Raw genomic sequence first — 68,539 nt, 5'->3', positions numbered from 1 at the left:
CCCGCGTGCAAGAATTCAAAGCGTTTTTTACGGGATTGAGCAGGATTGAGTCATCAGTTTCCAGGGAAGGATCCAGCGCGTTGTAGGCAGTGGATAAAGGCTGCAAAGAATCATAAATATAGAGAGAATTGCGCGACAGAAAATCTGAAAAACCTCATTGTTTGTAGTAGTCAACATTTCAAACAGGATGACCACGAACACAGTGTTTTACACCGTGTCCTAACCAGACACACCGCGACGCCGCAACACGATAAAAGGTATCTTTTCCATGTTAATCAGAGTTTTTGTCCTAACCAGCCGCGACGGCGACACGCGAATATTCTATTTTAGAAACGGTTTCTATTTCTCCGCGACGTCGCATACACAAAGTATGGCAATGATAATATCAGGTACTGTTTATGTGCTTTATTTAATGTTAAACGCGTCTAATATGAGTTTGAATATCATTCTGTGTTCCCAGCTTTTTAGCTGCAATGAAAACAACACTGGCTCAGATCTTGAAAATAAATAAATGGCAGAAGATCGTTCAAACTGTCAGTGCGAACAAACAAGTGTATTCTATGACAAAGATTGGTTCAGTCACTCCGTATGTACTTTAAATAATGTTTAAATAGTGTAATATTTATGAATTTTACTATGTACTTGCCCATTGTGTCTGCTGTGCTCTTGCCGAGAGAGCCCGCCCACACTCTCTTCTGATTGGCTGTGGTTTTTGATTGATTTTATCGCTTCTCATTGTCGCGTGTGGATAGTCAAATTGCTCATCGCTGGAATCTTATTGCATCGCGTCTGGTTAGGCCAAAATGGAGGGAAAAAACTGAATGAAACTGTCGTTCTGTCAGCTCCGCCCAATGCAAAACGCCATCGCATCCAGGTAAGAAAGCTGTTGCCATTGTGAGACTCAGGCCAGGACTCTTATCAAACATGTGAAGTTTGGGTCAGATCGGACACAGATCGGACACAAGTTCGACACATCGAACTTTGTCAGGCCGCCACGGACACGCCCTTCAACGAAAACTCAAGATCTTCGCAATTTAACGTCGCAAAGGCCTTTAGATTAGACTGACCAAATATGATATTGATCTGATTATATCTCAATGAGGAGTTAATCACAGTGTAAAACATGTCATTTCCTGTTGCCCGCAGGTGGCGCTATGACTGTAACTGAATATTGGCATGTAGATGTCTTCAGGTCAGGACTCTAATAAAATGTGAAGTTTGGGGCAGATTGGACACTGTATACCCGAGTTACAACAACTTCCTGTTTCATGGCGAAACATCGAACTTTGTCAGGCCGCCACGGACACGCCCTTCAGCGAAAACTCTAGATCTTCGCAATTTAACGTCACAAAGGCCTTTAGATTAGACTGACCAATGTGACGTTTATCTGATAAAATCTTTAGGAGGAGTTCGTTAAAATACAACATCTGGAAATGGCAAAAACTGCAAAAAAATTTGCAGAGAAAACTCAAAATATCTCACTTCCTGTTGGTTTTCAGATTTTGTTCCCGTGGACTTTTTTGTAGGTATTGGGCTGTTACATCTGTCTACCGAATTTCATACCTGTACGTGAAACACAGCGAGAAGGGCGCTTAATTGAAATTTTGTAGGTGGTACTATTGAGCCATTTTGCCACACCTAATTCTGAAACCCATATCAGATGTACATTTTCACCACTTCTGACGGAAGTAATAATAGACCAAGCAATTACAATAGGGTCCTCACACCGTCGGTGCTCGGGACCTAAATATTTGAGAGAGTTGCGTGAGGACACGCAACATGAAAAAGTGCAATTGACAATGGAAGGCGACAAGTTGATGAGTCGATTTATTGGCATTTTATTAAAGTCATAGAGCTTTTTGATGGATGCTGAGGCTTTTTAGGTCGGGTAGAATCTGTGATATCTGAACCAGTTTATTTGCTGGCTTCCATGGGTGCAATTCGCTGTGTTTTCCGGCCAACCGGCAACCCGGCATGTCAAAATACTATTGGGTAAATTGGCAGTGGGCGGAGTCACACAGACCAAAACAAAAATGAACATTCCAACACGGAACACACATTTCAAAATAGAATTACTGGCTGTAGAGTAACAAGAACATGAACTTAGCATGTTTCCTAAATAAATGCAAACATATTATGGGATTTTTATGGTTTACTAGTCAAAAAATGACATGCAGCAAATTCAATAACCCTCAATCAATCTGACTGTCCTTGGGCAGGGATACAAAAATGTGGAAGTTTAATCTGTAGTTTTCACAAAAGCCCCGGAGCTGTCAAAAGGACTTTTACTGACAAATAAACAGGAATTTCTCTGCCCAGGTAACATGGAGAATGACTAAACATTGTTCATTTACATACATACATAACAATACAAAGCGGGTTGAAAATCGATAAGTTTGTTCAAATGATTTTTAGATTTGTGCATGAAGCCATCGCACTCCACTAAAAAGCAGCACACTGCCAAACGTCTACATGGATACAGCATTGCATTACACAAGCAACATTTGGTTGCTCAGATGTTCTGAAAGTCTGTCATGCACAAACTGGCAAACACCAAATGATGAACTGATTAAAAACAGCAAAGTCTCATTACAGCGAGATCTTTTCTTCATTTTTAAACCCTCCTAAAAGTTCAAGACCTCATATGCTAATTGATCCTCTTGATTGATGGAGGAATTATTAAATTCGTGGCCTTTTCCGCGGAGCTCCGTGAGATTTAGGACAATATTGACCCATTCAGAAGGAAGCACAGGGAGTCTGCAGTCTGCGCTCCATCCTCTCACACACACAGCTTTTATCTTGAAGTGTTATACAAGAGCCGTGATATGCTCGATCACATGCACACAGCGTATGAAAGTCTGATTAGCGTCGCATGTACCGTTCCCGGAGAGAGCAATCCCAGAATGCAATGCGAGAAGCTCAGTGAAGTACTGTAACACATTCAAGAGAAATTCAGTACTAAAATATTTTTTAAAAATGATTCATATAAAATACAATAATATATAATATTGTATTAGGTCATGTAAATTATAATTCTTATAATAATTTTGTTACAATCTCCATTTCCATTTTATAATATATATAATCTCCATAATTAAGTATACCATTATTAATTATAATATTACTATATAATATAAAATACAACATTATATATAATTAAATATGCATTATAACTATATATATATATATATATATATATATATATAATTACATTACGTATAATATATATTTTCAATTTTATGATATATATATATATAATCTCCATAATTAATTATAACATTATTAATTATAATATTACTATATGTTATAAAATATAACATTATATATTACTACATTAAGTATTATATATAATTATAATAAATTATAAATTATAATTAGTATAATTACATCATACAATTTATAATATATAATCTTAATTATAATTAATTATAACATTATTAATTATAATGTATTACTACTATATAATATAAAATACAACATTATACATAAAATTAAATTAGGTATTATAAATTGTATACAGTATAATTGCCTCTTATAATATTATAATATAGCAATGTTAATTTACATTTATAATATATATATATATATATATATATATATATATATATATATATATATATATAAAACCTTAATTAATTATAACATTAATTATAATATAATACTACTGCATAAAATAAAATACATATATATATATAAAATTTAATTGGGTTTTATAATTTTATAATACATATACATATATATATATATATAATCTCCATAATTAATTATAACATTATTAATTATTACTATATAATATAAAAAACAACATTATATATTTCTAAATTATTGGTATATAGGTATTATAAATTATAATGCATATAATATAATATAATATAGTATAATATAATACAGTTGTAGCCTATGAAGAGCGTTAAATAAGTCACTTTAAAGATTCCATTTCGGGCTGCTGTCTTAGAAGTAGACAGCAAGGCAGCTCTCTAGGGTTTTGGAACGGAGTCCTAATGTGTGTATACGCTGAAATATATCGGCTCCGTTCCAAAACCTAGTGAAATGGAGCCTCAAAAGTAACCGATTTGGAACACTACATATGCAATTAAAATGTTGTTTTATGTTATTATGTTAGTAAGCTAAGTAATGCAATACTCCAAAGCATAAAAATAAGGATACAAATAGACTGATGTCTACATTTTCAAATTGAGAGAAAGCAAACATTTCTATGTGACCTTTCTATGCACTCATCTACCATATCTTGGATTTCGCCACGGAGCTTGTTGCATTGCCTTCTGGGTTTATCTAATGTGCAACAGACTGGCCAAATCAAGGCAACTGTTGCTCCCTACCTTTTGGAAAAGAACGCACCTATAATTCTCTCTATGCAGGAGGCACTAGTTTTTGGAGCAGATCCATAAAGTAGTGGTGTGTTGTGTGGCTGCTGTTCGACGGGACGTCAACTGACAGACACGCTCTGCCATCGTTCCTTGACTCTCCGCACCAGCCAAACAAGGAAAAAGATGGCAACAGACTGAAGTGCTGCTAGAATAGAGCTCAGTCTTTACCATCAGCTGCTGCCAAGGGACACAGGAGCTCAGGCATGCGGTGGCACATGGCCTTCGCAGCGAGAGGTCAGCTGAACGGAGCGGTGCCTTCGTGCTGGCAGCTGGGCATGCATGCGCCGTGCTGGACGCAAATAGTCAACAACCTGCAGTGGTCAAGTGTAGATGTAACCAATCTACTGTACTGTCTGGCTTGTTTGTTGATGCAGAACATATGGTTGATGTACAGAAAACCATTTATTGATCTACATGAGCCTTATTAACTCAAATAAATCAATCAAATGGTGCATATAAAACTCTCTTCTGCTCACCAGAGCTGCATTTATTTGATCAAAAATACAGTAAAAAGTGTGAAATATTTTTACAATGTAAAATAACTGTTTTCTATGTGAATATATTGTAAAATATAATTTATTCCTGTGATCAAAGCTGAATTTTCAGCATCATTACTGCAGTCTTCAGTGTCACATGATCCTTCAGAAATCATTCTAATATGCTGATTTGCTGCTCATGAAACATTTCTGATTATTATCAGTTCATGTTTTTGTAGAAACCATTACACTTTTCCCCGTCCCAGTATTCTTTGATGAATAGAAAGTTCAAAAGAACAGCATTTATGTAACTTTTGTAATATTATAAATGTCTTTACTGTCACTTTTGATCATTTTAATGCATTCTTGCTGAATAAAAGTATTAATATCTTTAAAAAATAAAATAATAAAACAAAGTTTTGAATGCTAGTGTACGAGACATACCGTGAATACAGTCATGGCTAAACAGTGGCAAACAAGCATCAACAAAAACCCAGGATTACACTAAAAAAATTTTAATGTAAAAATTCCCATATGATTATTCAGAAGCGTCGGTCCAAAAAATTCCAAGCAGAGACACGTCTGAGAGTGTGCCATCATCTTTGAAAGTACAGATCGATGTTTGAAAAGTAATTTAGATCATATACAAGCGAAACAAAAAGTAGGCGTTACGAGTCATTTCTAGAAATGAAGAATTCAGCTAGTCCTAGTTCTGCAAGTCTCGAATGACTGTTTGTGAAATTAAAAGTGCAGGGGTTGGATTCGCAAAACAATTCTTATGAACGAAAACTGCTATTTTCTTCTTATTTTCTAAATTACGAGAAAAGTCAGGAAATGTTTTGGGGAATAGTACAAAATGCTCTTCTTTTTTTTTTCTCAAAACGGTTCAAAACGGACTGAATCTGAAAATAATTTTCTTTAAAAACATCATAATTGCATTTTAAAGTTAGGATATCCTCCAATATGTCTTCCTAACAAAAAAGGGTAACACTTTAGTTTAGGCTCCAATTCTCACTATTAAAGGGTTAGTTCACCCAAAAAATGTCATTAATTACTCACCCTCATGTCGTTCCACACCTGTAAGACCTTCGTTAACGTTCGGAACACAAATTAAGATATTTTTGATGAAATCCGATGGCTCAGTGAGGCCTCCATAGCCAGCAATGACATTTCCTCTCTCAAGATCCATTAATGTACTAAAAACATATTTAAATCAGTTCATGTGAGTACAGTGGTTCAATATTAATATTATAAAGTGACGAGAATATTTTTGGTGCGCCAAAAAAACAAAATAACGTGATGGTCGATTTCAAAACACTGCTTCATTAAGCTTCGGAGCGTAATGAATCTTTTGTGTTGAATCATGATTCGGATCGCGTGTCAAACTGCTAAAATCACGTGACTTTGGCGCTCCGAACCGCTGATTCGACACGCCGATTCATAACGCTCCGAAGCTTCATGAAGCAGTGTTTTGAAATCGGCCATCACTATATAATCATTATTTATCGCACCAAAAATATTCTCGTCGCTTTATAATATTAATATTGAACCACTGTACTCACATGAACTGATTTAAATATGTTTTTAGTACATTAATGGATTTTGAGAGAGGAAATGTCATTGCTGGCTATGCAGGCCTCACTGAGCCATCGGATTTCAACAAAAATATCTTAATTTGTGTTCTGAAGATTAACGAAGGTCTTACGGGTGTGGAACGGCATGAGGGTGAGTAATAAATGACATTATTTAATAACTAACCCTTTAACTAGTTGCTTATTAGCATGTATATTACTAGGTGTTTATTAGTACTTACAAAGCACATATTAATGCCATATTAATTCTGCATGACCATATTCTACATACCTTAATCCTACCCAATATCTAAACTTAACAACCACCTTAATAACTATTAATCAGCAGTAATTAGGAGTTTATTGAGGCAAAAGTCGTAGTTAATAGTGAGAATTGGATCCTAATCTAAAGTGTGACCAAAAAAAGATGTTAAATATATTAACTACACTCTTAAAAATAAAGGTTGTTTATTTTGGCATCTATTGTTCCATGAAGAACCTTTAACATCCATGGAAACATTCCACAAAAGGTTATTTAGATTATTTAAAATGTTCTTCACACCAAGAATAAAATGGTTCTTTAAGAAATGATCACTGAAAGGTTCTTTGGGGGGGAACCAAAAACGGTTATTTAATGAAAAAAAAAAACTTTTATTTTTAAAGTCCCCCTGTAGTCAATCATTTTATCCCTTAAAACTCATCTCTGATCACCAAAATGACATATTTAAATGTTTTTTCCTGTGAAAAAATAGCTTAAATGTAACTCTACACCTGTGCCTCATTTATTATACGTGGATCTATGAATATGCTAATTAGCCCCGCCTCCACTCACTCGCACAAGCTCAGAGATCCTCTCGCTAAACGCTGCACAATGGTATCGCTTTTTACAACGTCGGACACATAATTGTAATTAATATGATTAGCCTTTTGCTTGACTATGTTATCAAACAGCTAATAATGTGTTGCTAACGTAAACCAAGTTCCCGTTCTTCATCTCAGAGTCAGACAGCTGCCTTCTAACAATCAGTATCCTTACAAACGCTTTGAACGTCAGTGGAGAAAGACATATAGTTCATCATAACATCATAACACACCCGCTATATTTCTAAATCTACCCGGTTTTTCATATCAACAGACAGTCAGTTCAGTCAGTCAGTTAATGATATGCTAAAGCACATTGACGTTTGTGACGTCAGAAACACCAGCGATTGTCTTTAGATCACTGCAGTTTTAAACAGAAAATACTCAGCAATGTTGTTGACATGAATTTGCACATGGTTTGTCTTAAAAACACCACATAGACACATAAACAACATGATTTTCACCACTTTAAGAGCTCTTATGAAATTTCGTAACTTTCAGATGTTGTCAGAAACAGCAGTGGATTGATTGGAAGGCGTTCATCTTTTCCCAAACACTCTCAAAAGCAGGCTTACCTTTAAGAACGATGGGGTCCTTTCCTTCCCTCCGCAGCGACTCCAGAACCACATGCAGGGGCTGAGAGGGCGTCAGCCGGCCCGGGTCCACCGTGGTCTCGTCGTACACCACCAGCTCTTTGGAAAAAATCCCTTTGAAGGAGTCCTTGCTCTGCCGGCAGGAGATGAGGTCCAGCACGGTGATTTTGCCCTGCTGCAGCCGTCGGCGGCTGATCTTGTCCGAGCAGTTGATGTGCACGGCGCCCCTGATGTGGCTCTTGTTAAACTCCATGAAGGGCCGACAGTCGATGATGACGGGCACCGGCCCGACCGGGTGGCCCAGCGGGCAATGCGTCAGCTTCTTGGCCAGCTCGTTGGGGTGGATGACCCGCATGCCGCCCCTGCTCAGGCTGGAGGTGAGGCTGGGCGCGCTGCCGTGGCCCACCGGCGCGCTCCCGTGGACGCCATAGCCGACTCCGGAGTTCAAGTTGGGGCTGCTGGCGCTGACCTGGCCGTCTTTCTCGTAGGTGGTCACCGTGCAACAGCTGGCACTGCTGCATCCACACGTCAGCGAGCGCGTGGAGCCGCTGGACGAGGGCATATACGAAAGCTTGGTCGCCTGGATCTTCACCACGGTGGTGCTGCTGATGACCGTCGTCTCGCCGACGGTGCCCACGGTGGCTTCCAGGTAGCTGGTGTCCAGGCGGAGTCGGAGTTCCTGAGGTCGTATAGGCCTTGGCAGCGCCACCACAATTCTGTCGTCTAGAGGAGAAGGAGGCATGGAGAGACCACAGAGGGCGGGCACACCACGGAGAACTCGGACGTCCAGACGATCGCTGAGAAACACACGAGAAGTCAGACCACACTTTCTAGCAACTGCGTGGCGGAACGGACAGTCTGTACTCGTCGTGCACAGGCCCCCGACTGAACCCGATTTTAAAGAACGGCTTTCAGCTTACACTTAAATCACCCCGAACACTCAATCGCTAAATGTGTAGACGTGTAGAACTTTGAGAACGTGCCTGAGACTCTCAATGTATTGCTGACCCCATTAAATTCAAAAGAGCACACAGCCCATTCCCAAACACAGCATGTGGACGTGCTGGGAATGAAATATGAAAAGGTTCTGCATCTATGGCTAGACATCATCATTATTTCATGCGGTGACAATGCATGCAATTTACAGATCATTTTCTTTTGCACAGCACAGAACCTGTCAAGGAGGCATCACAACTACAGCCTCACACATGACTGATGAGAGCAATGCACGGAAATTAAGTTTGATTTTTTGGGAAACTGCCCATTTATAAGCATCTAAACGTTAAATATGAGATAAAAAAGCATCATATTGGTCTATATTATGGGTGTTTACTCTTAAGCTCAGCAATTCAAACAACTCTTAATAGTTAAATATGACCGTCAGACTTACATTTAACGCGTTTCTCAGCAATGTCTTCCTTCCGATGCGTGCAGTGACAGTTATCGATCAGTCTGAGCCGCTCAGCCGGTTCCGGCGCTGCAGACCCGCAACATTTTCCTCCCGTCCTGCTTTGCTCTCTCCTCACTGATGTAGCTGGAGTTTGTAGCGGGTCCGCACTAGTATCACTTCAGACTGACACGAGCCTGAACCAATGGAGCTCCGCACTGCTGTTAGTCATGCGGCGATGGAGAGCAACACCGGCCCAGAAATGGGAGGAGAGTGGAGCGGCGCGTGCGGAAGCGCAGGGTGATGTCATTGAGAGCCAATCAGAAGGCAGCTCGGTGAAGCCGGTTTAAAGAGACGGGACGCAAGTGTGAATGCACTGAAATAATGATGATACCGTGTTTAAAAATAACATAAAACAAAACAGAAGATAAAATAACAATGCTAAAAATAAATGTATATCAACACCTAAAGACAAAAATAAAATAGTCATTAAAAAATATATACATATACAGAAAGAGAATTTACTGTATAATTTGGCCATTTAGAAGGCAGATCGGTGAAACCAGTTTAAAGAGACGGGACGCAAGTGTGAATGCACTGAAATAATGATGATACCGTGTTTAAAAATAACATAAACAAAATAACATGATTAAATGTTCCTACGTCAACACCTATAGGCAAAACATAAATTAGTCATTAAAAATAAAGTACAAACAGAAAGAGAATTTACATAATAATTGAGCCAATCAGAAGACAGTTTGGTCAAACTGGTTTTAAAGAGACAAGTGTGGATGCATTGTAATAAATCACAAATAAATAGAGTTTAAAAATAAAATAAAGGGATCCTTTCAATGTCAGCATCTTAAAATAGACATTAAAAATAAAATACAAACAGAAAGAGAATTTACTGTATAATTCAGCCAATCAGAAGACAGTTTGGTGAAGTTGGATTTAAAGAAACGGGACGCAAATGTGAATGCACTGTAATAAAATACAAAAAAAGAAATAAAAAATGGATAAAAAATGAAAATAACAATGCTAAAAATAAAATAAAACAAATGTTGCGGGGTCCTTTCTATGTCAACATCTTAAAAGCAAAAATTAAAATAGATATTAAAAATAAAATACAAACAGAAAGAGAATTTACTGTATAATTCAGCCAATCAGAAGACAGTTCGGTGAAGTTGGATTTAAAGAGACGGGACGCAAGTGTGAATGCACTGGAAAAATAATACAGAGTTTAAAAAAAGATTTTAAAAATTAATTAAAATAATAAAATAAAATACATCAATGTTGGTCAATGGGTCAACACTTCAAAGGCAAAAATAGTCATGAAAAATACAAACAGAAATGTATATACATTGTGATAATTTTTATAATAGTTATATATAATTATATAACACTTCAATACTTTGAAACTTTGATTCATAGCATGTATTACCGGTTCACATTTAATGGCAAATGACTTACTGCTCTGTTAAACATTCAATAATGTTGAAATGACTTATTAATGAAAGTTATTATTACAGGTTCTCTGTGCAAAATAACACTGATAAGTCGACAGAGTTCGTCTCTGATTCACTCGTGTTGAGTAGAGTCCCATTTAAAGCCCATGACTGCTGTTCACAGTGTAGTTTATAGCAGTCGTGAGGCCTTGTTCTCTCATAAGGGCATGGGGACAGTCACTTATCTAGTCTCAAATGTTATAACATGTCTTCATAGTCTAAATTATTCATCTGTGACTAATGAGATGTAATGTTATCTTTATATATATGATCTTACAAGCAGGTGAGTGCTACTCTAATGCAGTCTAGGTAGTGGCATTTATTTTAAATTTCAACTGGCCTATTCTTATGTGTTTGCACTAGAAAGTATGATGTATATATTAGACTTTTCTGTTCAAATGAGTTAATGTGTCTAACTTTATACGCTCATCTCTCCTAAAAATGCTCATCTTGTTTTATTGCCCCGGTACAAGCATAAAATTATATTTAGATGCGTGTATGTGAGTATCAGTCAGTGGAAAAACTGACGTCATGCGGTGTGATATTTAGAGCCCCTGAAGAAGAGGAAATGAACAACCACTTCCTCTTTTGCAGAGGTGTTTTGCTCAGTCCCTTTTCAAAGTGAGATCAGCCTCGTTATTCTCCATGGTGATTCTCATTAGACTCTCAGTACTGTAATACAGTCATTTGAATTTGAATATGAATTCAATACAGCAATGTCCAAAATTCTTTACTTATTACTTATTACTGGGGAGGGGTCTAAATATGTAAATATGTGTAAAGTGTACACTATTGGTCAATAAATAATTAAATAAGTTTTTAAAAAAAAATATTTTTAAAATTATGCTCACCAAGGCTGCATTTGTTTAATCAAAAATGCAGTAAAAACAGTAATACTGTGAAATATTTTTACAATTTAAATATTATATATGAATATTATATTTTATGCTAATTTACACTGAATTTTACATTATTTTGTACTATCAATAGATTTGCATTGTTGCAATACAGTAACTAGACCTATATTATAGTCATCATTCAGAATAATAAGAATTCCCAAAGCTAAAATATCTGGTGGCCACATTACATAAAAAGTGAATTTTGGGAAAAATGCATGAAAACAATGACATTTAAAATAATAATAATAATAGTCCTATATGCTCCATTTTGTTCATGCTATATATAGCCTATATATATATATATATATATATATATATATATATATATATACACGTCATATATATATATATATATATATATATATATATATATATACACGTCATATATATATATATATATATATAGCATATATATATATATATATATATCTCAGGGACATTTCCTCCGAAAAGGCAAGGGAGGCAGTGTCTCCTCAAAAAAAAAAAAAAAAAAAAAAAAACTGCATAAGAAAAACAAAAAACGCAAATATAAAAAAAAAATGTGGCATTAAAAAGTGTAAAAGTCTCTCGTTTTTATAAAGTAAGACTGTACAAAGCCCACTGATTTTAAACATTTAAACAGACCGGGGAAAGTCACGTGAGTGGAGGCAACACCTCCATCGCGCTATGATTGAATATGATTGGTTCGCACGATAAATCCCACCTCTTGATTTCGTGTGCATTAATGGGAAGACTCATTTAAAAAGTAAGTAAACAACTCAGCCACTTACATATCACAGCTTTATGTCACGTGAAAATCATGTAAAAATGCGTAAAAACACTAACTTGATGAAATTTATACTTGGTTTTAATAAACGGAACATTACATTTCGTGTAAAAATACATAATAGAATTGTAGGCTATTTGATCTTTTTATGTAATGTTTATTTAACCAGGAAAATTGAGTGTTTGATATATAAAAAGTGTGAGGACTTTGCCTCCTCGTTTTGAAACACTACCCCAATATTTGACCGGAAGGGTAAACATGACTGTTATTTTGGTCCATTAAGGCTCGTTAGATATAATCAGACACAGAGAGATAAAGTAGCGTGTAAGATTTATTTGAATTTATTACGGAGAGAGAAAGAGATGCGTGTGTGAATTACCGGTATCTGCTCAGCGTCTCTATTAACAATGAAGCTGTGAAGTTTAATCAAAGTCCCTTTAAGACAAGTCATTTCGCTCGGCGGCCATCTTTGAAACGCCTCTCGGGCATTCAAGTGCAGCTCCTATCGCTTTGAATGGGAAAACATCAAATTCTCCAAAGCTGTTTGCCAAGCTTTTTCATATTTGAAATCACCAATGAAATCTGACAACAACTGCCTCATAAATGTAGTTTCTAAACGCTCAAATCATGACAAAAAACGGTTTTTGGCTGGATCAAGCTAATGCGCATGCGCGTCCCAAAGTAAATTTATCTTCCAGCCAATAAGAATCGAGTATTCAGACAGGCCATGGAATAAATAATGCTATAAATAGAATATTTGTATGGGACAAAATGTGACCTGGATTCACCAATTAAATCTTCTCAAATTATGCAAAATGCTCCTGATGGACCTTCAAGAAATACTTGAAACTCGCCTGGATCTGAAGGAGGATGAAAAGTCTCTGAGCTCTACATTGAGAAACATTCAGTTCTGGGAGAGTTAGTCTGCTTGAACAAAGCGTCCATCAACATCTTGCTCAGCATAAGTGTTCAGATGGCCATGATGAGCAACACAAACCTGCCGCACGTGACGAGATGCTGTTGTGGATTTCAAACACAAACGATGGAATTATTACATCAATCTCTCTGAGCTCTAAATCTGTTTATACAGCAGGTTTAACTTCAGTTCATTCATCAGACAAGACAAAAGGCGCAGTTTCTTTCTGTTGAGTGATTTTAGAGATAAAGTTACTCTGAATATTAGATCTACATAATCTCTGTTGAAGAAGACCATACAAGAAATAAAAGACAAAAGATGACAATTAAAATTAGGCCTACAATTAAAAATAAAATTGGAACGAAAAACAATTACACTGTAGAAATGTTACATTTACAGTAAAAATTTACAGTAATTTTGGTGACTGCAACTAAAACAAACCAATATATACTTTATATTACATTGTTAATATAATCAAACTAGTTGAAATATCAAACCTACTAGAATAAGAATTCATATTTAATAAAAAAAAAAAAACATCTTAAACTTTTATATATATATAAATTTAGTCAGGTACTGTTAACCTGAAATTTTGTTTTTGATCATTTAAAAAAAAAAAAAAAACTTAAGTTACTTATGTGCATGTGTGTGTATATTATATATATATATATATATATATATATATATATATACATATATATATACACACACACTTATTAACATTTTTATTGTATAATTTATAAATATATATATTTATTACAATAATACAATAATTTAATACAATATTACATAATTTTTTGCCAAAGTTAACAAGTTACTCATGTTATATTTATATAGAAATTTGTTTTTATTTTTTATTAAATTTAATATAATATATATACACACACATTTTATTAATATATTTATTAATTATATATATTTTATATATATTAAATAAAAATAAATTTCTATATAAATATAACTTGAGTAACTTGTTAATTTTAGCAAAAAATTATATTAATTGTAATAAATTAAACAATTAAAATTATATATAATAAAATAAAAAAATGTTAACAATAAACAAGTGTATATTTGTGTGTGTGTGTGTGTGTATGTATATATATATATATATATGCGTGTGTGTGTGTGTATGTATATATATATATATGCACGCACACAAGTAACAAAGCAAAATATACATTTTATATATAAATACGCCATTAAAATATATTTTATGTTTTATGTAAAAAAAATATAAACTTCATAGGAACAAACCCACTAGTATAATCTCTTAAAATGCTGAAAATGATTAAGTAAGGTTCTTTGTACAAATGTTCATCTAACTTCACACCAGGCTTTGGTTCTGGAAAGCAACAGGCTTCAGAAACGCAGCATTTGCGCTCCCTGCTGGTCACAATCAAGACTGACAGTCCATTCACTGCATTTCTATTATTTTAATTCAAAGTGAAGCTCAACATGAGCAGCTACTCAGTATATCAAGCAGGGGTCGGCACCTATGGCGCGCGCATGTGACGCACTGATTAACTCTTAAAAGAATGGCACTTCGTGACAAAAAGGTTGCTGACCCCTGATGTAAACAAAGAGTCTTGTGTCATACATGGACAAGTGAAACAAATCTAAAAACAAAAAGTCTCTATTTTACACGTTTATTATAAAACGTATTTAGGCTTCTTAGTCTTCTCCATCTTTTTCCTTCTCCATCATCCTTTCCTCCATCTTTTTCTTCTCCAGCTTCCTCTTTCTCTCCATCTTTTCCTATTGATTCTCCCAGACTGTCCATTTCTTTGTTTTACGTTTAGACTTAGATTTCCAAAAAACTTTACAGTATGGTGAATCTGTGAACAGAAAACAAAATGCACAGGAACATATTAAATGTCATGATCAAAAGACAAAACCCGGTTTTAATTCATGTCAGGAATCATCTGAACACACATTACAGACTCCACACATAAACTGAGACCCAAAGGTTTCTGTTCTGGTTCTACTGAGGACACTGAATGGAAACTATTTATCAGGAAAAAGACAATCACGTACTTACCTTTTTCACCTACTATCTTCAAAACTTCTCTCTTGACCTTCACAAGGCTGATGTTCTCGACAATGTCTTTCTTGGAGATATAGCTTCTGAAGTGTAAGGGGAACCACAGCGGTCGCCTGGATTTCCATTCCTTTTTTATAGTCTCCTTGCATTTTCTAAACAAGTACAAATCAACATCACAAGAAACATTAACAACACCTTTATTCTTTTCTTTTTCAGCCATTCTGTTGTAGATTTGCTGGTGATCTTCAGATCATTGTCCAGTTGCATGACCCAATTTTGGCCAAGCTTTAGCAGTCAGACGGACGGCCTCACATTTGACTCTAGAATACCTTCATATACAGAGGAGATCATGGTCAACTCAATGACTGCAGGGTGCTTTGGCTACAAAACAAGCCCAAAATCATCACCCCTCCACCAACATGCTTGACTTTTGGTATGAGGTGTTTGTTCTGATATGCTGTGTTTAGTTTTCACCAAACTTGGCATTGTGCATTAAATTCAAATTTCATGATAATTTACGCTGAATGTCCTACGCCTTCCCTATTCAACTTACGGAACGAACGCCAGTTCCGTTTTTTCCGTAAGTTGAATAGGGAAGGTGTAGGACATTCAGCGTAAGCTTTTTGAAGAATACGAAAGTACGGTTTTGGCGGAACCACTTGAAGGCGATCATTTGTTCATGTAAAGTATATACATTTAAATTTTTTTTGGAAAATGACCAATCGTTTCTCTAGATAAGACCCTTATTCCTCATCTGGTATCGTTTAAAGCCTTTTGAAGCTCCACTGAAACTGTAATTTTTACCTTCAACTGTTTGGAGACCATTGAAGTCCAGTATATGGAGAAAAATCCTAGAATGTTTTCCTTAAAAACCTTCATTTCTTTTTGACTGAAGAAAGAAGGACATGGGCGTCTTAGATGACATGGGGGAGAGTAAATTATCATGAAATTTTTATTTAAAAGTGGACTAATCCTTTAAGGCCCAAACATCTCCACTTTGGTCTTGTCTGTCCAAAGGACTTTGTTCAGATGCAATTTTGCAAACTTAAGCCGAGCTTAGAGAAGCAGCTTTCACCTAGCAACCCTTCCAAACATGCCATACTTGTCCCGTCTTTTTCCAAAAAGCCCTCCATGGATCGGACTTGTTTGTTCAGCATATCCCACAGATGCTCGATTGGATTGAGATCTGGGGAATTTGGAGGCCAAGTCAACATCTCAAACTCGTTGTTGTGCTCCTCAAACCATTCCTGAACCATTTTTGCTTTGTGGCAGGAGCATTATCCTGCTGAAAGAGGCCACAGCCACCAGGGAATACCGTTTCCATGAAAGGGTGTACATGGTCTGCAACAATGCTTAGGTAGGTGGTACGTGTCAAAGTAACATCCACATGGATGTCAGGACCCAAGGTTTCCCAGCAGAACATTGCCCAAAGCATCATACTGCCTCCGCTGGCTTGCCTTCTTCCCATAGTGCATCCTGGTGCCATGTGTTCCCCAGGTAAGCGACGCACACGCACCCGGCCATCCACGTGACGTAAAAGAAAACTTGATTCATCAGACCAGGCCACCTTCTTCCATTGCTCCGTGGTCCAGTTCTGATGCTCACGTGTCCACTGTTGGCTCTTTCGGTGGTGGACAGGGGTCAGCATGGGCACCCTGACTGGTCTGTGTCTATGCAGCCCCATACGCAACAAACTGTGTGTATTCTGACACCTTTCTATCAGAACCAGCATTAACTTCTTGAGCAATTTGAGCTTCAGTAGCTCGTCTGTTGGATCGGACCACACGGGCCAGCCATCAGTGAGCCTTGTCCGCCCATGACCCTGTCTCCGGTTCACCACTGTTCCTTCCTTGGACCACTTTTGATAGATACTGACCACTGCAGACAGGGAACACCCCACAAGAGCTGCAGTTTTGGAGATGCTCTGACCCAGTCATCTAGCCTTCACAATTTGTACCTTGTCAAACTCGCTCAAATCCTTACGCTTGCCCATTTTTCCTGCTTCTAACACATCAACTTTGAGGACAAAATGTTCACTTGCTGCCTAATATATCCCACCCACTAACAGGTGCCGTGATGAAGAGATAATCAGTGTTATTCACTTCACCTGTCAATGATCGGTGTGTGTGTATATAATATATAGAATATAAGTTGCAGCAAATATGTATGTTTGTATATGTTTAGGCTTGGCAAGTGTTGTTTACAATGATTTACACTTATTTTTCATTCCTGTTCTGAATACTATTAAATGTAAAGGAACTAAAATATATGTTTGTAAATGTTTCAGTATTATACATTATTTCTGATATAAAATAAACTTGCCTTGCCAATGTAATTATTATTATTTTTTTTTACTTATACACCTATCTGACAAAGCAATTTTTACCCGGTGCAACTTATTTTCCACAATATTACAGTATTAACCAAAACTTACTTCCGTTTGAGTATCTTCATAATATTCAGAAGACAGGACCAAGCCTTTATGTCACATTTCCAACTGGCAAACTCCAGAAGGTCCATTGAAATGGAGAAAGCATCTTCTAGATCACTCATTAGCTCTGGAAAAAAAGCAGAAACTGATTTAAATCGAAGCCTTTTACTTTACACATTTCAGTTACTAGTGGGTGATGAATCTAAAAACCAAAAACAACAAAAAAAAACAACAGACTTGTGCTTGTTTCACACATACATAACATTTACTCATTTTTTATTTAAAATCCAAAAGTTGTTACTGAACATGGCTTGTCGTCAGCATTGCGATTCTCTTTGTATAGTCTACACTCATTTAAACGTTTTACTTATATTTATATAAAGTAATACTTTAGATTTATATATTACATTGCTCAAGCAAGTAGCACAGCATTTAAACATATGCTATATGTTAAAATCACAAACATTTTAAATTAAAAATTACAATTAGAATCTCGTCTTTTCTTTCGCTTTTAAATCTTTATACAAGAAATCCTGCAGGTCATAAAGAACTTTTGTTTTTCCACCTCCACGAAGAAAGTGCTATCCATTACGTCTCCTTGTTTTTCCAAACACGAAGGTGTCGTTTCCCTTGCTTTACCTGACGCAAAAAGCCATTTGTTGACTTTGAAACAGAGTAGACTTTAAATTATATGCATCTATGGTGAAATTACTAGAATTTCGCGTCAATACATGTTTATTTTAATGCGAACAATGCGCTGTCACAGCAAAAATAGACTCGTGCGGAAACAAAAAGTTTAGTTTTCATACGTACTGGTGTGCTTCAGGAGAGAGCAGAGCTCCAGCATCAGTTCATGACTTGGGACTAAAGTTTGCAGAACCTGAGCAACAGAAATAAATTCATATAAATTAGGGATAAATTAATCATTTTAAAGTCCCTGTAAAGTCAATTCTGACAATTGTTTCTAAACACATTATAAATGTTACAAATGTATTGCTGAAACACATTACAAAAACTGGGAACTATGTAGTACTGAATTGTGAAGTTACAGCGTTAAACAGTTTTTCACCAATTCTGTGTTCAGGATTTTTTGGGCGGAGCTAAAACGGGGGTTTGGTGACGCACTGGAGCCCCCGAGCATGGCGCCGCCCCAAACACTATATAACGTCAGTTTGGAGCCTGGGTATGCGCAGAAGAAATCGTCAGTGGAGCCCGGAGGCGGAGTCACAGTTTCAAACCTCCGCCCAGACGACTGCGTCATCATTGATGTATTTTAAATAGGCTATATAAATTATACACAATTTAAAATTCTACCTATAAAATAATAGGCTATTCTGTTTCTAGAGCAATATATTTGAAACAGCAAATTCAGTAGATAAACTCAATATATGCCACTAAAAACAACTCTAAAATGTCATAAACGGTCCTGCTATATTAAATAAAGTTGAACTAATGTGACAGGAGATCGATTGCTGTAGACAGTGCTCTATAATTAATTAGAGTAGACTATCATTAGTTTTGTCCTGCTAATTATTATTTTATACCCATAAAAATAATTAGTAACTGCCAGATAACGATCACCTGCTTTTTGACAACATGGCTAACGTTAGGCGTGTTATCTTAGTTAATAACATTTATTAATTAGCTTATAAAGCCCACATTTAACGTTACCGAAATAAGCTCAGTGATCCGTCAGATCCTGTAGGTCGGTTAGTACAGTTTACTGCTGAACAACTCATTTTGTTGGTGTGAAATAACACAGAAATCGAAAATTATTAGTTAGTTATATATCTTCAATCTCCCCTCGAAGCTCTGACAGTCCTCAGAGAAGCTGTCAATCACAACTGTCAATCATGACGACACGTCCCATTTCTATAGCATCAAATTGCTAGCTAAAATCAAACTTATCACAAAAACGAACAATTGAATATATATCAGCGTGATAACAACTACCTTAAATGACCAAAACCATCTTTCGGAAAATTTTATTTGAAGCGTAATTAATTTTTTTGTTTTGACTCAAGTCCCGTTCGCTTGCATGGAGAGGGCGAGGTTTATGACCTGTACTGCATCCAGCCACCAGGGGGGCGATCAAAGAGCCCGCAGCTTCACTTTTCAGGACGTATGAGGCACACCCGGTCATTACCGTTGGTTATACAGCCTACATTTTGCTAGCTATTAATGCCTTTGTCACGCAAATGCATATTACCTGGTTGCGATAATATACAAAACAGCTCGGTCTCCTTTTTTAAATTTCCTAAAAACGATGATATGAAGAAGGGGTGGAATACTTTTGTCTCTGCAGTGATCATTTTACACCGGATAATTTTACAAACTTTCATCAGAGACAACTGGGATTCACTGATAATCCGCTGTTATTGGTGAATGGGGCTGAATATCTCCCGCCTCGGCCTTCATCCTCCCGTCCCACCGACAACCGATGATATGGGGCCGGACAGAGTCTCTCCCGTTCCGGCCTTCATCCTCCCGTCTCGCGGCGCTGACATCTGTCGGCTTGACAACAGTCGGCAGTACGTGCCCACCAATGAGTGTAAGTTGCCTTGTGTGCTTATGTTATAATTTGTAGGTAGTCCGCAGTAACTCTACTAAATTTTGCAACCTTCTAACGTGATTCTTTTGTTTATATGCATCAGTATGTTTGACTCCTTAGACAAGTCAGTTGAGACGGGTGGGCGTGGTTTCAGCGCCGCCAGCGGACACGCCCCCAGCGTTTGAGAGCAGAGAATACAGCTTATTTTTTCACGATTTTGATAACTTATTTCATTTACTTGCCGATTTTTTTAATCTTTCAAATTTGACTGGGTGGTTAATAACACATTTTTCTGTGGTGTGACAAACTCAGAACACATACTTTAATATGGCTTTACAGGGACTTTAATGAGGAACTTTATGCATGTTCTGAACCATTTCATACCTTTAATGAACCGATGAGTTTGGCTTCTGGGGCATTGTGTCTCTTGAGGAAATGGTACAGGTACACATGAGCGTTGGGATTGATTGGAAAATCCTCGTTGTAAGCGTAATTCTCCAGAACCTCCAGAGCGCCGTCCTCATCGTTGTAAAACTCCAGCATCTGCAGCGGATGACACATAAAGACCACTTTAAAGGGTTAAACAAAAAAATGACAGTTGTGTCACCATTTACTCACCCTCATGTCATTACAAATAAAATGAATGCATGTACATTAAATTAAAATATGACTTTCTTTCTGTCTTTAAAATGCATTTTTTGGAGCTTGTTTGATTGCACAAAGCTGTGTGAAGACTCACAAGGGTGAGTAAATGATGCCAGAATTGTCATTTTGGTTTAAACAAGCCATTTAAACAAAGAAATGATCAAATTGCACAAGGTAAGATGTTGTCTCACATCAATGAAACTCAACACAAACGGGTCCCAGATTCCAGGCTGACTGATGATTTCCTTCAGGGTCACAGAAGCTTGTCTGAAGCAGCTGTGCATGTCACAGTTACGGCTCATCTCATCTGATACCAGAAACAGTGACAAGAATGCATTAAACTGATCAAAAGCGACAGTAAAGACATTTGTAACATTACAAAGAATTTCTGTTTCAAATGAATGCTGTTCTTTAATAATAAATAAAATATCACAAATGTTTTCAACAATGATAATAATCAGAAATATTTCTTAATATGCTGATTTGCTGCTCAAGTTGTGAAACTTTTATCATAGGAGGCAGTGTCTCCTCAAAAAAACTGGATGAAAAAATAACCGATATTCCAAAAATAAAAATGCAAATATTTACAAAATATGACATTAAAAATTGTTTTTATAAAGTATCACTGTTCAACAGTGACACCCACAGGTGAAGTTACAGCTCCTTTGTCCCCATTGATTTAAAACAGACCCCCTAAAATGTGCGCTGGTTTAGAGGAGGTTAATTGAGAATGAATGAGGAAAAGTCATGTGAGAGGAGGCAATGCCTCCATCGCGCTATGATTGGACATGATTGGTTATTATTGGATATAATTGGTTCATGCAATAAATCCCGCCTCCTGATTTCATGCACACTTGAATTGGCCTAAATGAAGTCAATGATGGCCTTAACGGGAAGACTCATTTAAAGGGCACTTATTATTCCCCTTTTTACAAGATGTAATATAAGTCTCTGGTGTCTCCAGAATGTGTCTGTGAAGTTTCAGCTCAAAATACCCCACAGATCATTTATTATAGCTTGTCAAATTTGCCCCTATTTGGGTGTGAGCAAAAACACGTCGTTTTTGTGTGTCCCTTTAAATGCAAATGAGCTGCTGCTCCCGGCCCCCTTTCCAGAAGAGGACGGAGCTTTAACAGCTCATGCTTCAGTTGCTCAACAACAACAAAGCTGGAGAATCTCACGCACCCAAAATGATGAAGGTATTCAGCCTTACATTGTTCAAACCGGAGTCTGACACTGATGGAGAGACTCAGGAAGAAGTTACAGCTTTTAGAATGAAACTGGAGTTGATTCAACTCATCGACTAGCATGTGCCGTCATGTTAATCTTTTGTGCAAATCCAGTGTTGAATTGACCCTCGTTTGTGAAGCAGTCCGGCGTAAAATGACGGCATGGTAAACGCACTGTACTACAACAACTCTTCCTCTTCTCTAAAGCAGCCCAACATGGCCTCACCCCCTTTATTGCGTGTTCTCAGGGGCGGGGTTTATGTAAATTTTAGGGTTAGTGATGTCACCAACACAGGAAGAAGCTCATTTTAGTCCCTGCCAGCCGTTTGTTGTAGTCCTTAAACAGCGAATTCTGTAAAAGAAAATCTCTCTAACTTTGAGCGTCGTAACTTTGCAGATGTTGTTTATGCTCAAACAGCAACATTACACACTAACTAAAGTTAAAAAAGTGAAATCATAATCAAGGACCCCTTTAAGAAGAAACAAAAGCGCGCCACTCTTAAAAAAAAAAAAAAAAAAAAAAAGGAAGGTGCGCTCACATTCTCTGTTTCTGAACTCCCTGAAACGCCTCCATTGTAGTCTTGAGTTTTCTTCCAGGAACGAACACGCCACAATATTCCTCATTTAAATAATTCATACGCAGAATAAAGGGGCGGGGCCTGGTTGAGTTAGTTAGTTAGTAGTGTGTTGAAACTGGTGGTTATGGTAAGGGGCGGGACATTTTCCAAACACGCTTGAAGCGCTTGACCAATCACAACACACCACTCCAGCCAACCAATCAGAGCACATTGTGCTGTTCAGAAGGAGGGGCTTCATAGAGACAATGGAGATTATGAGGAAAATAAGCATGAAAACATGTTCTAGGAGAGCCCAAAAACAACATCAAGACTTCAATAAAGGGCGTAATAGGTCCCCTTTAAAAATATTCAAATAGAACCCACAGAGAAATTCATCATTTAAGACAGATGCAAGAAGGAAGACCCATTTTTTTTTACTGTTTATTGTTTCACATAACTCAGATAAAATATCTTCCTACCGGTTCCAGGAACAGAGGACTTCTTCTTGCACCAGATCAAGTAATCTAGGAAACCGCAGTAGGCTTGGATGAGTTTTTTGGTGTCGCCCTGAGCGATCGTGAATGTGCCATGTTTCCAGCTCTGTCCGATGGACAACTGCCTCTTGGCTTCATCCATCTGCCCGTTCAGCAGGAGATGAAAGCTATGCTCCAAACAGATCTACAACATTCACATGACACACTGATAAAAATGCATGCCTTGAATGCAGTGTAAATGTTGTAAAAGGGAGGTTTGGGCTCCTTAATGCAATGCAAACCTTTGAGAAGTTTTTGACTCCATTGTTTTTCAACTGTTCATATACAGCATTGAAATCTTCAGCGGTGGCGTTAGGGAGATGACGCAGAATTTCTGTGCCTATTCTCCACATGATCTGTTGGACACAATTATGCAGTCAGCAGAGAAACACTTCATCCATACAGTAGCAAACACACACAAAAAAATAGGAGGATCCAACTGGAAAATACAAACAAGTCAGCAGGCGCGGGGGACAGGGGGTCATGATTCCAGCAGTTTTGAAAAGACAGCAGTCGACCCCCACACTTTTGATAAGGGCTGCTTCAGTCAGCCACAAACTCTATATCATCTTTTGGCTTAGGATATTTTCTTTAAATTAAACCATTTTCACATTTCTGTGAGCTTATGTACTGTTTTGATTTTGATAAGCATCGATGGCATCGATAAAAGAGATCTTTGAAAGCGAAACTGAAAGCTAAAGTGATGATTGCCTCGGCCAGCGACGCACTGGAGAGGACTCTGCGTTTGGTATGTATATATACTGTATTACTGCATTTACAATGCTTATACTCATTTTCGATATAATCATTAGGGCCTGAGCACCGATGGTGTGAGGACCCTATTGGAATTGCTCGGTCAATTATTCTTCTCCGAAATGAATCGCATTTTTGAGGGCCTAAACATGCTCGAAAACTCATGAAACTTTGCATGCGTCAGAAGTGGTGAAAATTTACGTCGGATATGAGTTTCATAATTAGGTGTGGCAAAAAGGCTCGATAACGCCACCTACAATACATAGACAGATGTAACAGCCCAATACCTACAAAAAAGCCCCTGGGAGCAAAATCTGAAAACCAACAGGAAGTGAGATATTTAGAATTTTCTCTGCAAAATTTTGGCAGTTTTTGCCATTTCCACATGTTGTACTTTAACAAACTCCTCCTAGAGCTTTAATCAGATCAATGTCATATTTGGTCAGTCTAATCTTAAGGCTTTTCAGACGTTAAATTGCGAAGATCTAGAGTTTTCGCCGGAGGGCGTGTCCGTGGCGGCCTGACAAAGTTCGATGTTTCGCCATGAAACAGGAAGTTGTTGTAACTCGGGCATACAATGTCCAATCTGCCCCAAACTTCACGTTTTATTAGAGTCCTGACCTGAAGACATCTACATGGCAATATTCAGTTACAGTTATAGCGCCACCTGTGGGTAACAGGAAATGACATGTTTTACACTGTGATTAACTCCTCATAGAGATTTAACCAGAAGCACATCATATTTGGGCAGTCTAATCTTAAGGCCTTTGAGATGTGTCCGTGGTGGACTGACAAAGTCTGATGTTTCACCACGAAAGGGGAATCACATTTTTGAGGGCCTAAACATGCTCGAAAACTCATGAAACTTTGCTGATGCGTCAGAAGTGGTGAAAATTTACGTCTGTTATGGGTTTCAGAATTAGGTGTGGCAAAATGGCATCACCTACAAAATTTCAACAAAGTGCCCCTGACCCTACGTTTCACCTACAGGTATGAAATTCGGTACACATATCTAACAGCCCAATACCTACAAAAACGTCTCTTGGAGTGAAATCTGAAAACCAACAGGAAGTCAGATATTTTGAATTTTCTTTGCAAAATTTGTGTAGTTTTTGCCATTTCCAAACGTAGTATTTTAACGCACTCCTCCTAAAGATTTTATCAGATAAACATCATTTTTGGTCAGTCTAATCTAAGGCCTTTGTCACATTAAATTTGCGAAGATCTAGAGTTTTTGCTGAAGGGCGTGTCCATGGCGGCCTGACAAAGTTCGATGTTTCGCCATGAAACAGGAAGTTGTTGTAATTCAGACATACAATGTCCGATCTGCCCCAAACTTCACATTTTATTAGAGTCCTGGCCTGAAGACATCTACATGGCAATATTCATTTACAGTCATAGCGCCACCTGCCGGCAACAGGACATGACATGTTTCACACTGTGATTAACTCCTCACAGAGATTCAAACAGAACCACATCATATATGGTCAGTCTAATCTTAAGGCTTTAGCGATGTTATATTGCAAAAATCTTGAGTTTTCATTGGAGGGTGTGTCCGTGGCAGACTGACAAAGTCTGATGTTTCGCCATGAAAGAGGAAGCTGTTGTAACTCAGGCATACAATGTCCGATCTGCCCCAAACTTCACGTTTAATAATAGTCCTGGCCTGAAGACATCTATATGACAATATTCAGTTATGGTCAAAGTGCCACCTGTTGGCAGCAGGAAGTGTGGCACTTTGAAATGACTTTGCCATAATTCTCCTGTATTCACTCACTTACATGCATGTTGCCCACTGTTCACTGTTTTCCTGATGCCAACGGGTGGCGGTGACCCGGGTGCGAGGGCCCTTTCATCACTGCTTGCAGCTTTAATTATTATTTTTGAAATGCGAAAGCACAGCAACCAATCTGATAAACTATTATTTGACCAAAAAAAAAAAATTGTCAAAACTACATTTAGGATATGGCTGCTTGCACAGCAGTCTGCAAGTATGCAGACTAGAAAAAAATTGTAATTTCTGTAAATCTACATTTTGTTATTGTGAAATGGATATTACAGTGCAAAAACTGTGTGCATAAACAGTGATTTTTTTTGGTTTCAGTTGCTGCTGAAGATTAGTGAGCTCCAGCCGGGTGATGCTCACCACAGGTGACAAAAATGATGCACATATAAGGAATTATACAAATCTGGAGGATGTAGATCCTGTCTTGGATTTTAATAGACCACATATATTTTATAATTTATAGAGTTTTGTGTCTCCTGAAAGAATAAAACTGATCAAAGTCAAAAAGCGCCTCTTTTTTTGTTTGTTTATTATAGAACAGACAACATATACAACAATATTTATCACTTTCAGCAGTGTATTATGTAATTTCAAAGTGTTTTCTGTAAATTGACACTGGGATATTGCATTTAAACCACTGTGTATGAGTATTGGGAGACTTTAGTTTTTGGGTAGGTGGAAATTTCATTAAAAAAAAGGTAATATTCTTCCCTTCAGGTGAATTTGAATAATAATGTGAATTACACTTTCTTTGTAACTTGAATAAGGAAGGCGGTCTGGCGTAAGCTAGATATTTTACTTCATTTTTTACACAAATGCATCGCTTCGCTTCAGAAGGCCTTTATTAGGACGTGTGGAGTATGTTTATGATGGATGGAAGCACTTTCTTCAGCTCATACTTGTTGGTCCCGCTCACTGCCATTATAAAGTTCGAATGCATCAGGATATTAATTAAAATATCTCCGATTGTGTTCATCAGAAAGAAGAAAGTCATATACACCTAGGATGGCTTGAGGGTGAGTAAAGCTTGGGGTAATTTTCATTTGAAAGTGAACTAATCCTTTAATCCAGGGCACTAAATTCAAACCATCAACAATATGATTCACAATTGTTAGTGGGTAAACTGCAAATTAAAACATGTTTGTAGGTCATCATGAGGAATTGATTGAATCTGTTTGATGCTTAGAAGCAATATTATGTGACAGGCTATGGATGCAATGAACAGTGTCACAATAGAGATAATACATATGTTATGTTACTTCAATGCAAGACAAGTGAATCAAGCAAGTCTCTAAGAAGCTTATAAGCTGATTGAACAGAGTTTTAAAAGTCTGTTGTACCTCAGAAGTCGTTGGATGCAGTCCCATGACACTCATGGCCTCCAATGTCTGAATGCAATTGTTGTAATATACCAAAGCCTCCTGCCAGTTATGAAGCAGCATCGCATCTCTGATCTGCTTTAGACACTTTCTGTTCGTCTTGAGAAAGTTCATCGATGAGGGTGCACCTGAACATCAAAACATCAGAGGGACTGAGTTGCCTTGACCACATAAACGCCAAGTAAATATGATGAGATAACACCAGAACATCACCTTTCTCGTTCGTCTGATACTGGATGTAAACAGGAATTTGAAGCCGTTCCTGACTTGTGCTGTCATCCTCTGGAGCATCATGTGCGATATTGAGCTCAGCCTCTAGATCATCCATAGCTCACTGCTTTACGAATTGCTTTCCTCTCAAGAATATTATGAAGAACGTGTGAATAAAATAAACTAAACTTCTCAATACACGCTTTACTATCGCACGTCTCAACGCGTGGACGTTTAAAGTGAACACAACTGTTCTTCATCAACAAAAAAAAAAAAAAGTGGTGAGTGTGAGCGGCTCACAGCGCCACCTGCCGCACTGGAGGACAACGCGCAGGTTGTTCGATCGATTATTAGACAAGTTGCAAAATCTATTTATTTCTGGATCTGAAGCTCTAAATCTATTTATACAGCAGGTTTAGAGAGTCGACTGGGTAAAGTCAACTTCAGTTCATACGTCAGACAAGACAAAAGGTGCAGTTTCTTTCTGTTGAGTGATTTTAGAGATAAAGTTACTCTGAATATTAGATCTACATAATCTCTGTTGAAGAACACCACACAAGGAATAAAAGACAAAAGATGAAGAACAATTAATTACACAGTAGAAATGTTACATTTAATAAATAAATAAATAAACTGAGATTATATATATATATATATATATATATATATATATATATATATATATATATATATATATATATATATATAATGTATATTTATTTTATGTTTTAAGTAATAAAAATATTAACTTCATAGGAACAAACCCACTAGTATAATCTCATTAAATGCTTTAAATGATTAAGTAAGGTTCTATCCACAAATATTCATCTAACTTCACACCTGGCTTTGGTCAAAGACCATAGATGTAAAGACGGTTCATTTCTATTAGTAATTAACGTTAGACTTTAAGCAACAGCTGTTGATGGAACGGGAACGGCGAACGGAAGTAAACTGTCAACTGCCGTAGCTAAAGAACGCAAAAATCGCTAATCAACAACAAAAAGGACGGCGTAACGGATAATTTAATCATTTGCCATGGCAAAAAAATAAATAATATTTAAATAAAAACAAGAGAATGGTACAGATAGGCTATAATTAAAATACCACATATTCATAAAACATAACATTTACTTATCTAATCTGTCAAGTATTATCGACTAGGCTACATCAAATCGGTTATTCTCCCGTAGTAGGCAGGGTTGCCAGGTTTTCACTACAAAACCCGCCCAATAGCGTTCTGGGGGGTAAAATTCGCGTTTTTGGCGGGGCTCCCCTGTTAAAATTCGCATTCCAGGGACTAAATATCACGTTATTTTGGTTCGATTCAACCCGCGGCAACAGTGTAAAAGTAGCACAATTCCGCGGGAAAACCGCGGACTTGGCAACACTGGTAGACGATTACAGTAGAACGTCAAGGTTAAATTCGCGCATCCTCAACAGAACGCCAGAATTGAGTATCTCAGGGATGGCGTGTTTTTGTAGGCCACCCGGAAGTTAGCGGCGCGCAGGTTCCCTCGATCGAAAGCCAATGCATTTTTCCCGTAGACTTTTGGAAAATCGCAAAAAATAAGCTCTGTGTTTAACAAAGGGTCATGACCCTTACACGTTTTGTCTATCAAGATAATCTTTACAAGTTAACACAACATTTATACATTTTGAAGCCTAAATAAAGTCGTCCGATATAAAAAGCTAACAGTAGGCTATAAACGGACTACAGCACACCATGGTCGCGGATCACCACCAAGCTTCCTCAAACTTTATTTAAAAACAAGTTCGCTGATTATGATCTGCGCTGTGTATGAACCGAGACTCACGCTTAGGACTGCATATGTGAATTGGCTCGTCTAGCCTAAAAAAATAAGCTTTTTAACGCTATTTGAGCAAAACAAACAAACATGGTACAGTTTGTGTCAGATTTTGTTGCTGATTTGAAATATGTCATTTAACTGAGTTCACCAAGCAGTTTTTGAGATTTAAGGATTCCCCTATTCAAATAGTCATGGATGCCTTAAACAGAGGCGTTGCAAATATGGCCGCCGAGTGAACAGACTTTCCTTGAAAGGGACTTTGCTTTGGTTCTGGAAAGCAACAGGCTTCAGAAACACAACATATGCTGGTCACAATCAAGACTGACAGTCCGTTCATTGCATTTCCATTATTTTAATTTAAAGTGAAGCTCAACATGAGCAGATACTCAGTATATCAAGCAGGGGTCGGCACCTATGGCGCGCGCATGTGACGCACTGATTAACTCTTAAAAGAATGGCACTTCGTGACAAAAAGGTTGCTGACCCCTGATGTAAACAAAGAGTCTTGTGTCATACATGGACAAGTGAAACAAATCTAAAAAAAATCTCTATTTTACACATTTATTATAAATTGTATTTAGACTTCTTAGTCTTCTTCATCTTTTTCTTCACCTTCTTCAACTTCAACTTTTCCTTCACCATCTTCATCTTTTCCTTCTCCATCTTTTCCTTCTCCATCTTTTTCTTCTCCATCTTCAACTTTCTCTTCTCCATCTTCAACTTTTTCTTCTCCATCTTCAACTTTTCCCTCTCCATCTTTTCCTTTTCCTTCTCCATCTTCATCTTTTCCTTCTCCCTCTTTTTCTTCTCCTTTTCCATCATCTTCTTTACCTTCTCCATCTTTTTGTTCTTCCTGAGTGTGTATTCCTCTGTTACACTTCCAAACTTTATCTCAAATTCCAAAGCCATTTTATTGTATACTGAAGCTGTAAACAGAAAACAAAATGCACAGGAACATATTAAATGTCATGATCAAAAGACAAACCTGGTTTTAATTCATGTCAGGAATCATCTGAACACACATTACAGACTCCACACATAAACTGAGACCCAAAGGTTTCTATTCTGGTTCTACTGAGGACACTGAATGGAAACTTCATCATTCTATCAGGAAAAAGATAATCATGTACTTACAGTATTCGCCTACTATCTTCAAAACTTCTCTCTTGACCTTCACAAGGCTGATGTTCTCGACAATGTCCTTCTTGGAGATATAGCTTCTGAAGTGTAAGGGGAACCACAGCGGTCGCCTGGATTTCCATTCCTTTTTTATAGTCTCCTTGCATTTTCTAAACAAGTACAAATCAACATCACAAGAAACATTAAAGGGGTCCTATGATGTTTGCTGTTGTTGTTTTCTTCTTTCAACAATGCAATTTACTTGTTTTCCATAATATTACAGTATATTAATCATAACCTACTTCTGTTTGAGTATCTTCATGATATTCAGAAGACAGGACCAAGCCTTTATGTCACATTTCCAACTGGAAAACTCCAGAAGGTCCATTGAAATGGAGAAAGCATCTTCTAGATCACTCATTTGACCTGGAAAAAAAGCAGAAACTGATTTAAATCACTTTACACATTTCAGTTACTGGTGGGAAGAATCTAACAAAAAACCCCAACGGACTTGCAGTGAAGGAGGATCCCGAGCCACCCAGAACATCCTTATAACCGCACAGCAACATGCTAAAAACCAATCAGAAAAGTCTAGTTTTCATACGTACTGGTGCGCAGCAGGAGAGAGCAGAGCTCCAGCATCAGTTCATGACTCGGGACTAAAGTGCGCAGAACCTAAGCAACAGAAACCGGAATAAATTAATCATTTTAATGAGGAACTTTATGCACGTTCTGATTGGCTGAATCATTTCATACCATTAATGAACCGATGAGTTTGGCTTCTGGGGCATTGTGTCTCTTGAGGAAATGGTACAGGTACACATGAGCGTTGGGATTGATTGGGAAATCCTTGTTGTAAGCGTAATTCTCCAGAATCTCCAGAGCGCCGTCCTCATCGTTGTAAAACTCCAGCATCTGCAGCGGATGACACATAAAGACAGCATGAGATAATGCAAAGCTACTTTAAAGGATGACAGTTGTGTCACCATTGTGACTGAAATGTAAGCTGTTATTCGCTCACAAAATCTCATTTGTGCATGTATATTCAATTAAAATACAAATTTCAGTCAGTTTCCCACACAAATACATTATATGACCTCAGAAGACTTGGAATACAACACACAAGTGCTATGAATTATGTTTATGATGCATTTTTTGGAGCTTGTTTGATTGTACAAAGCTGTGTGAAGACTCACAAGGGTGAGTAAATGATGCCAGAATTGTCATTTTGGTTTAAACAAGCCATTTAAACAAAGAAATGGTCAAATTGCACAAGGTAAGATGTTGTCTCACATCAATGTAACTCAACACAAACGGGTCCCAGATTCCAGGCTGACTGATGATTTCCTTCAGGGTCACAGAAGCTTGTCTGAAGCAGCTGTGTATCTCATGGTTACTGCTCGCCTCATCTGATACCAGAAACAGTGACAAGGAGGCATTAAATTGATCAAAAGCGACAGTGACAGTAAAAATGTATCACAGTTTCCACAAAAATGTGAAGCAGCACAACCATTTTCAACATTGATAATAATCCGAAATGTTTCTTGCGCAGCAAATCAGCATATTAGAATGATTTCTGAAGAAATAAATTACATTTTAAGAGGACCTATGATGATTTTTTCCATGTTCAACTTTCTTTAGTGTGTAATGTAATGTGCAACCTGAAACGCCTCCATTGTAGTCTTGAGTTTACTTCCAGGAACGAATACGTCACAATATTCCTCATTTAAATAATTCATACGCAGAATAAAGGGGTGGGGCCTGGTTGAGTTAGTAGTGTGTTGAAACGCATTTCCCAATCACGCTCGAAGCGCTTGACCAATCACAACACGCTGCTCCAGATGACCAATCAGAGCACATTGTGCTGTTCAGAAGGAGGGGCTTCATAGCAGCAGAAACTAAACAGGGGTGCATTTCCCAAAAGCATCGTTAGTAAACTATGGTTGCAAGTTCCATTGAATTGTGTCGGTAATGGCGAAACTTGTGACCATTTTTGGCCGACGGGTCCCCATGCGTTAAAGACAGACAACGTCAAATAATGTATTTTTTGAACATTCAAGGATGAAAACATTCTAGTAGATCCCAAAAACAAAACCAAGACTTTGTAAAAGGGCATAAAATAAGTACACTTTAAAATGGGATAGAAAAAAAACATCAGAGAATTTGAACACTGTGCTTCATCATTTAAGACAGATGCAAGAAGGAAGACCCATTTTTTTGTTCCACATAACTCAAATAAAATACCTTCCTACCGGTTCCAGGAACAGAGGACTTCTTCTTACACCAGATCAAGTAATCTAGGAAACCGCAGTAGGCTTGGATGAGTTTTTTGGTGTCGCCCTGAGCGATCGAGATATTGCCACGTCTCCAGCTCTGTCTGATGGACAACTGCCGCTTGGCTTCATCCATCTGCCCGTTCAGCAGGAGATGAAAGCTATGCTCCAAACAGATCTACAACATTCACGACACACTGATAAAAATGCATGCCTTGAATGCAGTGTAAGGGGCCGTTCACACACAACGTGTTTTTCTATTCCAATGCACTACTTTTCCATAGTTTTTTTCTATGTAAACACGTGCTAGGTGGTTGTGTATGACCGTTGCGTTCGCGTCTCGAGTTTTTCACACGACACGGCATTCAAAAACACAGAGCTGAAGTTAAAAGAAGTTTAACTTTTAAAAACGCATCTCTAAACCTTGCGCTTTTTTCGTCCCACTGACTTGCGTCTCGCGTTTTTAACAGCAAAAACGCATTCTGTGTGAACCAGCCCTAAATGTTATAAAAGGGAGGTTTGTGCTTCTTAATGCAATGCATACCTTCGAGAAGTCTGTAACTCCATTGTATTTCAACTGTTCATTTACAGCGCTGAAATCTTCAGCGTTGGAGTTAGGGAGATGACGCAGAATTTCTGTGCCTATTCTCCACGTGATCTGTTGGACACAATTATGCAGTCAGCAGTGAAACTTAGCAGTGTCACTTATATCCATACTGTACCTACACATGCCCATTTGCACACTCGCTGTGAGTCCCGCGACCCTCAGCGATCTCAGGACAGTGCAGAGATGTTCCAGCAGGATTTTGTCCATGAGATGCTGGAAGGTAGCGGGAGCCCCAAACCACCCGAATGGAAGAGTAGTAAATCTGTGTAATCTGAACGGCATTGTGAAAGCCGTTTTAGCCGATAGGGATCTGCCAAATCTGGTATCAAATAAAACCGAACCTAACCGATCAAGCAGCTCATCAACTTGAGGCATTGGATAAGCATCGAATTTCATCGCAGCATTCACCTTTCTGTAATCTACACAGAAACGGACTGAGCTGTCCGAATCGGGCTCGCCCAGTCGCTGTGAGACTCTTCTATTACGCCCAACTCAAGCATTGCTTTTAACTCATCCTGTACCACCTTTTCCATGTAAACAATACCTGTTTACCTTTTTCAGGTAAACAATAGGGTCGGCTGCATGCCATCGCCCCTGGGACCGTTTCGATATGGTGCTGTACAAGGTCCGTGCGACCGGGCAGGGGCAAGAACACATCTCCAAAATTTGCCTGGAAGTTGGCTACATCTGTGAGCTGTGCCGGTGAGAGGTGAACCAGCGCAAGTGGATAGACTGGGATAGCCACTTCTGGTCCGAGATCATCAGGTATCACCTCATTTGAGCATTTTAGGAGGTTAAGGTGATAAAGCTAACGTGCACTCACCGTACCTCATAATTGATATCCCCGAACTCGCCATATAACCACACGGCCTTGCCAAGTTTAGTAATTTAGAACTGGACGTAGGAAGTAATACAAGTACTTTATCTCCCGGTCTCAATTCCCCTGTTGTACAGATGACTATGCCTGAAGCAAATTCTCCATGGAGAGCCACCCCAACACGGGGAATTTTGCTCGGAGATCCAGGACATACTGAATTTCACTACGGCTATTTGAAGGCCCTTCCTTCCAATCCTCTCTAATGACGTCAAGCACCCCACAGGATCGAATGGGGAAAACCCTGTGGAGGCTTATGGAACCTCCCGTACTGCGGACAACAGGGGCTTGAGCCATTTATCCCAATTTTGGCATCTTCCCTTTCAATGAATTTCAATGTGCGACTAAACCGTACCACCAGTCCGTCAGTTTGTGGGTGATAGACGCTGGTGCAAATCGATTTAATGCTCAAAAGTTCATAGAATTCGCTTAAAGTGCGTGACTTAAATGCTGTGTCTTGATCAGTGGGAATCTCTTTGGGGATTCCCACTCGGGAGATAATACAAAACAGAGCATCCGCCACACTCTTCACAGAGATGGTACCGCTTCCGGATATCGTGTTACATACTCCACCAGAACTAATGCAAAATGACAGCCGTGTGCTAAATGTTCTAATGGCCCGATGAAGTCCATGCAAATTCTCTCGAAGGGGACCTCCATGAGTGGTAATGGGCACAATGGCACTTTTGAAGCGGCTGGTTAGTTCATCAGCTGACATTCACGACAAGCCACACACCACTGTCGACATTCTCGTGAATGCCTGACCAAAAATAAATAAATAAAATCGGGCCATGAGACATGCTAGTGTTTTCCCATCCCATTGGGCCACAATGAGTGGCATTTCCCGACAGCTTTTTGGTACTAATAATTGGGTTGCATCTTCTTTGGTCTGGGCATCTTGTGCCACCCGATATAACTTATCTCTTATTATGGAAAAATGTCCGTTGATAGTGCGGACCCTGCCGAGCGCGTTTTTGAGCGTTTCATTATCACTCTAAAGGAAAGTCATCCAACTCAGGTGGCATTAGCTCCGCCTTCATTCTCGTTTTATAAATCATTCTGTGACTGTCCCAGAACAGCATTCCTGGCTTGAGCAGTGGCTTCACTCATCCCTGTCGCCCAAGAGCCATCCGCAAATAAAATCCCAAATATCTGTGTAAATGCAGGCCAATCAGTCTCCAAAATCAGCAGATGCCTAAGGTGGGGATTAACCACCACTTTATTGTATGCGTTTACCCCCTAAATTGGATACTAGACAGTTATCGACCACATCGGGGTCAGCCCACAGGGAGTCAGGGACCCGAATCAAAGTTCCCACTTCCATGACTGGACACCTGTCCTGGAAATGACCCGGGTCCCCGCATCGCTAGCAGACTGGCCCAGGCCTTCCCGGCCCCGGTGGCAGAAAGTTGGCCAGGAGACTGATGGAGCGAGGGGAGAGGTGAAACGACGCAGAGGCTTCAGTGCTCTCCGACATGCCCCCTCATGTCCCAGGTCTGGAACCCTGGGGAAACTCGAAGGCCAGGCTGCCTCGTCCCCACAGTGGAGGAAGAGGGGACGAGATGCTCCACGATTTTGAGATGGGGATAGGACGAGACAGGAAGGAGAGAGGAGAAATAGAGGGAGAAGGGCTGGAGAGAGACATGAGGAAGGTTCTTGCCGACCCCGGGGCATACCACCAGGTGATCCTCGGGCAGCTCAGTCCTGCGTGGCAGCTGAGCGATGAACTGCTCCAGCACCACCAGATCAATCACTTCCTCGATGTCACGGGTCTGAGCCATCAGCCACTTGCAGCAAGCATCCCAGAGCTGTTGGGCTATCACAAAAGGCCGTCCCCCAGCTCCACTGACCGGAAGCATTGCCGGTGTTGTTCGGGGGAGCGGCCGACCCATTGGGGGATGGCCTACTTGAGGTTGTCGTATGCCAGGAGGTTTACAACTGTCAGAATCAGGCGCACCACCAGCCAGTGGGCAAACATTCCTCCACTGTTTTCTCAAACAGGTCCACGAATGCCTCCGGGTCGTCCTGTGGACCCATTTTTACCAGAGGCACGTGGGAGATTGGAGAGGGGGGGGGCTGCGTCTGGGGCTGCCAAGACAGGTGTTATTCATCATGCACTTGACCTACTTCTCACAGCTCATCTCCGCACTCGCTCTTCAATAGCAGATTTTGCTTTACAACTCCCCCTCGCCAAACTTATATAGTGCATTTAATAATTAATACTGAACAAAATCAAGCAACAATCCACTTCTCTTGACTTTGCAAGTAGTGTTTATGATGGGATGACTGAATAAACCAATAAAAAAAACATTAATTTCAAACAAAAACCTGACTTTAAAACATACAAAGCCAAATAACTTAAATGTAGGTCACTACAGAGATTCTGCAGTTATCATGTTATGTTTTATTTACTGATTTATTAAGATAGGGTGACCATGTGCGCCATTTTCCCAGGACGCGTCCTGTCCAGGATTTCTAAGTTGCATAAAATGTCCCGGTTTTGGTTTTGTTTTCATATTTGCGGAAGGTAATGACTGAAAAATAATAGCGTGCATTATACATAATCGACCAATCGTGGCTTGTGAGAAGGCTGGATCTACAGAGAACGGTCAAAGCATTGCAAATACGACAGCATTTTAATGCATTGCATGAAGACTATCAATAAGAACAGTGGCTTGCACAGACCTCCGTGTGGAAATCGCGTTTCGGGGGCACATCGCTATGACCACTTTCACGATTAAAGAGGCCATTTTAGGCAATTTAGAAATCCTGGACAGGACACGTCCTGAGAAAATGGCACATATGGTCACCCTATATTAAGACACCAGACATTTCCATCCAAAGAGATGTTAAATATTCCTTTAAAAAGACAAGATATACAAGCAATGACAAATTAGAAAGTGTTGCAAGTTTCACCTTTAATCATTTTTATTTAAATTTGAAGATCTTTTTATTTTAATATCAACTCTAAATCAACTAAACAAAACTTAAACAAAGCTTTTAATAATTATCCTATCTATCTTTCTTTCTATCTATCAGTCTGTCTATCACACTATATCCTGGCCACTAACCATCAACAACATAATTCACAATTGTTAGTGGGTAAGATTCAATTTAAAACATGCCAAGTGAAATAATTTTTTGTAGGTCATCATGAGGAATTGATTAAATCTGTTTGCTGCTTAGAAACAATATTATGTGACAGGCTATGGATGTCACAATAGAGATAATACATACGTTATGTTTCTTCAATGCAAGACAAGTGAATTTTAATAATTTGTAACAAGTCTCTTAACACTCTAAGAAGCTTCTAAGCCGATTTGACAGCGTTTAAAAGCTGTTGTACCTCAAAAGTCGTTGGATGTATTTTTGTGTAACTCATGGCCTCCAGTGTCTGAATGTAATTGTTGTAATATACCGAAGCCTCCTGCCAGTTATGAAGCAGCATCGCATCTCTGATCTGCTTTAGACACTTTCTGTTCGTCTTGAGAAAGCTCGTCGCTGAGGGTACACCTGAACATCAAAACATCAGAGGGACTGAGTTGCCTTGACCACATAAACACCAAGTAAATATGATGAGATAACACCAGAACATCACCTTTCTCGTTCGTCTGATACTGGATGTAAACAGGCATTTGAAGCCGTTCCTGACTTGTGCTGTCATCCTCTGGAGCATCATGTGCGATATTGAGCTCAGCCTCTAGATCATCCATAGCTCACTGCTTTACGAATTGCTTTCCTCTCAAGAATATTATGAAGAACGTGTGAATAAAATGCATTATACTTCTCAATGCACTTTACGATCGCACGTCTCAACGCGGGCGTGTGAACAAAACTTTTCAAAACAATAGGTGGCGTGACCGGCTCACAGCGCCACCTGCCGCACGGGAGGACAATAACAAACCGCAGGCTATCTATCTATCTATCTATCTATCTATCTATCTACAGGTGCTGGTCATATAATTAGAATATCATCAAAAAGTTGATTTATTTCACTAATTCCATTCAAAAAGTGAAACTTGTATATTATATTCATTCATTACACACAGACTGATATATTTCAAATGTTTATTTCTTTTAATTTTGATGATTATAACTGACAACTAAGGAAAATCCCAAATTCAGTATCTCAGAAAATTAGAATATTGTGAAAAGGTTCAACTTTGAAGACACCTGCTGCCACACTCTAATCAGCTAATTAACTCAAAACACCTGCAAAGGCCTTTAAATGGTCTCTCAGTCTAGTTCTGTAGGCTACACAATCATGGGGAAGACTGCTGACTTGACAGTTGTCCAAAAGACGACCATTGACACCTTGCACAAGGAGGGCAAGACACAAAAGGTCATTGCAAAAGAGGCTGGCTGTTCACAGAGCTCTGTGTCCAAGCACATTAATAGAGAGGCGAAGGGAAGGAAAAGATGTGGTAGAAAAAAGTGTACAAGCAATAGGGATAACCGCACCCTGGAGAGGATTGTGAAACAAAACCCATTCAAAAATGTGGGGGAGATTCACAAAGAGTGGACTGCAGCTGGAGTCAGTGCTTCAAGAACCACTACGCACAGACGTATGCAAGACCTGGGTTTTGTTGTGTCAAGCCACTCTTGAACAACAGACAGCGTCAGAAGCGTCTCGCCTGGGCTAAAGACAAAAAGGACTGGACTGCTGCTGAGTGGTCCAAAGTTATGTTCTCTGATGAGAGTAAATTTTGCATTTCCTTTGGAAATCAGGGTCCCAGAGTCTGGAGGAAGAGAGGAGAGGCACACAATCCACGTTGCTTGAGGTCCAGTGTAAAGTTTCCACAGTCAGTGATGGTTTGGGGTGCCATGTCATCTGCTGGTGTTGGTCCACTGTGTTTTCTGAGGTCCAAGGTCAACGCAGCCGTATACCAGGAAGTTTTAGAGCACTTCATGCTTCCTGCTGCTGACCAACTTTATGGAGATGCAGATTTCATTTTCCAACAGGACTTGGCACCTGCACACAGTGCCAAAGCTACCAGTACCTGGTTTAAGGACCATGGTATCCCTGTTCTTAATTGGCCAGCAAACTCGCCTGACCTTAACCCCATAGAAAATCTATGGGATATTGTGAAGAGGAAGATGCGATATGCCAGATCCAACAATGCAGAAGAGCTGAAGGGCTCAACCTGGGCTCTTATAACACCTGAGCAGTGCCACAGACTGATCGACTCCATGCCACGCCGCATTGCTGCAGTAATTCAGGCAAAAGGAGCCCCAACTAAGTATTGAGTGCTGTACATGCTCATACTTTTCATGTTCATACTTTTCAGTTGGCCAAGATTTCTAAAAATCCTTTCTTTGTATTGGTCTTAAGTAATATTCTAATTTTCTGAGATACTGAATTTGGGATTTTCCTTAGTTGTCAGTAATATTTCAAATGTTTATTTCTTTTAATTTTGATGATTATATCAGTCTGTGTGTAATGAATGAATATAATGTACAAGTTTCACTTTTTGAATGGAATTAGTGAAATAAATCAACTTTTTGATGATATTCTAATTATATGACCAGCACCTGTATATACACATATTTCAGTTGCGATGTTTCTTTTCCCACACATTATTATCAAATACCTCTTGAAATAATATATGGGTCATTGACAAATAAGGGTTTTAAAAGTGTAAAAAAAAAAAAACATAATGGAGATATAATTAAGTTTTATTAAGTGTTAACAAGGAGATTATGTGGTTTTTATAATCAATTAACACTGCTTTTGTCATTTTTTTTTTTTTTTTTTTACAAGATGGACAAAATTTGTCACCAAAAAAGTAATTTGGTTTAACCACAATTTCGGTTTTACCGAATGACACTTTTGGTTATACCGAATGACGATATTTTCTAACAATGCTAACAGGCTAATATCTAGCTAGCTAGCAAAAGGACAATCAAACATTTTATATTTAGTACAAGCTTTTAAAATATTACAACATTTTCCATGTTTTATAGCGGTTGTACCGAATGACCTGATGTTTCGGGACATGCGTATGAGCAAGTGAATACATTAATTTTTCGGATAGTTAAGACAGAGTTAGTTACTTTACTTCACGACCATGTGGTCCTTTGCAGGTGTCTAAATGATGTCACATGATATTGACCGCATGACTTGATCCAAAATGGTCCCTTTATATTGGTTACTCCGAATGACATCAATTAAATGTATTTTTCCGGACATTCTTTCTCATAACAAAGCAACGACTTCTACACATAATTTCAATACCATTTTGCGCTATGTTGATATATGATGTTATAAAATCATGCCAGAATAAATAAATATATACATTTATTATATTTTAAGATATTTTAATGACAAATGAAATGGCTGTATTGGCCTTCGGACGGTTAAACCGAATGACCTTTTGACACTTCAAAATCTTTAAAATACCTTTATATGTAGCAAAATATAATTAAAACCTTTTGGATTCAATAAAAGAGATCTAGTTGTACTACCTTACATACTATGGATGTCATATCTTTGTTTTTTATTATTATTAAGGCCTTTGGACACAAAAAAATGACCCGTCACATCATTGACCCATATATTATAAATAATACTAAATTAAATAATAACGCAAAATAAACATTATGTTTTTAAAAAAGCTTTTATTGTGCATGATAGTAGGCAGAATGAAACTCCACAGTGAAGTCTCCTCTGCATGTGACCAGAGCAAGTCATCCGTCCTGTTTTCGTGCCAGGTTTTGTTGTTTTGGTGCTGCTATCTCTTTAAGCGCTCTGTAACATGACTCCAGTCTTTTCTCCTCCTCACTGAAGCAGCTCAGCTCGCCTCGGATCTGCTGACGTGTCGGCAGCGGCTCTCCGATCAACAGCTGCCAGCATGGCTGCACGAAATGCATATTTTTATTATGTTTTTACGCTTGTTCTTTACGCGTGTTTTCATAGAAGCAGCGCGGACCGGCGCTTCTCCGACCTGAAGCGATGCGCCGATGATGAATGTAGCAGTGAGTATCACACTGTAACTTTGTATCAGGATGCTGACCATAAAACTTAAGTGCTGTTGGCGTCATAAAGGCCGCATCGCCGCCACAGCTGTAACTTTGTAATATTCTGTAACAGCAAAAAGAGGGGTTTTAATGGTGCAGAGAGGGTAGATATGACGGGTGGCGTCCTTGAAGATCCTGTCTGTTGATACTGAGCTCAGTTTAGCCAGTCGAGCTAACAACATGAAGAGCCCTGTGCAGGGAACATTGCTCGATGAGACCTGGAGTCTGTCTTTTATGCTCCTAATATGATATGTTCACTTGCTGCAGCTGGTAATAATGTTACAAATAAGGCCTGGTTTCATATCTCCGGCTGTTTTCATGTAAAACACACCGATGGCTTGATTGGGAAGGTCGTTATTTACAAACAACATGATTCGATTGTTCACGATGAATTAGGATGAACTGTGTTTGACCCTTTTTTTTCCCCTCAGACTCAAGATATATATAATATATATACACACATATATTCTATATGTAGCCTATATATGTGTGTGTGTGTGTGTATATATATATATATATATATATATATATATATATATATATAAAAAACACTATGTATATACATCTAATACTATATGTCAAATCGCTTAAGCGCATCTAACATAAAAGTTTGTTTATATATATATAAAATTTGTCACGTGTGTATATATTAATGCTGTCAAACCATTAATCGCATCTGTTTACATAAATAATATACATGTGTGTACTGTGTAAATTTATTATGTATATATAAAAACACACGAATGTATATATTTAACAAAAATATATATTTGTCTAAACTATTTATATTCATATAATATAAATTATATATAAATATACATGTATACATGTAAATATTTCTTAAGTAAATAGCCTACATGTGTGTATATATGTGTATATATATATATATATATGTGTGTGTGTGTGTGTGTGTGTGTGTATATATATATATATATATATATATATATATATATCAGTTTTATATTTATAATATAATATAGTTATAGTTATAAAGTTTTATATATATTTTATAGATATATATATAAAATGGTGTGTGTGTTTTTGTATGACAGTTTAATAATATGTATACAATTTTCTGAATTGAAATGAACACTTTTTACATTAATTTTTACATTAATTTACATTAATTTAGTAAAAATACTAAACAAAAAATGTGGTCATCTGAGATTTTATGGGATAATACAAAAAAAAAACGCCAATGTTGTTGAGATGTTCAAATGTTTACTTTCAGCATATATATGTACATTTTAAATATTATTTCTTGATTTAATTTTACTATCAATTCGGCCAAACAGTCCAACATTTCTTCTGAAATCCAAGGGAGATTCACCCATACTCCATAATATTCCGTACTGGCGACCTGTCAGATGCACTGTTGATCCTGGTGTGGTGGATACGCCATTAATAAACAAAAAAAAAAAAAAAAAAAATCAAGTCATCATGTAGAGAATGCATGCAGTAGTTTAATCAAACAACTGCAAAATATTCAACGCACTTCAAAATAATTAGTAAGAAATTAAAATTATATTTTGCTTCAGGAAAAATAAGCGTATTTTAGAACCTTTTAAGATTTGTTACATTGTGGGTGAAATATGCTTCATTTTGTAATGCACATTATAATTAATTCATCGCAGTGTTATTTATGCCACATTACATTCAATTTTAAGTCGTTCGCATTGTAGGCACATATATCTATGGGAACATTTTTCATTCAACTCTCACGCAGAACACGGTTTTGTTCTTACCTTACAGTAAATGCTAGATTATAAAAGTTTACGAGTAGTTTTCATCCATGTTTTTTGTGTCTCTTTAGTGCTTCTCGGCAGAGGGAAGGCCGCTAAGGATTTCACAGGGCCGGACTGTCGGTTTCTTTCTTTCAAGAAAGGAGAGACGATATATGTATATTATAAACTCTCAGGGCAGAGGTCAGACTTGTGGGCTGGAAGTGTAAGTAACCTGTTCATGATCGATTGATTGATTGATTGATTGATGCTTATGAGTTTGTGTTTTATTTTAAGTTTTGCTGTTTTTATGATTGTTTGTTTTCCGTAAACACTGTTCTAAAATGTGACTTTTATTTCTTCTTCCTCTGTCTACATAGGTTGGAAACCACTTTGGTTATTTCCCAAAGGACTATCTTAATATAAATCATGTATATACTGAAAAAGAATTGGAGGTGCCTACAGAGGTAAGTCCATGTGGTTAATATTGACTGACGTCTGGTCATTTTTGATGTGACATTTGGTTAATGTGAATCGTTCTTTCTCTTTCAGGAAACAGATTTTGTTTGCTTTGAGACGGGCCTTGATAAATTTGAAAGCTATGATATAGATGTGCTGTTGGGCAGCACATTGTTGATAGAAAGCGAGAATTCAACAGAGGAATCAAAAGAACCAGCTCAGAATGAAGATGAATCTCAACTGCCTTCTGAAACGGAGGCAGAATCAGCGGAGCTTCTTGAATCAGAGACAGTCGATTCAGAATCAACATCGCTTCTTGAATCAGAGTCAGTCGATTCAGAATCAACATTGCTTCTTGAATCAGAGACAGTCGATTCAGAATCAACATCGCTTCTTGAATCAGAGTCAGTCGATTCAGAATCAACATCGCTTCTTGAATCAGAGTCAGTCGATTCAGAATCAGCATCACTTCTTGAAGCAGAATCAGTAGGTTCGAAATCAACATCGCCTGTTGAATCAGAGTCAGTTGATTCAGAATCAGCATTGCCTGTTGAATCGGAGTTAGTCGATTCAGAATCAACATCACTTTTTGAAGCAGAATCAGTAGGTTCAAAATCAACATCGCCTGTTGAATCAAAGTCAGTAGATTCAGAATCAACATTGCCTGTTGAATCAGAGTCAGTAGATTCAGAATCAACATTGCCTGTTGAATCAAAGTCAGTCAATTCAGAATCAACATTGCCTGCTGAATCAAAGTCAGTCAGTTCAGAATCAACATTGCCTGTTGAATCAAAGTCAGTCAGTTCAGAATCAACATTGCCTGTTGAATCAAAGTCAGTCCGTTCAGAATCAACATTGCCTGTTGAATCAGAGTCAGTAGATTCAGAATCAACATTGCCTGTTGAATCAAAGTCAGTAGATTCAGAATCAACATTGCCTGTTGAATCAAAGTCAGTCAGTTCAGAATCAACATTGCCTGTTGAATCAAAGTCAGTCCGTTCAGAATCAACATTGCCTGTTGAATCAGAGTCAGTAGATTCAGAATCAACATTGCCTGTTGAATCAAAGTCAGTAGATTCAGAATCAACATTGCCTGTTGAATCAAAGTTAGTAGATTCAGAATCACCATCACCTCTTGAATCAGAGTCAGTTGATTCAAAATCAACATCGCCTCTTGAATCAGAGTCAGTCGATTCAGAATCAACATTGCCTATTGAATCAAAGTCAGTCAATTCAGATTCTGTAAAATCTCCTGAAATAGAGACATTACATTCAAAATCTACTGAAGAGGACTCAGATATCTTGATATCAGATATCTTTCAGCCAAAGACTGACTCATTAAAACCAACATTGGAAACTAAAGATGCAGTAAAAGAAGAGATGGAAGATATTTCAATAAGCCAAGATGCCGATGTCATTTTAGAAGATGTAGAAACAGAGCCATCAGATTCTGATGCACTTGATACTGATTATTCTGAGCTTTTGCACAACCAAAGTGACTCTGATTTCGAGCCTCGGGAGCGCTCACAACTTCCCCTTGAAACACAAACAGCAGGTTTAGATGCAGTACATGAAGAACCTGCCAAAACAGAGCTAAACGATAAAGATATACCACTACAAACACCAGAGAAAACACTTGAGGATGAGAACAGCCAGTCGACTTTGAATGATACGGAGCGTGAAGGGGAATCGCAAGTGACCGAATCCCTTCAAGTACTCACCAAAGAATCAGTTGCTGATGTCGAAGAACAAGCTGCACAAAGTGATGCTGATGTCAAAATCCCAACACTTTCTCATCTGCCACCAGACACTAAAACTGCTTCAGATGCACGTGAAGTCGTCCCATCTGAACCGCCATTAAATGTAGACCAGATGCAAGTAAGTGAAAACACTGAAGATGACGATCCAAAGAAGTTAGACACAAAAGAAATGGAAAACCTTCAGAAGGCCAGCATGAACAAGAATGAAAACGCACACAAAAACACTGCAGACGACGGTCCTCAGAATGCACTTACAAACAAGATCGAAAAAGCGAATGAATCCATTGACAAACCGGAGAAGGTAAATGCAACCAAAAGTGGGGAATTTGTTTTAGAAAGCCAAGAAACTGCACCTATACTTGACGAAACAGACGAACAGATTGATAAAGTGAAGAACGAACTTGTGAATCTACTGAAAAACACACTGGAATCAGAAGAACAAAGTCTTGAAGATGAAGACGAAGAGGACGTGAGCGAAGACATCGAAGAGCTTTTGGAGGATGAGAACGCTCTTCATTCTACAGAAAACACACATGAGCCTAAAGAAAATCCTCAACCTGACGGCGATGAATTGGTTGTTACCCAACAAAGCGAAAACATCACAGAACAAGAGGAAAACGATGAGGTTCATCTTCCTCCCGAAGAGCCTGAATACAGCGACAGCGTACTGAGACTCACAATTTTACGAGATCACTTGAAGGACGAGGAAATGGAGCGCATGCAGAAGTATTTCGGACTGAAGAACCTGTTTAAGATCGAAGCCATGTTTTCTGACCTAGATCTGGAGATGAAGTCTGCGAGAGAGCTGAAGACGGATACGGAGGAAATCGAGCAGACCCTAGACCAGATCATGGAGGCCTCAGAGAACTCCATTCTTGATGCGACGGAAGAATTATTTAATGAAAGAGACCGGAAAGCTCAGGAACATGGACAGGAGAAGGAGCCAGAAATATATGATGTTGAGGCTACAATCTTAGACGCTTTTCAGGAGATTGTTTTCTCTTTACGACAGAAATATTCAGCCGCCAGTGACAGCGTCCCGTTGGTCGAGGATGAACAACCTGCATCTGAAACGGGTGAGGAACATTAGTTAGGTGTTCGTTTGAATCTCTAACTCTAAATTTAGCTGTACTAACAGCAATGCTTTCTTGTTTAAATGAGCCATTTCAGGTTTTTGCTTAGATCAGATGCTGTTAAAATTGTTTTAATTAGGCATGCACGATATATCGGATACAACATCGGTATCGGCCGATAATATGTTCATCTTTAATTTTATCGTTATTGGCCCAATAAGAAAATTTGGCCAATATATTAAAGCCGATAAATAATGGATTATTTTCTTCAGCTGAGACACTTCAGATGCGCACTGTCCGTCATTTTGGTTTTGAATTGCTTGAAATATGATTGAAATCATAAAGGAAAATACAGTTAAGTGCAACATACAGCTCAAGTCTGTCATATAGGCTACATAATATTATAATAGAGACTTTTGTTTTTTAAATCAGGCTCTCAAAAATTATATAAAAATTTGGATTCAGATTTATTGGCCAAAATATCAGTTATCGGCTTTCAAATATAAGGAAATATCGGTTATCGGTATCGGACGAAATTTTCATATCAGTGCATCCCTAGTTTTAATCCTATAAAGCTTACTGAATCATATTTGACACATGAATTTCTGAGTAGGGATGCACCGATATAAACATTTTGGCCGATACCGATACGATAATTCTTTATATTTGAAAGCCGATAACCGATATATTGGCTGATAAATCGAAATCAAAATTTTTATATAATTTTTAAGAGCCTGTTTACAAAAACAAAAGTCTCACTATTAAAAGCCATGTCCCAAACACACAATTATAATGTTCTCATTATAATATTATGTAGCCGATATGACAGACTTGCGCTGCACATGTTGCACTTAACTGTATTTTCTTTTTTGAAGTGATTTCAATCATATTTCAAGCAATTCAAAACCATCATAGTGAACAGTGCGCATCTGAAGTGTCTCAGCTGAAGGAAATAACATTATTTATCGGCTTTAATATATCGGCCAAATTTTCTTATCTGGCCGATAACATTAAAAATTAACATATTGACCGATACCGATATGGTGGCCGATATTTCGTGCATCCCTATTTCTAAGGCCTCTAAATGATCGACATGATCAGAACTTTGCTGATAAACCTGTTGCACACAATCTACTACATGCCTTTTGTCGTCTGATTAATAGTTTATACTTCTTTTTTTATTTTAGCAAGTAAAAGGCCTTTTAGTATAATTGTACAAACCTTCAGCTCGTGCTTCACATGTCTTTTTGATGTGAAATCTTACTTTTCTAAAGTAAACGTAAGAATAACTTTTATATTGGTAGTAATATTTAAAGATGAACACTTACTGGACTGAAGCAACTTAGGTTTACTTGATTATCCATATATAATGTTTTAGAAAAATCATGTTAAAATAATGTTTTTGTTCATCTCTTAATCATCATTGTATTACATTGCATTATATATTTTTAAACTACAGAGCTTTTAACCTAAAAGTACACTGCAAAAAAAATGCTTTTCTTACTTATTAATATTTTTGTCTTGTTTCCAAATCAAGATGCATTTACTGTATAAGTAAAATTGATATTGTCTTGTTTTCTGAAAAAATTGAGTTTTTGCTTAAAACAAGCAAAATGATCTGCCAGTGGGTTAAAAAAAAAAAAAAAACTTAATCTTGTTTTAAGCAAAATCTCAATTTAGATTTTGTTTCAGAAAACAAGACATAATTTCTTATGTCATTTTACTTGTCTAGTAAATGCATCTTGATTTAAGAATTTTTAGATATTTGGACTGGAAACAAGACAAAAATACTAAGTAACAAAAGCATCTTTTGCAGTTAAATATCTTACTAAAACATTATTGGCAAAAGTAGAGTGACGATTGATACTTATATCATTTAATTAAGTATTATATACTGTTATAAAGATCTCATTGATTTACATTTCAAGCATCAGAATTTCATCTCACTTTTTGGCCATATAAATATCAGGATCTGCAAATTTGAATAAAATTGAGCTGTTTTTTTCCCTCCATATTCTCACAATATCATACTATATGAGCCACAAAAGCCCAATGTATCAAATATGATACTCAACAAAAAACAAAAAATAATTTTTCTGATTATTATTTCATTTGTCGGGCTTTACAAGGTAATGATTTAATAAAGATCTTTATGCACTTTTTTCCCAGATGAGAAAATTGACTCTGAAGAGGTGAAGGGTTTGGACAGTAACACCGAAATGATCGCTCCACCTGAAACTCCTGAAATGCATGAGGAGCAAAATGAATCTGAACTGATTCAGAATTCTGAATTAAATCCGAATGAAGATTTGTCCCACAGTAAAGACGCAGGTCTTGAGGAGGACGGAGGCCATTTCAACAGAAATAAAGATGCACAAATAGGGTTCGAGGACGCTGAGGAGATTCAAAAGGGGCCTCATGCTATTTTGGAGAAACCGGTGGACATCGGCTTTCACTTTGAAATGGATCAGTCTTCAGGTTTGTGAATTTTTTTTATTCTATTTTTTCTGATTTCAATAATTGTTGTCGCATATGGCTATAACTGTTATTTTCTGTCTCCAGGTTCACTAGAGTCTCCAGCTGTCTCTGATTTCCATGACACTGAAGCAAACACTGATTCCTCCAGCTCCTCAACTTCAGATGAACTCTGGGGTTTACTGCTTCCCGTCAAAGAATATCTTGGGGTGTACGGAGAAATTGTGAGTAACACAATATTTTAAGACATTAAAGCCCAAAATACACTTTACACAAGAACATCAACGCAAAAGGCTTATAGTTATGCAACATTTATGCATTCTGAAAATGTGTTTCTTTCTCAGGCATTGCATTAGTGTACATTTCTATAGTCAATGCAGTTAAAAAAGAGAGTGGTTTGAATTTTGGGAGGCAGGAACACCGAACTCATGTTGCACAAGTAGCTGGTTTGAAATCAATACCAGGGACCTGTACCATGAAGCCGGATTAGCTGGCTAGCCAGGTAAGTTTCAGATTAGTTTGCACCAATCCTGGGTTTTAGGTACCATGAAAGTGACTTGGCTTTTAGCGGTGTTCATCGCCATAGTAACTTACGCTCCACGGCAGGTTATGTTCTGGTTTAGAGATCTCAAACCGAAATTGGGCCAATCAGATGTGAGCAAACTGACACTGGCACATCCAACGCAATAAAGTCACTCCCCCAGTTTCTCTTCCTCCAAATTAAAGGTCACTATATAGCAAAAAAAAATATTTAACAATAAAATTGTCTGGCTTTAATGATAATTACTTAGAATTATTTTATGATTTATATAATTATTATATGATATATATTATTATTATTATTATTAGATCATTACACACAAGCGATTTTAGTTTAGCAGTTATTATTAAGCATTTCGTTTGAATGAATATTAATATATACAGATCATATGTAATATAAATAAGCTGTAAATAAACTTTAAATACGATGTTTCTCTATCGCTATATATTATCAACTAAACCAACTTCACAAGTTTCACTTGCACTGATAGAGCAAAAAAATTTCTTTTATCTGTCCTCTTTCATGGACAAGTATTTTCATCAGTGTAAATGAATTTAAATACTTAATTTTCTTCAATCTCTTAACCTTCAGAAAAAGAGTTTTGAATCGCGCTGGCTCTCTCACGAGAAGTGAATCATAGATTCTCTCAGTTGCAAGGCATGTGATTGGCTGTTCACCACTGATGTCACAAATTCATGTGCACGCGCTCCACAAACTCAGGATCAAAGCCTGAGTTGACAGAGGAAGTTGATGATAAGCATCATGGTACCAACAAAGCCGGATTGGAGTGGTTTGGTTCTGTCAACTCGAAACTAATCCTACAACCCTGAGTTTGTTCAACTACCATCATGGTACAGGCCCCAGGATTGTTTTCTGTTGGAGTTTACTTGGTTCTGAGTTTCTGTTTGAGTTTGAGAAACGTTTCTGTAATGGTTTTTGGAGTCATTTGTTGTGCCACCGCCTTTTTGTGGTTGTTTGTTCATGTTGTTGGTGGTGTTTTGGCCTGAACTTCTATTCTTTGGTTTGAACTGCCTCTAAAACTCCTAAAATTGGTTTCATATGCAAAATATAATTTTATATTTCCTATATTTTATTTGATTTTATGATGTTATTTGACCTAGTATTTGTATGAAAATCACAAAAATAATAGGGTATTTGTTGTTGACAAATATAAAGGAATGTCTGTTCTATAAATACACCTATTTATAAGATCTGCCATGTAATCAATATCATAATTTTGTCATGAGGGGGTCACTTCTGCTTATTAACATTTGATGGCTGATGGTGTCGATGAATGAAATCCAAACTTGTTGATAAAACTCCATACGAAACCAATATGTGTGTGAAACCCTAACAAGATTAAATTCCAAATCGTGTAAATTAAATAGTAATATCTTTTATAGCACATGTTAAAAGCTATAACACTGAAGCGTCGTTTACTCAATTTATTCTTTCAAAACCGTTAGCATCACTGCTAAATACGATTCCCCTGCTCTCCTCTCACCCAGTGTGACCAATCAGAGGCCGCCGTCAGCATCACATGACCGCGCGCGTACAGAGTGGAAACACTGCTCTTTCGTGAGAGACTCTTAGCTCAGCGTTTTGAAATGTTGACGTGTTGAAAGAGATCTTCCTCCAGCCTCGATTTCAAAACTTACTAACTGTATATACTTATTATCCTTCTGTATACATTATTATTCGAGTTAAATATATATTAGCGTTGAAAGACAAGCGTGTCAGAGTGGATTTATACCAAAATAACACCGGCTTCACGATATGAACCAACGGTCCGCCATTTATACGGTGTTCATCGGCTTCAACCTCCGTCTCTGAGCGCTCGGTTACCCTGGTAAATTAGTTAAAACGCTTTAAGAGGATGGATTCACAGCCAAGTCTTACCTCTACACCAGCTGAGATAGAAAACACAGTCTTCGTCCTGTCCAGACTTCAGGAAGTAAGTGTTTTCACTCTCTAGACTCGATCGCTGTCTTCAGGAGTGAGATGTGTGGTTTTTAACGACTTAAACTGCTTGCAATTGATCATTCAGTCAGTATAGAGAAGTATAATGTCCGTCTAGTAGTAGTGTAATAATGGCATAGTGCTGTATTGTGACCCCTTCTTATGCATGCAGCTCTCCTTAATTCTCTAAGTCCATTAAGGATCGGATAAAATCCCAAGGCAACTAAATTGGTTCATTTAAACTGAGTTGTAAGTGCTTTTTATATGCATTAGGTAGACTGGGTTTCATCGGAGGTTAAAGTCCAGTAAACCCCTAGTGTTGTGTTTCAGTTGCATGTGGCTGGTGATAAGGGTCAGTGCTTGAACAGACTTAGATTAGTCAATACAAGTCTAAAAGAGTGCAGGTATTGATTTAAAACAGTCTAAAAGTGGCTTTCAGGCCCCTTACTGACTAAACCCAAAGCTGACAGCCAGTGAAACCAAGTTGGCAAATAATTAACTGTATCTGGAATTTACATAAAACTGATCATATTTCCTGTGTTTTTGTGTCGTCTAGCTGATCACTGCTCTTCCAGAGGAATGGCGACCGGGTCCCACTTTCCACGGAGTCCCCTGGGAGCCTGTGCTCGTCACAGTGGTTGTCGGGACCCTCACGATACTGATGTTCTTCTGGAGGACGGTGCTCGCTGTAAGACGTAGCCTTGTTTACATGATGAATGTTTAGATCGATTCAATCAAATCTGTGTCACTCACCTCTTCTTTTCTCCTCTAGATCAAAGGCAGAACCTATCAATGTAAGTCACTTCTCAGCCTCGCCATGATTGAGATATACGTTTTATTTTATATCAGTCTCTTAGGGTTGGTTAATATGATGGCATATACATGCTATGGCACTATATATAGTATACTTTTACACTTTGTCGATTTTACTGTTTTTAGTCTTCTCAATTTAAGAGTTTTTCGTTTTGGGAATTTATGTTTGCACTAATGTCAGATTTATTAATTTAAGACTAAGCTGATCTTTTGGTTTTGTGTCCATCAAATGTACTTCTAATTTATAAAATATTTAATGCACTGGATTATCTGAAAAATAGGCATTACTCTACATGATTATATAATATATAAAAACCAGCAAGATGATATTGCTATGATATAAGATTGCTCGTGATACCATAGTATGAGGTATGGAAGCTCGTTTCCGCCACTAAATAAAAAAATAAAGGCAATTGTGACTTTTTAACTCACAATTCTGACTTTTTTTTCTCAGAATTGCGAGATATAAACACAGTTGCAAGTTATAAAGTCAGAATTGCGTGATATAAACACAATCGTGAGTTATAGTCAGAATTGCGTGATATAAACACAATCGTGAGTTATAAAGTCAGAATTGCAAGATATAAACTCACAATTCTTATAAAGTCAGAATTGCGTGATGTAAACTCAAAATTGCATCTTACAAAGTCAGAATTGTCTGATATAAGCACAATCGTGAGTTATAAAGTCAGAATTGTCTGATATAAGCACAATCGTGAGTTATAAAGTCAGAATTGCGTGATATAAACACAATCGTGAGTTATAAAGTCAGAATTTGCAAGATATAAACTCACAATTCTTATAAAGTCAGAATTGCGTGATGTAAACACAATCGCGAGTTATAAAGTCAGAATTGCGAGATATAAATACAATTGCGAGTTATAGCCAGAATTGCGTGATATAAACTCGCAGTTGCGTCTTATAAAGTCAGAATTGCGTGATGTAAACACAATCGCGAGTTATAAAGTCAGAATTGCGTGATATAAACACAATCGTGAGTTATAGTCAGAATTGCGTGATGTAAACACAATCGCGAGTTATAAAGTCAGAATTGTGAGACATAAACTTGCAATTCTGAGAAAAACGCCAGTCTTTTTTTTCCCTCAAAATTGGACATATCATGCAATTGTGAGTTTATATCTCGCAATTCTGAGAAAAAAAAGTCAGAATTGTGAGATAGTCGCAATTACCTTTTTTTTTTTTTTTTTTTTTCTTTTTTTTTTTAGCGGAAACAAGCTTTCATAATGAGGTCATGTCACCCATTTCTACTATCTCTTAAAATATTTTCTTAACTGTTTAATATATTTTGCATTGTATTTGTTTTCACAGTAACAGAAAAGCAGCTCAGAGACAAGATCCAGCAGCTTCTCAGCGAGAAATCTGATGCTGTTAACAAGATCACAGAATTGAATGACAAGGTAAACCTCTCTCTCGACTTTTGTTGTGTTTATTGTTTTTGTTAAAGGCTGATGAACCCGATCAGATGTAAACGCTTCATTTGTCTCCTCGCAGATAAAAGAACGTGAAGAGCGGCTGAAAAAATCTGAGAAATCACTGAGTTCCAGCCAACAAGAAATGAAGGGGCTGAAGGTGAATCACAGCAGCAGGATTCATCTGTTACCGTCCCGGTTTCATCACAGCGCACATTTGTTTAATGTGGTTTGTTGTTTTTACTGACTAGAATCATCAGCAGAAGCTCCAGAGTCAGTGGGAGGGGATGTCCGGGAGTATTTCACAGCTTAACCAAAAAATTGTGGACACACAGGAAGAAAATACAAATCTTAATGAGAAGGTAATCTTTGATTATTTTATTTTTCTTGCCATTGTGATTTTTCTCTGTCAGATTTTTCAGAACTGTTTTGTGTTTCCATCAACCAAAGATTGCCAAAATGCACCAGAGAATCGAGAAATACCAGAAAACACTGAAGAACTACGACGAGGAGCGTGCAAAGGTAATTTGTGCTGGATGAGTTGATCTTTTACTACTTTGGCTGATCTACCGGTTGAAATGAGGAAACCAGTAATAATTTGTCAAGTGTCATAGTTAGCAAAACAAACAAATGTAGTGATGGGAACAATCATTCCCTAGCAAGCATCATGAATTGCTAACAATGACAGGTTATCCTGCTAGGGCCGTCACTAAGGATTATTTTGGTAATTGGTAGATTATTTTGACGATTAATCGAGCACTATAAATAGATATTTTTGTGGTAATAAAAATAGACCTAAGCCTTTAAAATGACTTAAAATACATATATAATAACAATGAGGCAATAATATTTGGCTCATATAAAGTATCAAAGCAAGTGATCATATTGTTTTATAAAACAACACTGTTAAAATACAGAATATATGTAACAACAATCATCTTATATTTATTATGTATTATAACAACTGCCTGCAGAGGGCGCAAACGGCCTGGTGTTACACACTGGCCAAACTATATTTAATTTAAATGTTTAGTTAATCTTTTAATATTTGGCCACTTCCTTTATGATAGAAATGCTACAGCCACTGTAATTTCTTGAATATAAAATGTGGACATAAAAACAGAGCGAGGGTTTAAACTTTTATTTTGAAATCGTGAACAGTTTGCACATTTAGAAAGAGATTGATGTATTCTCATGTGTTTATAATCATTTATCTTACAAATCTGATGAAATGGCGCACATTGCGTTCCCAGATGAATGTTATAAGCAATCCAAACTCACAGCATATATAAAGAGATGGAGTTTGAGAAGCTCCATGCATGTAAATGATAACAGTTCATGTGAAGCAGCATTTACTGTGAACAGAGCCGGTCTGAGACGCACGTAACCTACACACATGGAAATAATTAAAACCCATATACATATATTAAATCCACAGGGCATGTATTTATTTAACTGAATTGCAGCCTTTGTGAATTCACAATAACACTATGCTATAGTATGGTTTTAAAGGGTTAGTTCACCCAAAAATGAAATTTCTGTCATTAATTACTCACCCTCGTGTCGTTCCACACCCATAAGACCTTCGTTCATCTTCGGAACACAAATTAAGATATTTTTGATAAAATCCGATGGATCAGTGACAAGATAATTAACACTTTCAATTCCCAGAAAGCAGTTCATGTGACTACAGTGGCTCAACGTTAATGTTATGAAGTGACGAGAATACTTTTTGTGCACCAAAACAAAAGAACAACTTTATTCAACAATATCTAGCGATGGGCGATTTCAAAACACTGCTTCATGAAGCTTCGAAGCTTTATGAATCTTTTGTTTCGAATCAGTGGTTCGGAGCGTGTATCAAACTGCCAAAGTCACGTGATTTCAGTAAACGAGGCTTTGTTATGTCATAAGTGTTTCAAAATTTCAATGGTTCACCACTGGGGGGCATGACTTTGGCAGTTTGATACACGCTCCGAACCACTGATTCGAAACAAAAGATTCGTAAAGCTTCATGAAACAGTGTGTTGAAATCGCCCATCACTAGATATTGTTGAATAAAGTCGTTATTTTGTTTTTTTGGCGCACAAAAAAGTATTCTTGTCGCTTCATAACATTAAGGTTGAACCACTGTAGTCACATGAACTGTTTTAAATTTGTCTTTAGTAGCTTTCTGGGCATTGAAAGTGTTATTTTGCTGTCAATGCAGGCCTCACTGAGCCATCGGATTTTATCAAAAATATCTTAATTTGTGTTCTGAAGATGAACGAAGGACTTACGGGTGTGGAACGACAAGAGGGTGATTAATAAATGATATAATTTTCATTTTTGGGTGAACTAACCCTTTAATACATCATGCAGCCTTAGAAAAAGGTCTAATAATGCGGTTCATAGATTCTTCTCCGTGGAATGCGCCACGTCCGGTATTTTGCTGGAAATGACAGCCTTATATCCTATTAACACTTTTTCTTTCACTGATGAACATGGAGAGCGAGAGAGAGAGAAGCAATTTAATTGAGAAAATGATTAAATACAGGATTTCCACTGTCATGGAAAACTGAGTAAGATCAGTATTTTGTGATTTCCAGGCTTGGCAAAGTCATGGAAATTAATAAAATCTTGAAAAGTTGTGCAGATTTCTGTAATGGAATAAACGTTTTTAATTATGCCCAGCTCATAAATATTTCATCAGCTAGAAGTTGCTTTTGAGTGGTGCAATTTTGATTAAAAAAAAAATCCAATAAATGTGAAAGGAAATTATTTTATTTGAAAATTGTAAACGGCAATGAAACAAATTTGTCAAATAATTAAAATATTAAGTTTTCAGTAGATTTTTAATCACTCTTCCAGAAATGTTTATATCATCATTGAATATTAAAGTCGGCCCCTCATGTCCTGAAGATGAAGATATTAAGTGTTCTGTGTGTTTCTGGGGTTTGTTTTGAATTGATAACAGGTTCATGTCCTCATGGATGAAGCTAAACTCAGAGAAGATGCTCTTAAGGCTCAGGTGATGTCCTTTGAGAAGGAAAACGGCGCTTTAAAAGAGCAGAAGAAATCTGTAAGTCCTGCTGTCAGAGCTGTGAACCTGCCAAGCTTGTCCTTCCATCAATGTCGACATGACTTAAATGATATTTATTATCTGACAGCTCCTTCGTGATGCTAAAGACTGGCAGGAGAAGCACAAGAAACTGAGTGAGGAGATCAGAGTTTATCACAAATCCCAGAAAGAGCTGGAGGACTCGCTGCTGCACAAGGAAAATGAGATTGATGTGAGTGAAATTTGTTGCATATTATAAAACAGATGCTGCATGCTGAAGATCCCTTTAGCCATGACTGTATTTGCCATTTTTCTCCAAAATGTCACAATGTACATGCATGACATCCCATGATATTCTGTGTGTTTCTCTGGTTTGTAGGTTTTGTCCAGCTGTATCGCAGAGCTCAACCGTCTGGGAGCCGGTGATTCTGCTGAACTCCAGAAAGAAGATGCTAAAATGTCTAATGGAGAAGATGATGGTGAGCGCTCTGTTTATAACTCCAGTTTTTCTTTTTTGGCTTGGTATTTTAACGTGTCTTGTTATAACAAGAATATATATGGCAAGAGCTCTTTTCAGTGGCTGCATTCTTTTCCTCATGATTATTTTCGTTTTTCCCTTTGCATTCTGCTGTAATAGTATGAAAAAGGACAGCATATGCTGCACATTTGTGGTCTGTTCTTCCGATTTAATTTACGATATATCCCATTAATAATTCAGAATTGCGTGATATAAAGTCAGAATTGCGAGATATAAAGTCAAAATTGCGCGTGACGGTCAGAATTGCGTGATATATAGTCAGAATTGCAAGATATAGTCAGAATTGCGAGGTATAAAGTCAGAATTGCGAGTTATAAAGTCAAAATTGCATGTGACAGTCAGAATTGCGAGTTATAAAGTCAGAATTGCGTGTTAATATCATATTAAGGTCACTCTGAAACACGCACCGCATGTGTTTACTTAATTAAACTACAGCCTTTGCTATTTAATAATCACAATAAACTATATCACGATTTCATCCTACATACAGTTATTGAACGTGGGTCTCTTTTATCACATTGCTGCTGTTTTATACAAGCAATAAGCCACTTGAGGTCATTGGAGATGGTTAGATGAAACATTCTCCTCTATTCTAAACATCAAGTGTCTGTTTTCTTTCAGAGAAGAAGATGGACACCACGAGAGTGCGGATCAAACAGATGATGGACGTCTCCAGGGTACGTCTGCTCCGGGCAGATTCTTTTGGAGGATAATTTAACACTCCTCTTATTTGTAATGCTGTTTCTGTTTCACAGATTAAAGCAACTCTCAGTATTGTTGAAGACGAGAGAAATCGCTACATGGAAAGTCTCCTCGCCGAACAGAAATCCAGACAGGAGCTGGAGGGTATGAAGACTGTGATTGTGTATTTGAACACCTTCCAGTTTGCTTTCCACATCTTCATTTAATCATGTACTTCTTTTTTTTAATCTAGAGCAATATCAGAAGGTCATGCACGACCAGATGAATCTGAACAATGAGAAAACACATCTGGAGAACCAGTTCAAGAACCTGCAGCAAAGACTAGAAATCACCACTGAACTCTACCAGCAGAAAGAAAACGCCCTGCAACAGTGAGATCACACACATTACTCACACTGCACACAGAGGCTGTTTTGCAAGATCAGATTTTTTACAAGTGTGCAAATCATTTCAAACCTCAAAATAGGCCTGTTTCATTTTGATGCAAAAACTAAACAAAACAACTCTGGTTGGATGTTCCGACATGGATCAAATTTGTGCTTTCCCTGTCAACAAAGCCTACGTCCTTTATTCATTCGAATAGCAGTAGTAAAAAAGTGGTTTGGCTATAAACTCACCACTCCTGTATTTCCTCGCTTTATGAACTTCCTTTGTGCTCAGGAAATTGACTCAGGAGGAGCTGGAGAGACGTGAGAAGGAGACGAAGCTGTCGGAGGTGGACAGTAAAGCTCTGCGGTCGGAAGAGGAGCTGAGAGCGCTTAAACAGAAGATCAAGGACATTGAGGAGGAGATGCAGCAGAACGAGCGCTCGCTGAAGTCTGAGGTGAGAAACTCTGAGCCTGTTTACTGTACAACATCACTCTGCTCTCAGGCTGACACTTCATAGGCCCTTTCCCAAATGGCACACTTCATAGCACTTTTGGTCTTGTGGGCTTACAATGGCTGCCTGTGTCCGTTAAGTCCATGAGACCGTAGGGTGTCCCTTTTGTTAATTTTAGGTCTCGAAAGGGTGCTTTGCAGTCGATATGTGCCCTCAATGTGCACTTTTGCTGAGCAGAAATCTTCCCGACAGTCAAAGCGGCATTACGTCACGAAAGTGCGGACTCGTAGGAAGACTGCGAGTGTTTAGGGTGTCTTTTGGGACAGGGCCATAGTCTCATTTAGTGGTTTGGCATTGGCCTATAAGTGTCAGAACCAGTGTTATTTTAGTTTTATTCACTTTTTGAATTAGCTTTTATTTTTATATTTTTAGTTTTCGTGTTAATTTTAATAATTTCATTATGTGCTTTTTAAATATAGATATTTCGGTTTAATTTATTTTTAGCGTAGTTTTTATTTATTTCAAGTTAATAAATTTAGTGCTTCAACTTAAACTTGTTTCAGTTTATTGCCAAGGCAACAATTCTAATTTTTGTGTGAAGTTTTTCAAATAATATTTATATTTTATTTTATTTCAGATTTATTTATTTATTTATTTTTATTTTTATAGTTTTAGTTAAAGATAACCCTGGTCAGAAGCAGCACCAGGACTTTTATTTTGACAGCGCTGAGAATGCAGTGCCTGTATTATTAGTAATAGAAAGTCAAATGCAATAATACTTTCTCTTATACTGTCGGCATTCAACAAATACACATCTATGTAATTTAAACAAGTTTTTGAATATCTAATAAACATTTCATTTTTTTAGCAAGTTTATTTTTTGCATATTGACAGTTTCCAATGAATTATTTTGAATTTAGTAAATATGTAAAATTATCATTTTTATTATAGCAATTGTTTGCATGTGCTATTCACTATCTTTAAATTAAATTAAATAGTGTGGTATTACATATAGCCTATTGGCTTAATATCGGCCACCCTGCGCTATAAGAAAAAATTCATATCGGTTGATCAATAGCTCATTCTTATCGCCCTGCCGTCTCTCCTATAGGTGGCAGTCCAGGAAAAGAAAGCCCATGAGAACTGGGTGAGTATCATGTTTTGTTAGTCTTTGTAATGAAAACTAGAAGCTTTTTCTCTTTTATATTAGGGATGCACCAGCTGATACCAGTAGCCTATAATAATCAATTATTAATTATAATGTTATGGCCAGTAATAAGAGATATGATTGTACACATTTCAGAATACAGCGGCACACGAAATCATATTCATATACTTAAGTGCTTCATTTTCCATTAAAAATATATAATATTGGCTAATACTGATATATTTAGTGATATATTAATCATGTCTACTTGTTGATCTTCAATAGTTGAAAGCGCGTGCTTCAGAACGAGCTCTGGTGGAGGAAAGAAGAGAGTTGGCCAACCTTCGTCAGAAGTGAATATTCATCAAATCACACTGTTCAAATGCAATTTCTCGACATCATTGCTGTTATTTGTATGGTTGTTTCTGAACTCTGTTGTTTGTGCATTTATAAAGGCTTGTGGAGTACAGAGATAAAATCTCAGACATGGAGCAAAGTCTGTTCAAACTCAACTCCGGACCCCCGGATCGCCACATGCCGCCACAGCGAAGAGGTGAGTAGTTGTCGTCCTCTAAATCACCTTTCACAAGGTCTTTAAAACACAACCAACCCACAGAACGGCTGCTGTTGCTGTCCACATGCTGTCTAAAAGGCTTTTGTTTGTGTATAATGTGGTGTTTTCCGAAGTGTTACTTCCTCTTATGTGGCAGGTTTTTTTTCTGATTGTCACGGTTTGGTCTGAACAGGTGATTCGTACGGGCCGTCTCCTGTGAGTGGGGGGGCTCCCTCTCCTCCTCTAATGATAGAGGGTCCTGGACGCCCCCCCTCTGCACCTGTAGGGCGAAGGGGTGAACCGTTCGGTGAGTCGGCGCTGCTCCCTTTCGCCAATCCTCACTCCAACTTTATCCTCCTCCTTTAATTTTTCCAGCTTTCCTGTTTTAATCACTCTACGTTTTTAGGTCACCTGTCATTTCCCCCCTCAGTTTCTCTCCTCAAATCATTTCCTTCTGTCATTGTCGTTGTTGTCATTTGAAAACACTCCTGATGTGTTCGCTCCTGAGCTCCAGATGTTTAGGCCTCAGGCTGAAATGATTAATAACAGCTCCTGATCACTTGTGATCTGTTCCAGGTCCACGACCCCCGTCTGACCCTCACGGACGCTTCTCAGACCTTGGACACCCGCTGCCATCCCGACCAGGTGCTTTTGATACAACTTGTTACAAACCAGCAATGAAGGCTGCATTTATTTGATTAAAAAAACGTAATAATGTGAAATATTTTTATGCCCCTTTTTATAAGATGTAAAATAAGTCCCCACAGATCATTTTTTTTATAGCATGTTAAAATTGCCACTTTTTGGGGGTGAGCAAAAACGCACCGTTTTTGTGTGTCACTTTAAATGCAAATGAGCTGCTGCTCCCGGCCCCCTTTCAAGAAGAGGGTGGAGCTTCAGGAGCTCACGCTCCGGCATACTGGTGTAGGACAGATTGAAAGAACACCAGCAACAACAAAACAGGACAATCTCACGCACTGAAAATGTCAGAAAGTGTCAGTAGCGGTGTTCAGCCTTATATGTTCGAACCGGAGTCGTTGAAAAGACCCTAGTTTGTGAAGCAGTCCTGCTCAAAATGATTAGTGCAAACGTATAAGACTTTTTTTCTTTGGGACATTCACTTCGAAAGTGAAATTTAATAAATTATTATTTTTTGTTTGCATTGCAGTTTTGAGTCTCATGTTTAACTGTCTGTCATTTTGTCTTTCAGAAATGTTTCCTCCGATGACATCATCTCCATGTGCACATGACGGACCAATGGTAAGGATCACAGTTGTCATGTTTTTCTGTTTGTAATTTGATGTACAATGTTCACATGTGAGCAAGTAGATCTCCAGTAAATGTCCATGAGAAACAGTCATGCATATGTAGGTGTTGTTCTCCATTAAACCGTGGTGGGTGTGTTTGCTTTAAAGCAGACCGCTCCAGTCACAGAGACGGCCGAGGCCTCAGAGCAGGTCTCGTCTGAGCCTGTAGAGCCCGTGAGTACAGCGGCTGGGTGCTGGGATGGTAGGGACGGGTTTGTGCACAGTGGCAGGTTGCTGATAACACATTTGGTTGTGGTTCATGGCTTTTGTCAGCTGTTTTTGGGTCTTCAGAGCCTGATTAAACAGTTTTGTTCATCAGGATGGGTTTCTTTTCACTTTCTAATCACTGTGTGGGTCTTGTGCTCAGAATGTTACGGTATGTTTAACAAAACTCATGTTCGTGAGTGATTCCAGCATGTTGTAGGCCTGAAACATACTCTACGCAAGTATGCATGCCAACGATTTCTAACTAAACTAAATTAACTCTTGTCTAACTAACGAAACTAAAACCAGAAAAAAAAAAACATTTTCGTTACTTGAAATAATAAACGCTTAAAATCAAATTATTCATTGACAGTAGCTGTCGCCCAGTAGTATGCAGGATAGATCAAAGGAAATAGAAAGAAAACACAAAAAACATGTTGAGATTGTTAAATAAGATTCAACAGAGAAATGGGTCCAAATTAAAGACTAATTTAGTAATATACAATAAGAACACAATGTGCGTCAGGTTTATTTTATTTACACATTCAAATTTCCAACATTTTTGTAGGCTGAAATTTACAGTATTTCACCAATATTCCACCAAAATAAAAGCTCAAGGGTTTTAAATATTGAAGAAATTAGATAAATATTACTATTAGAACTGCTATAGTAGTGTAAAATAATTTTTTTATTATTATAATGAACAAATATTCTTTTTTTTTTTTAATTATTTTACTGTACAATTGTAATTTTAAGAAGCTAATGTTTCTTTTGTTTTTTATTAGACTAATAATCAGCACTTAATTATTAATTAAGCTCTAGACTTTGAATTTAAGCTTTAGGGTTTGAATGTTTGAAAGTGACGAATTTAAGACAATTATTAGTTTTTAACTTGTAGTATAATATCAAATTAAATGTAATTTACAACAGTAATATATTTGTTTTCATATAATTATTTAGCTTAATACTTAACATTATAATAGTTATATTAATAATGATTTTAATGAATAATTAGAACTGATATAATATTATTATTATTATTATTATTATATTAAATTTGATTGGGTTCCTAAAACACCAGTATAACTAATAAACATCAGAGAACCATGAACATGTTAATGTGTCATTAAATTATTGAAGAAATAACTTAAAATCTTCAAGTAAATTTTTTGTGTCTGCTGCTGCGTTCTTGTATAAAGTATGTTTCTGGTCTTACAATGGCTCACTGACATCTGCTTGGGTCAGTTAACAGGAATCCACCGTTAAATCACCCCAGTAATCATTTTTCCATAACCTGTTGTTCTTCTCTTCCAGCTCTCCAAGTCTCAGAGTCAGGGATCCTTCCTTCCTTCTCCCATACGGGATTCTCCGGTTCCGCCTCCCAAGTCTTACGGACCCCCAATCATGCCGCCCAATGGGCCGCCGCCAATGATGATCCGACCGCCCAATGGCCACCCTCCCATGATGCCCCCTGAGCCTCGCTTTAGACCGCCACACATGGATTCTTACGGCCCTCCTCCTCCGATTGGCCCGTTTGGACCTGTACCGCCCCCTTTTGGTAAGTTACCCAACACTTATGGACTCTATCTTTCAAACATACCTTCTGATGTTCATCCATGTTTATTTGGTGCTATAACTAGTAGTAAAGAGGAAGAGATGATCGGTTCACAAGTCGAGCTACCGCGATCTGTCACGCCACTTTAACCACAAAAACACATTTATTTTATTTATTGAAGTTAAAAGTGACAGAATTTGAAAGCTAAGACATAGTTTCATATCAAAAGTAATTTTATTTTGATTATTGGATTGCAGGCATGAATTTAACGCATATGAAAACGAGGCGGTGAGGGATTGATGTCTTCACAGTGGCACAACTAGGGTTGTAACGGTACCAAAATTTCAGCCCTCAGTACCAATACCAGTCAAATTTTGTGGTTCTCGGTACCAGTTTTGAACATTTTTTATGTCATGGATTTCATTAGCGAAATTAACACTATAATCACTAAGGCTGTCAATCTCTAAAGCACAAGCTCGCTAAATTCTGCACTCTCGCAAAAACAATAAAATAAAAAATGAATCTGTCCAATGAATCTCTTATTTACATCTCGTTTACACTTTGTTGGAAAGGATTCGCAAGTGTGCGGCTCGTGTTGAACAAAACCTTGTTCGTTTTCAGTGGTGTTAAGTAGGTTTTGACCAACTTGCTGACTAGCAAACATCTGATTGGCCATTGCGTTCACACGCTCAACAGATATGACTGTGATTGGCTACATTGCTCAACGCTTGTAAAAAACACTGTAAACAGAAACTTTTGACGCTCAGAGCGAGCTCAAACAAACACGAACGAGAGTTTATAGTACTGACTGGTATGTTTGACAACCCTACAACTTTTAAAACTGTTTTACGGAGCTTTAGGAAACCTGTTTCTTTAGCTGAACAATCGGTATGATGTTAAACAACAGTACAATCCATTAAATGCACTGTTCTATCTCTCACAGCCTAGTCAATACTCCTGTCAAAAATTAAATATGGCGCTATTAAACCTCATTGTTCCTCCAAAATGGTTCTTAAATTAAGTTTCGGTCAAATATTCTTTTTCATTGCATCACTAACTGAAACTTTACGTTGCATTTTGTTTGATCAGCACGAGGCCCACCGTTGGGACCACTGCCTCCACCACCACTCGGACAGCGCGACATCCCGCCTGAATTTTTCGGACCTCGCGGGCTTCCCCCTCGTTCCTTCCCTCCCGGGCCTCTGCCGCCCCCTGGAGCAATGATTCCACCTCCATACGCCGCACGCGGTTTCCCGGGACCCCCTCCGCTGATGGCTCAGAGCTCCAGAGACGGTGACGGGAACGTCGCACCAGCTAACGTCCCGCCAACGGACGGCTCCCATCAGAACGCGGGCGGCTCCACAATGGCTGAGCCTTGAGAGAACAAGCAGTTTTGTTCACTTGACTTTGTTCGGTCCTGATTCTTTTCGATATTTAAACATCAAAATGCCACATCTGGTCTGGGTGGGAAGATAAACTCAAGTTTGATTTGTGCTTAATTTTGTTTCAATAACACATTTGTGACAGAAATTATGAGGGTTTTGATTTTATACATTAGCAAACCTTTCCTATGGAAATAGTTTGATTTAATACACATTTAATTTTCTTTTTCCGGTGGTTGTCATGTGGTTAAAATATAATATATCTACCACTCGCCCAGTGCTGAAGCATTTTGGGATATCAAATATTTAGGCAAGTGAGACACACCCGTCGTGAAGCCATTTCCTCATGCCTTTAATGTGAGAGGACTCTGAATTTTTATGCCTTTTCACCATTTTTGAATGCACATTTTCCTGTTGGGTCGCTTTTAGTCATGATTCGCCAGCTCACCTGTTTGTTTTAACGTTGATTCGTCGTGCGTCTGCTCTTATGATTTCTTTTCCTAGCGGAAAGGCACATATGATGTCATATTGACAAAGTATTTATACATTTCTTTCAGCTGCGTATACAATAAAATATTCTCATAAATCAGACGTCCCTAATGTAACATAAGCTCAATGGAAACAGATGAACCTCTGAGTTTTCATACAGCCAAATGTATTAATCAGTGTTGGACTATGTTTGTTTAGAGACAAAATCATCTCACGGGAATCGAAACACAAGCAGAATGAATTTGTGTGTAACAAAAGGTCTGAATTATTCTTATGTAAATTGCTGCATTGAATTCACTGTGAACATTTACATAAGAATGATTTTATGAATGATGTAAAAACATGTCTCATTCAGTTCACACAGGATTGATTTTATGAGTAAACTGTTCACTGAATTGCAATAATTTACATAATGTTTTTATGAACCATTTACTTTCATCTTGTTTAATTCACAGAATGGTTTTACACATGAAGTGCACAGAAAATCATTCCGTCATGTTTCATGAACGAGGCCCGTGAATGATGTTCTCTGGGTTTTTGATGCAATGCTCTTGGAAACAAAAATACTCCAGTCTTCAAAATCCATAACTTTTTTTCTTTTTTTGTGGCATATACTGTTTTGTTGATATTAGAGTAAATTATTTTAGTAAGTGTGTTGAGAGGATGCATCTTGTGCGCAGTAAGAGTGTCTGCATCATGTGTTGAAATCCTAGGGAAGAAACGGTTTTTAAAAATAAGTGGCATTGATTTTGTGGGAATGAATGATTTGAATAAAGCTGCTTTTTCCTGTAGTTTTGATGAATGTGTTTACTGGCAAATACAGCATTTTTGTGTCATGCATCTCGGCATCTTTCAAACTCCCTGAGGAGATGTGGACTAATTAATCCAGGACATTAGAACTAAGTAATTAATCTTGTAAGCGTTTTCCTCAGAGTATTTAGACACTTAAAAATATCTGAATGTCATTGCTTTAGATGCAAATGGCCTAAGACGAACACTTCCCAAATGCATGTGAAAATTGGTGTTGGCAAGTATATGAAATGCCAATCCGTTAATATTTTTATGAATTCTAGCAATGCAATGTTGTAAGAACATGAACGTGAACAAACGTAAACGACGCTCAGGACAGTTGACGGGCCAGTGCTGCATCATCACGAAAGTTTAAGCCTTGCCAAGTGAAATATTCAAGTGCAAGAAGACGTGAAAGGGAACTCAATTTGTTACTCGCATGCCCAGAAATCCGCGTCTCAGTCAGCGAGCGAATACTGAATTGAACTCTCGTCTTCTTGCACTTAAAAATGCCTGTATTGGCGAGTATCCTCATAAACACAGTTGTGTCTTAAGTGAACATAACATGCATTTTGTTTCTCAACTGTTTATCAGTATATTGGATCCGTGCATTAGCTCTTAAAGCGACAGCAGCCTAATGTATTCCTGCTGCCGTCTGTCATTAATGTTACTCAAACAACAAAAAATCGAAAACTGAACAGTAGATTATTGTTTGTTTGACCTGCTCTCCTGATTGCCTAATGGTGCGTTCACACCAGATGCGAATGAAGCGTTAAGCGCAAGTGATTTACATGTTAAGTCAATGCAAAGACACGATAGGCATCCTGCGGCACGAATGAGGCCTCACGCAAATTGAGCGTTTCGGGCGAGTTGAAAAATCTGAACTTTGGCGAATATTCGCGCCACGTTAACCAATCAGGAGCTTGCTCTAGTAGTGACGTGATTACGACATAGCGAGCGGAGGCAGCAATGGAGGACAAAATCATCGTCGCTGTATGTGGATACCCAGAGCTGTATGATACATTTTCGTACTTTTATAGAAACAGAAATAAAAAGGATCTTGCTTGGAAGAAAGTGAGTGAGGAGGTCGGACAGTCTGGTAAGTTGTAAAAAATGCTCTTTACTCAATTTGAGCTATATACATATTGAGACTACAAGCTAGCTAAAGCCGGCAAATTGAGCTTATTAGCCTGACACGAATTGGCGTCTGTTGTGAAGTGAATTTCACGTGTGAATGAAGCGAGTAAACTCAAAATGTTCAAGCGTCCAACTACGCGCGAATAGCGCAGTTTATTCGCGCGGTGTGAACACCCCGTAAGACAAATTTCTCCTAAGGGAGATAAACAGAATATTAATAATAACAAAAGACAAATAAAAATCGCTCACTGCTCTTTGCTGAATAACTTTAATAAGGATGAATCTGTTTAATCAAAGACTAGGATATAGAAAGACTGTTCACTCAGTTATGATTGGGAGAAACTGCAACGCGCAATATGGCGGAATATGTCCCGCTTTCTAATAAAAGAGCCAATCGCTGATTGATAAAGTCATTGCGTCACTGCAGCGACCGTTAGAGGCTCCGGTTCCCATAGAAACCTGAGACTTAGGACAGCACATGCGCATTAGCTGGTCTAGCCTGAAAAGTAAGCCTCTTTAACGCTATTTGAGCTTAAGAAACAACACTTATGGCACAGTTCATGTCAGATTTTTTGCTGTTTGAAATATATTATTTAGTTGTGAGTTCGCCAAGCAGTTTTTGAAGTTTCAATATTCCCCCATTCAAATAGATAGGACTTGGTCTTGGATGCCTGAAATAGCTGCCGGAGGCTTTGCAAATATGGCCGCCGAGTGAACGGACTTTCCTTGAAAAGGACTTTGGTTTAATTTATACAGTGAAGATTTATTTTTTACATTTTATTGCTTTAAATTTCTGTACCAGATAATAGTGAATTTCACTGGTATTTAAATTTTTGTTGTCATAACTGCCTGTTTTTGCAAAAATATTTATGGCTGGTAAATTTTCTTAAAGGGTTAGTTCACCCAAAAATGAAAATAATGTCATTTATTACTCACCCTCATGTCGTTCTACACCCATAAGACCTTCGTTCATCTTCAGAACACAAATTAAGATATTTTTTATTAAATCCGATGGCTCAGTGAGGCCTCTATAGACAGCAATGCCAATGTAAATCTCAAGATCCATAAAGATACTAAAAACATATTTAAAACACTTCATGTGATTCAACCTTAATATTATAAAGCGACAAGAATACTTTTTGTGCGCCAAAAAAACCAAAATAACGACTTTTCAACAATATCTCATGATGGCTGATTTCAAAACACTGCTTCAGAGCTTTACGAATCGAATCAGTGACTCGGAGTGCCAAAGTCGCGTGATTTCAACAGTTTAGCCGTTTGATAGGAGATCCGAATCACTGATTCGCTTCGTAAAGCTCCGAAACAGTGTTTTGAAATCGGCCATCATGAGATATTGTTGAAAAGTTGTTATTTAGTTTTTTTGGCGCACAAAAAGTATTCTCGTCGCTTTATAATATTAAGGTTGAATCACATGAAGTGTTTTAAACATGTTTTTAGTACTTTTACGGA

The 68,539-nt window shown here is 37.8% G+C and overlaps 4 protein-coding genes across 34 annotated transcripts in view; 1 reads left to right on the top strand and 3 right to left on the bottom strand.

The window, feature by feature from the left end:
• Nucleotides 1-9,539, bottom strand: part of dusp10 (dual specificity phosphatase 10) — a 16,914-nt gene extending 7,375 nt beyond the window's left edge. Inside the window, exons 1-2 of the mRNA XM_051875524.1 lie at nucleotides 9,280-9,539; nucleotides 7,872-8,686 (exon numbers count right to left, since the gene is read on the bottom strand). Coding sequence (XP_051731484.1) covers nucleotides 7,872-8,631 — 760 coding nt within the window. The 5' untranslated portion in view covers nucleotides 8,632-8,686; nucleotides 9,280-9,539. The remainder of the gene's footprint in view (nucleotides 1-7,871; nucleotides 8,687-9,279) is intronic.
• Nucleotides 9,540-14,780: 5,241 nt separating this feature from the next.
• On the bottom strand, nucleotides 14,781-27,765 carry LOC127501837 (TATA box-binding protein-associated factor RNA polymerase I subunit A-like). Its single transcript, XM_051874066.1, has 10 exons — nucleotides 27,481-27,765; nucleotides 27,229-27,395; nucleotides 23,592-23,705; nucleotides 23,296-23,494; nucleotides 21,222-21,337; nucleotides 20,770-20,928; nucleotides 18,648-18,714; nucleotides 17,838-17,961; nucleotides 15,401-15,555; nucleotides 14,781-15,197 (listed from the first exon to the last, which is right to left on the bottom strand). The coding sequence occupies exons 1-10, from the start codon at nucleotides 27,593-27,595 to the stop codon at nucleotides 15,118-15,120; spliced, it is 1,296 nt and encodes a 431-aa protein (XP_051730026.1). The 5' UTR covers nucleotides 27,596-27,765; the 3' UTR covers nucleotides 14,781-15,117.
• Nucleotides 27,766-29,621: 1,856 nt separating this feature from the next.
• On the bottom strand, nucleotides 29,622-38,052 carry LOC127501835 (TATA box-binding protein-associated factor RNA polymerase I subunit A-like). Of its 2 annotated transcripts, XM_051874064.1 has the most exons (10): nucleotides 37,757-38,052; nucleotides 37,505-37,671; nucleotides 33,222-33,335; nucleotides 32,657-32,855; nucleotides 31,698-31,813; nucleotides 31,161-31,319; nucleotides 31,013-31,079; nucleotides 30,707-30,830; nucleotides 30,420-30,574; nucleotides 29,622-30,211 (listed from the first exon to the last, which is right to left on the bottom strand). In XM_051874064.1, the coding sequence occupies exons 1-10, from the start codon at nucleotides 37,869-37,871 to the stop codon at nucleotides 29,850-29,852; spliced, it is 1,578 nt and encodes a 525-aa protein (XP_051730024.1). In that variant the 5' UTR covers nucleotides 37,872-38,052; the 3' UTR covers nucleotides 29,622-29,849. The 2 variants fall into 2 exon arrangements, with proteins under 2 accessions (XP_051730024.1, XP_051730025.1); XM_051874065.1 differs by lacking the exon at nucleotides 37,505-37,671.
• Nucleotides 38,053-40,856: 2,804 nt separating this feature from the next.
• Nucleotides 40,857-65,934, top strand: mia3 (MIA SH3 domain ER export factor 3). Of its 30 annotated transcripts, none has more exons than XM_051874050.1 (30): nucleotides 40,861-41,133; nucleotides 42,989-43,122; nucleotides 43,277-43,363; nucleotides 43,449-44,157; nucleotides 44,236-44,313; nucleotides 44,392-46,191; nucleotides 48,358-48,666; nucleotides 48,751-48,887; nucleotides 51,720-51,851; nucleotides 51,936-51,957; nucleotides 53,306-53,394; nucleotides 53,489-53,566; nucleotides 53,658-53,768; nucleotides 53,857-53,928; nucleotides 56,363-56,467; nucleotides 56,556-56,678; nucleotides 56,826-56,925; nucleotides 57,606-57,661; nucleotides 57,740-57,830; nucleotides 57,919-58,057; nucleotides 58,347-58,509; nucleotides 59,618-59,653; nucleotides 59,939-60,006; nucleotides 60,109-60,206; nucleotides 60,400-60,513; nucleotides 60,783-60,851; nucleotides 61,417-61,466; nucleotides 61,622-61,687; nucleotides 63,032-63,275; nucleotides 64,362-65,934. In XM_051874050.1, the coding sequence occupies exons 1-30, from the start codon at nucleotides 41,010-41,012 to the stop codon at nucleotides 64,649-64,651; spliced, it is 5,694 nt and encodes a 1,897-aa protein (XP_051730010.1). In that variant the 5' UTR covers nucleotides 40,861-41,009; the 3' UTR covers nucleotides 64,652-65,934. The 30 variants fall into 30 exon arrangements, with proteins under 30 accessions (XP_051730006.1, XP_051730000.1, XP_051730011.1 ...); XM_051874048.1 differs by having other exon boundaries at nucleotides 43,449-44,196; nucleotides 44,275-44,313; XM_051874049.1 differs by having other exon boundaries at nucleotides 43,449-44,196; nucleotides 44,431-46,191.
• Nucleotides 65,935-68,539: the final 2,605 nt, after the last annotated feature.

The sequence above is a fragment of the Ctenopharyngodon idella genome, chromosome 20 (genome assembly GCF_019924925.1).
Source record: "Ctenopharyngodon idella isolate HZGC_01 chromosome 20, HZGC01, whole genome shotgun sequence".
In the NCBI taxonomy this organism is placed as follows: Eukaryota; Metazoa; Chordata; class Actinopteri; order Cypriniformes; family Xenocyprididae; genus Ctenopharyngodon; species Ctenopharyngodon idella.
Note: the sequence above shows the minus strand (reverse complement) of the source record. Positions and strands in the feature narration are given on the sequence as shown.

Excerpts from the sequence above, each read along its gene's own strand:
- LOC127501837 (XM_051874066.1), bottom strand. The coding sequence starts at position 27,595 with ATGGATGATCTAGAGGCTGAGCTCAATATCGCACATGATGCTCCAGAG. Across the intron at positions 23,495-23,591 it reads GAGTCAAAAACTTCTCAAAG|ATCTGTTTGGAGCATAGCTT; the intron begins GTTTGCATTGCA and ends TGAATGTTGTAG. Across the intron at positions 15,198-15,400 it reads GAAGATAGTAGGTGAAAAAG|ATTCACCATACTGTAAAGTT; the intron begins GTAAGTACGTGA and ends TTCTGTTCACAG.
- LOC127501835 (XM_051874064.1), bottom strand. The coding sequence starts at position 37,871 with ATGGATGATCTAGAGGCTGAGCTCAATATCGCACATGATGCTCCAGAG. Across the intron at positions 31,080-31,160 it reads AACTCATCGGTTCATTAATG|GTTCTGCGCACTTTAGTCCC; the intron begins GTATGAAATGAT and ends TCTGTTGCTTAG. Across the intron at positions 30,212-30,419 it reads GAAGATAGTAGGCGAATACT|CTTCAGTATACAATAAAATG; the intron begins GTAAGTACATGA and ends TTCTGTTTACAG.
- mia3 (XM_051874032.1), top strand. The coding sequence starts at position 41,010 with ATGGCTGCACGAAATGCATATTTTTATTATGTTTTTACGCTTGTTCTT. Across the intron at positions 57,662-57,739 it reads AGATGATGGACGTCTCCAGG|ATTAAAGCAACTCTCAGTAT; the intron begins GTACGTCTGCTC and ends TCTGTTTCACAG. Across the intron at positions 61,688-63,031 it reads CGTCTGAGCCTGTAGAGCCC|CTCTCCAAGTCTCAGAGTCA; the intron begins GTGAGTACAGCG and ends CTTCTCTTCCAG.